At 36.7% G+C, this 72,089-nt stretch overlaps 3 protein-coding genes across 3 annotated transcripts in view; 2 read left to right on the plus strand and 1 right to left on the minus strand.

Moving 5' to 3' along the window:
* Positions 1–2,059: 2,059 nt before the first annotated feature.
* LOC131636553 (uncharacterized) lies at positions 2,060–44,610 on the plus strand. The gene is made up of 17 exons (XM_058907166.1): positions 2,060–2,209; positions 2,303–2,366; positions 2,600–2,708; positions 2,874–2,936; positions 10,138–10,241; positions 23,317–23,383; positions 23,504–23,575; positions 23,945–24,106; positions 24,950–25,023; positions 25,115–25,212; positions 28,791–28,898; positions 35,932–36,038; positions 42,443–42,580; positions 43,292–43,339; positions 43,908–44,022; positions 44,160–44,260; positions 44,384–44,610. Exons 1-17 carry the CDS (start codon positions 2,155–2,157, stop codon positions 44,468–44,470), a joined length of 1,572 nt encoding a protein of 523 aa, XP_058763149.1. The 5' UTR covers positions 2,060–2,154; the 3' UTR covers positions 44,471–44,610.
* A 19,772-nt stretch (positions 44,611–64,382) lies between these two features.
* LOC131636547 (heat shock 22 kDa protein, mitochondrial-like) lies at positions 64,383–65,400 on the plus strand. Its single transcript, XM_058907160.1, has 2 exons — positions 64,383–64,750; positions 64,830–65,400. Exons 1-2 carry the CDS (start codon positions 64,543–64,545, stop codon positions 65,231–65,233), a joined length of 612 nt encoding a protein of 203 aa, XP_058763143.1. The 5' UTR covers positions 64,383–64,542; the 3' UTR covers positions 65,234–65,400.
* A 542-nt stretch (positions 65,401–65,942) lies between these two features.
* Positions 65,943–72,089, minus strand: part of LOC131636549 (pectinesterase 31-like) — an 11,479-nt gene continuing 5,332 nt past the window's right edge. The window contains exons 3-6 of the mRNA XM_058907162.1: positions 67,177–67,254; positions 66,834–67,021; positions 66,461–66,634; positions 65,943–66,337 (exon numbers count right to left, since the gene is read on the minus strand). Of these exons, the coding sequence (XP_058763145.1) occupies positions 66,175–66,337; positions 66,461–66,634; positions 66,834–67,021; positions 67,177–67,254 (603 nt within the window). The 3' untranslated portion in view covers positions 65,943–66,174. The remainder of the gene's footprint in view (positions 66,338–66,460; positions 66,635–66,833; positions 67,022–67,176; positions 67,255–72,089) is intronic.

Consider the following 72,089-nt stretch of genomic DNA (forward strand, 5'->3'; position numbering starts at 1 on the left):
TTCTATTTTTTCATTTTATGCGTGTGCCCTGTTTGTTATGACGAGCTGACTCTTGTGTTTGTTTGTTTTTTTTAAGAATCTATGGATCGGGCGCGTCACGACAGGATGCTCAAGCACGCGAGCAAGACCAAGGTGGTGATCAAGAAGAGTGCTGGCCCCTCGGTTGGCAGCTGTGCAAAATACCCCCGCGATTGGTTCGGGCACTTCCTCCTCCTCCCATGTGGCCGTTGGATCTCCACTTCGGGCTTCTGACCAAGGGGAATCCCTGAGGCCCGCTACCGTTTATCCTTCCCCCCTTCGGCAGCAACCAGATCTGGACGCTCTGGTCCGACACAAACGGCCTAGGGTTGAAGCTATGGATTTGACTCAGGAGGAGACTGGTGGTCCCTTTACTTTGCCTTCGTGTTTCCTTCAGCCTCGGTTTTTCGAGGGTGGGCCTTCTCTGACCATTCCCCGAGCGGAGTCTCTCCACATTGAAGGCTTGGAACCGTCTGTTCGTCAGAGGTTCTTGGTGCAGGATGCGGCCGCTGTCGTCAGGGTCCTCGAGTTGGCCGCCTTGTATGCCCGCTCGGCACCCCTGTCCCCGGAGGCTGTGAGGAGGCTCGAGGAGGATTGTAGGAGCAAGGCTTCTGCTCTGGAGGAGCTGCAAGGAGAGCTGAAGGACCGGGATCAGGAGATGGCAGATCTGAGGGCCCGATTGTGTGCTAAGGAGGATGCTCTGGCCGATGTGCAGGGGTAGTACAGTCTGCTCTACCGGACATTGTATGGAGTGATGATGTCTTGCTCTACAAGTGATTGAATATATTTGGTAATAAGTAAAGTTTTCTCACAATAGGTTATTATGTATTCAATGGAAATGATGAAGAAAATTTTCTAAGTATATGAAAGTGTATGCTGAAAATTTTCTTTAAAGTTTGAACACAATGGAAATTTGAGAGCAAGAGCACAACAAAATGATTATGATAAATTTATATTAAAGCAAAATTGAAATTATTAAAATTATTATTCTCCAATATTAATCATAATTTCTCAATAGATAAATGTATTCACAAATTAAAATAATATTGATACAGTTGATTTTATAAACCGGAATAAATTACAAATATTTGCATAAACGGTAATAGTCAACTATTGATACAATTGATGTAATAAACGGGAATAAGTTACAAATATTTTTATAAACAAAAATAGTCTATTGTTGATACAAATTTTTTTATAAACGAAAAAAGACTATTGTTGATACAATTATTTTTATAAACGAAAATAAATATCAAATAACTTTATAAACGGGAAAAGTCTAATATTAATACAATTATATTTATAAACGTGAATAAGTTAAAAATATTTTTATAAATGCGAAAAAGTATATTGGTGATACAATTATTTTTATAAACCGAAACAAGTTACAAATATTTTAATAAACAAGTAAAATTTTAATAAACGCGAACGGGGATGGGGAACAAAGTCTCCCCGTAGGCACTTCGGGGACGGGGGTGGCGTAAATATCCCCGCCCCGTGGAGTCCCCGCCCCGCCTAAAATAGCATAATGTCCTTAATTTATGTATAATTTTAAATTATTATGTAAGTTTATTTTTCATTTCATATAATTAATCTTATACACAAATTTAAAATATATATGTATTGTTAGTAAAAGAGTGAGATCTAAATTATTATTTCAATATTTTTTTAGTTTGAAATTTTTGTGGTCATGACACTCAATATTATATATTAAATATTGTTAAAGCAATATATTTATCATAAAAGAATAATTTTTAAATTTTTTGTGGTTAGTTTTTAAAGCTTGTACTATTAATTTGATTTAAAATAAAAAATAAAAAATCATGTTTAGGGATCTTCGCATCAACCTTGGGGATCCGTGGAGACCCGTGGGGATCCGCGGGGACGGAGATGGGGGAGAAAATTGCCCCGTAGCGAAGATCCGAAGCGGGGATGGGGAATAAATTCGAGGGCGGGGATTGTGATGGGAATGTATCCCCCGTCTCCGACCCGCCCATTGACATCCCTAGTTGAAACTATAAACCATTGTACATACCTTACGACATATTGCCACGTCACGAAAGGTGGGAGGTTTGTTTATAACTGTGCTTTTTCTTTTTCTCGGGTTCCTGATTCAGACTTCAGTCATACGCGGCAATGGACGAACAATCCCAACTCCTTGAAGCAGCCACCGATTTCGCCCACTACCCTGGTATCTATCTACATATAACTTCCGCATTCAACTATTCTCACTCTATATATGCCTCTCACTGTAGCATAACAACTCCACTCACTTTGATTTCAGGTTCTCACAGTGATGATTCTGCAAGACAATTTCTCAATCGATTCCCTCTCCCCCTCATAATCAAGTCACCCTCTTTTTCTTTCTATTATCATATCTTTTAATTCAATGCTTTCTAAGCTATGTGTTGAAAAAATAGGATTATTTTATAATTTGTTTGTTGCACAAACCCTATAAAGCCTGTGATGCATAATTTAGGGTTTTATTTTTTTATTTTTTAAATACTTATTATGTTCTCGGTTATGAATGAAGTTAACCTACCGTTTTGTTCAATGTTGATTTTCTCCTTTAATTTTGCAGTGCATTGCAGACTCAATTTGATGTGCCTGGCCTTGAAACTACTCTAGTTGTGTGTCTTGAAAGGTTATTCAAAACAAAGTTCGGTGCATCTTTGATTCCACAGTATATGGTTTGTCATTTACCCCTTTTACTTCAACTAATTCTCTCTCACTCCCTTTCTCTCTCAAGTTTCAACTATGACATTGGCGAGTCAAGTTATTATATCATTTCTAGTAAATTATAATTTTATTGTGATAGTTATGCTTATTGCTTTGATATTATATTTTTGGTTCAGGCGTTTGTTCAAGTTGGTCTGCAGGCAGATTCTCAAGCAGTCAGATCCTTAGCATGCAAAACAGTACGTCATCAATGCATTATGTCTATACCAAATTTATTTAAAATCCTGTATAGTATTACAATGGACATCCTTTGCCCCCACCTGCCAATAAAGAGACAAACATTTTATTTTTAATAGTGGAATCTATTTTGCTTTCTTTAACTAGTAGAACTTTTCCTTAAATTTATACTCCATCGTGGTTTGACATTTGCCAACAGGCTCTTCTGATTATTTTATATATGGGTGTGTGTACATGGGGGATATATATGTAATGGATTATTTTTAAGAACCCGGCCTCAATGAAAACTTGCCCTATAAAGGATGGTTCTGCAGTGAGCTGTGTGGAAAAAGCTACAACAAACACTAGTTAATCTATTGTGTGTGAAATTTGAATCCCTAGTAATTATTTTTGTTTTTACTTCTCTCAATGACCTTGTGGTTTTCTGCCCAGTATTCTCCCACAGCCTCATCTAATTCCTCATTGGGATTTTCTTATAACTGGTTGTATCTTGGGATTTTCCTACTGTTGTAACACTGGTCCATTTCCAGCCAGAGTTACCACGGTGTTATAGCTTATAGGTAATGTATGACATTTGGGTTCCTTGTTTGGACTACCAAAATTTAGCTTAGAGATAAAAAATCTGAGATGAGTTCTCCAAGTTAGAATAGCAATCGTAGACTGTTTCCAATACGTCCTTAGCTGGTGGCAAAACAAAACAAACACGACTTCCCAAATTTGAGTTCCATTGAATTGATGAGCCATACTATTGTGAGAGAATTTTCTGTTTTTCATTTTTGAAGAATGTCTCCAGCCAATTAGTTGAGTCTGCCTTTGCCATGGAGAACTATGGCTTTGATACCATGTGATTTTTAGGAGAGGGAGGAGTATTAGTAGAAGAAATATATATATATATATATATATATATATATATATATATATATATATATATATATATATATATATATATATATATATATATATATATATATATATATATATGTATGTATGCAGTGCAAGTAAGGAGTGACCCTAACCAGCCTAATTACAATTATAATACTCCTTCCATCTCATAAAGAGTCTCATTTATTATTTTTCTTTGTCTTAAATTATTTCTCATTTTATATTATCAATCAAGTATTAATTACTTTCCTCACTAATATATCCTTATTTATAGAGTATCTCAATCCACTTAACCACTTGCTAACTACTATTAATAAGAATATTTTAGTAATTGAAACTCATTTAATTATTAAAATAACTCAATTAATAATTTTTAAAGAAACACACATAATTTAAATAAGACATTTTTTTTTTTGAGATGGAGGGAGTATAAAGATAAGATTGGGAACAAATAAAGTACAAACAGATCAGAAAAACCTGGTCTTGATCTTAACTAACTATCCTAATTGAAATAAAGGAAAACAAATCAGATTGGAATAATGTGATCTCAACTACATAACCCTATTTCAAAATTTGAAAGATTAATAAGAACTAATTTTACATTCACTGGATAGAGGAAGGGAGGAATTTTCCTTATTTTTAGGTGTCATTTGAATTCTCTATATTTAATTTGGACAAAATACTTCCATCATCTTTCTAAATTTTTTATCCAAACAATAAAATTTATATATAGGAATATAAATTCCCAAAAAAGATTATTTTACCTCAAAACATTCCCCGTCCAAACACCAAACACACTCTTGAGGGCTCTCAAATTCAATGTATTTGTTCCATGCTTGGAGAATTCGACTTATATGCTCTATCTCAAAGGGAACAGTTGAAAATAGAAAGGAACCTGTTGGAACAGCAACTTTTATTTCTATTAGAGTAGATATTACTGTATGGTAGTAAACTGCCACCTGGCAGTTTCTACCTCTTGTTTACCTGTTATAGCCGGTGCCCTGTTCTTATATAAACAGGTGTCACCTCTTTGTAAACTTAGTGAAGCATTTATGAATAACAGAAATTAGTTACAGATGAAAACAATATCTCTCTACTCTCTCTATCTTTCTAACATGGTATCAGATTAAGTCTTCGATCCGTCTTCTTCCTCGCTCCGATGGCGTCACCAAACTCGCCGGAACGAACTCCGTCCGGTGCGACGGCAACGTCGCAGCTTCAAACGCATGACGATTCAAATCGTCTACACTTCTCGCTCAAGATCGCATAGAAACTTGATGAAAAGAATTTTCATCTCTGGCGACAACAAATCGAACCGTATATCAACGCTCACGGACTCACCGAGTTCGTTGTTTGCTCACGAATTCCGCTTCAGTTTCTCGATGATGCTGCACGTGCGTCTGGATCTATCAATCCAGAGTATTCGCGTTGGTTGCAGAAGGATCAAATGTTGCTCTCATGGTTGCAATCCACGCTATCCAGTGAAATCCTCTCTCGTGTCCTTGGTTGCTCCCATGCTCATGAACTTTGGGATCGTCTCTTCAACTACTTTCAGAAGCAGACGCGAGCACGCGCTCGTCAACTTCGCGTTGAGTTACGAACGATTTCCTTGAAGAATTCCACGGTTCAAGAATTTCTGCTCAAGATTCGCAATACAGTTGATGCTCTTGCATCTATTGGAGATCCGGTGCCTGTGTCACATCACATTGATGTGATTCTTGAAGGTCTTCCGTCAGATTTTGCGCCTGTTATTTCTGTCATTGAAAGTAAGTTTGGAGTAATGGATCTTGATGAAGTAGAGATTCTTCTTCTTGCTCATGAACTTCGCCTAAACAAGTTCAAAAAGGTTTCAACACCTGATCTTGTTTCTCTCAACCTTACGCCTACTACTCCAGTTCAATCAACTCATGATGAGAGTGTTGTTGCCACTACGGAATCTCAGCCTCCTGCACAAGTTCAGTCTTCTGATTTTGATGCTCAACACTTTCGTGGTGGTCGTTCCTTCAGAGGTGGTCGTTCAGGCAGGGGTAGAGGTGGCAGATTCTCCTCTACAATTCAGTGCCAAGTTTGCTCCAAACCTGGCCACACAGCTCTCAATTGCTGGCACAGATTCAACCAGCAGTTTCAGCCTACTTATGGTACTGCCTACAATAATCAAGCCTGGACTACTTCTGCTACTCCTATGGCTGTGCAGGCTACACATGTTTGGACCAGGCCTCAATTTGCTTATAGAACTGCTCCTGCTGTTGCTGTACCTGGTGCTTTTGTAGCTCAAGCTGTTCCCAGCGCTTATATTGCTCAATCTGCACCTGCAGCCTCTGCTAACAATGCCTGGTATCCTGATTCTGGTGCTTCATATCATGTGACCATTGATCCTAAGAACCTACAGCAACTGATTCCTATTGAAGGTCATGATCAAATTATGATTGGAAACGGGCAAGGTTTGACTATCACTTCCTCTGGCACTAGTTATTTCCAGTCACCTTCACAGTCTCACACACCTCTTACTCTCCATAAGCTCATGCTCATTCCCTCTATTGCCAAAAACTTGATTAGTGTCAGTCAATTTTGCCTAGATAATGCTGTTTATTTTCTGTTTACCTCTGACAAATGTCTTGTTAAATCTCAGGCCGCTCATGAAGTGCTCCTTGAGGGTTCAGTTGGTTCTGATGGCTTGTATGTGTTCCCTCCTATTGACTTGTCTAAGTCCAGCTCTGTGGTCTCCACCAGTTCCAGCTCTCAGTCTCCATCTCCTAGTATTAATTCTGCTATAGTTTCATCTCATATTGATAGATTTAGTACTTCCAATAAGTGGCACTTAAGGTTAGGTCATCCTAACATTCATACACTTAAACTTGTACTCACAGTTGTAATGTTTCATTCAATAATAAAGAGTTGGATTTTTTCTGTGCTGCTTGTTGTATGGGTAAGTCTCATAGACTTCCTTCATCACCTTCACACACTATTTACACCAAACCTTTAGAATTAGTTTATGGAGACTTATGGGGACCCTCACCTAATGTATCTACATTAGGTTTCAAATACTACTTGTCATTTGTAGATGCCTTTTCCAAATTCACTTGGATTTATTTTCTTAAATCTAAGGCTGAGGCCCTGTCTATTTTCAAACAATTCAAAGTTCTGGTTGAATTACAACTTGGCTGTTCCATTAAAGCTTTTCAGTCTGACTGGGGGGGTGAATTCAGACCCTTTAATAAGCTTCTTTCAGAACTAGGCATTGTCCACAGAGTTGCCTGCCCCCATACTCATCACCAAAATGGTGTGATTGAAAGAAAGCATAGACACATAGTGGATACAGAGGGCTTACCTTACTAAGTCAGGCATCTATGCCTCTACCCTATTGGGACTTTGCCTTCTCTACTGCTGTCTATTTGATCAATAGACTTCCTTCAACTTCTATCAATTCCCAGGTGCCCTATTCCTTACTGTTTGGGATAAAACCTGACTATTCCTTTATCAAAGTCTTTGGTAGTGCTTGTTTTCCTCTCCTAAGACCCTACTCTACTCATAAGTTTAATTTTAGATCTCATGAGTGTCTCTTTCTAGGCTACTCTACATCCCACAAAGGCTATAGATGTCTTTCTCCTTGTGGTAAAGTCTACATCTCAAAGAATGTTTTGTTCAATGAGTCAAGGTTTCCTTACCTTGATTTATTTTCCACCACCAAACCTATTCTGCCTCGTAATAATTCCTCTCATGTCTCTCTTTCACCTTTACCTATTTTCACTGCTCCATCATCTACTCTTTCCCCTTCTAATGGTTCTTCATCTTCCCCCACAGTGTCATTTAATGGTCCTCCCAGTCCTCCTACTTCTGCTTCTTCTGTGTCCTCTCATTCTTCTGCTGGTACTCATTCCTCCCCTGTGGGATCTTCTCCTTCTGGCAGCCCTGCTCATTCTGAGCCTCATCAGCACACCTCTTCTACTGCCACTGATGAGTCATCCTCTCATTCTGTTAGTCAAACCAATGAGCCTTCAACACCAGATTCTGCCATAATTCCTCACAAAGCAGTTCCTGTATCAGCTGTGCCTATTAATCATCATCCTATGACCACAAGAGCCAAAACTGGCTTCAGACAACCTAGACTGGAACCTAGGGTTTTATTAGCTGTTGCTGAACCTAAGTCAGTTAAACAGGCTCTTGCTAATTCTCAATGGCTAGCTGCTATGCAAGCAGAATATAATGCCCTAATCTCCAACAACACATGGACCCTTGTGCCTCTGCCACCTCACAGACAAGCTATTGGCAGCAAGTGGGTATTTCGTGTCAAGGAAAATCCTGATGGCTCTGTTAACAAGTATAAAGCAAGACTTGTTGCAAAAGGTTTTCATCAAAGGGAAGGTTTTGACTTTAATGAGACATTTTCTCCAGTGGTTAAACCTATTACAATCAGGATTATTCTGTCTATTGCTCCTACCTATAACTGGTCCATTCAACAGCTGGATGTCAATAATGCTTTCCTTAATGGATTGCTTGATGAAGAGGTTTATATGGTCCAGCCTCAAGGTTTTGAGCAATCTGATCCTTCCTTGTTGTGCAGATTGAATAAAGCCATCTATGGCCTTAAACAGGCCCCTAGGCAATGGTTTGAGAGACTTCAAACAGCTCTTGTGCAGCTTAAGTTTCATCCTAGCAAGTGTGATCCTTCACTCTTCACTTACTTTGAGGGAGGCCACACTGTTTATCTACTTGTCTATGTAGATGACATCATTATCACTGGCAACTCTTCCTCTTTACTGCAGTCTATTATCACCAAGCTTAATGTCTCTTTTTCTCTCAAGCATTTGGGTGATCTGGACTACTTCCTTGGAATCCAAGTCACCAAAACTGCTCCTCAATCCTTACTTCTCACACAGTCCAAATATATCAAAGATTTGCTGCACAGGACAAATATGCTGGAATGTACCCCTGTTGCTACTCCCATGCAATCTACATGCAAACTTACAAAGGTGGGCTCACCACCACTGGCTGATCCTTTTATGTACAGGTCAGTGGTTGGTGCTTTGCAATATGCCACCCTCACTAGGCCAGATATAGCCTATGCTGTGAACAAGGTGTGTCAGTTTATGGCACAGCCTCTTGAAGCTCACTGGGTGGCTGTCAAAAGAATCTTGAGGTACCTCAAAGGTACCATCTCCCATGGTCTACATCTGTCTGCTCTCATACCTTCTACTGCACCTACTGTTCAGTTGTTCTGTGATGCTGACTGGGCTTCTGACCCAGATGACAGAAGAAGCACCTCTGGTGCTGCAATATTTTTTGGTCCTAACTTGGTCTCCTGGTGGTCCAAAAAGCAACATGTTGTAGCCAGGTCCAGCACTGAATTTGAGTTCAGAAGTATGGCTCATGCTGCAGCTGATTTGTTGTGGATTCAGACTCTCCTTCAGGAATTATTCATTGCTTGCAAGACTCCCCAGATTTTCTGTGATAATCAGTCTGCAGTTCTTCTGGCCCATAATCCCATTATGCATACTAAGACTAAGCATTTGGAGATTGACCTCTTCTTTGTCAGGGAGAAGGTGCTTAGCAAACAATTACAAGTTGTGCATATCCCAGGCACGGATCAGTGGGCTGATGTGCTCACTAAGCCCTTAGCTTCCACTGCTTTTTTGGTTCTAAGGCACAAACTCAGAGTAGTTGCCTCCCCCTGAGTTTGTTGGGGGGGGGGGGGGGGGGTATTAGAGTAGATATTACTGTATGGTAGTAAACTGCCACCTGGCAGTTTCTACCTCTTGTTTACCTGTTATAGCCGGTGCCCTGTTCTTATATAAACAGGTGTCACCTCTTTGTAAACTTAGTGAAGCATTTATGAATAACAGAAATTAGTTACAGATGAAAACAATATCTCTCTACTCTCTCTATCTTTCTAACAATTTCTTAGATTCATATACTTTTAGATTCATGTATAGTGTTTAGATTCATTGATGTACTTGGGAAGTTCCTATTTATTCTTCTTGAAAGCATATGATGTAATCAATGAAACGGTGCACGCAGGCGTGCACACACACACACTTGTATTTATTCTTCCATAAAACATATCATGCAATCAACTCAGAAGTGTACACCCACATATCCAATCTGATGAGTGCTAGTTACACAACCATTTTATACTTTATTGAGTCCAAATCTTCAAATCTCTCTTTTCAACTTTGTTATTGGAGAGTGTTAGCTCTGCTTTGAAACTTAACAGTAAAAAAGGGGTTAGTCCAGGAAAAAAACTCTTCAAATGGAATTGAGATGGTTCGATGACTATCTATGACTTTCTACTTCTGTAAATAAATTTGTAACTAATTTTTGCAGGTCACTTGCCTTGTGGAGAATCTTGACAATTCTTACACAGTTGCTGCTCATCTTATTAAAGAATTCAACATATATCCACTTTTGCTTGATTGCCTTATCAATGGGTAAATATAGAAAACATCATTATGTGTTTCATTTTCATATCATAGTTGCTTTACCCTAGTGTTTTGTTTCAGCAACACCTGATCTTTTATTGTGCCATCTATTGTATCACCTGCAAATAGAGAAGGGTTAGGCCAGCTTAAGTTATTTAGTGCCAATTAGATAAGCTGAATTAATTAAGAATTCATCTGTAGATGATCTTGACATTGTGTATTGGGCACACATGCATAAGATGTTTAAATATAAGATACAATAAGTACAAGATGATTTAAGTGAATTATACTGCAGGAATTCAATATATTAATGGTGGAACTCTGGCTAGTGTTAAGGTGATTTGAGGTCTTGGGTTCTGGAGTAACAAATAAAGTTCTTGATCTCCACAATAATGAGGAACAACCTGAAATGCCACAACAAATTGAATCCGATAAAATGACAGAAAACATGTTTAATGTCAGTGATCATATATGGAAAGGAAATGTCTATGGAACAAAAGATCATAAAAGGGGATATGAGAGACCCATTCTTCAGCCCTACCAAGAATGAATCTGAACCTAGAGATGATCTTAATCATCTTTTTAATACGAGAAAGTCTAAGGGTGTATTAGCGTGAGATATGAGAGAGAAAAGAGAGAAACTGATTATGTTATTGTTGAATTGGAATGGAGCATGATGCTCTATTTATACAAGAGGAGTTGAATATTCAAGAGTTGAATCATTTAAGCTCTACATTTAAGGATAACTATTCTTATTCTATTAAATTAAGGCTGGCCTTAATTATTCTATAGTGGTGATGATTTTTCATATCCTAAGATATAACTCTAATACTCCCCCACAAGCTCAAGGTGGCTGCAAAGGTTGACTTGAGGCAGACCGGTTGAGCTTGCTGCTGAGCTCCAGAAATCTTGAACTTGAGAGAGGCTTGGTGAGGATGTCAGCCTTCTGGTCAACACCAGGAATGTGGCAGACAGTGAGAGACTTATTAAGGACCTTTTCTCTTACAAAAAAGAGGTCAATTTCCATATGCTTTGTTCTTGCATGAAGAACAGGGTTATGAGCCATAGCAACTGTGCTCTGGTTGTCACAATAGATGGCTAGAGTTGTCAAGGGAATTCTTAGTTCAGCTAGCAAAGTTTGAACCCATAAAACTTCAGCTGTGGTGTGAGCCAAGCTGCGATACTCTGCCTCAGCACTAGAACGAGCAACAACAGTTTACTTTTTGGACCACCAAGAGATCAAATTAGGGCCTAAGTACACAGCTGACCCAGAGGTGGATCTTCTATCATCTGGGTCAGCAGCTCAGTCAGCATCACAGTAGGCCTGTAGAGAGAACGGAACAGTGGAGGCAGGAGTGAACAATAAACCAGAGGTGATAGTGCCTTTTAGGTAGCGCAGAATACGCTTGACAGCCAGCCAATGGGACTCCAAGGGGTGTGCCATGAACTGACATACTTTGTTAACAGCATAGCAGATTTCTGGGCGTGTAATTGTTGCATACTGCAGGGCCCCGACAATGGACCGGTAGTGAGAGGCATCAGACAAGGCAGCATACCCTATTTTGATGAGTTTGGGGGTGGATGCCATAGGAGTAGCAACAGGATTGGAATTCTCCATATCAGTTTTGATTAGCAAGTCCCTTAGGTACTTAGATTGAGTGAGGAGATTTCCATTGGACAGTTTCTTCACCTCAAGGCCTAGAAAATAATCCAAATCACCAAGTTGTTTGAGAGCAAACACATGATTTAGTTGTTGAGTAACTTGCTTGATGAGAGGAGGAGAGTTTCCTGTGATGATTATATCATCAACATAAACCAACATATAAATGACAACACTATGATGCTTGTAGATGAACAGTGAAGTATCACACTTGCTGTTCAAAAAATCAAAGGATAAAAGAGTGGTTTTGAGTCTTTCAAACCATTGCCTTGAGGCTTGTTTGAGGCCATACAAGGCCTTGTGCAAGTGACAAACCAGAGATGAATTAGGGGCAGTAAATCCAGGGGGTTGCATCATATAGACCTCCTCTTCAAGAATGCCATTCAAAAAGGCATTGTTTATATCCAACTGCTGTAGAGGCCAATTGTAAGTGAGAGCAAGAGTCAAAATAATTCTAATTGTGATCGGTTTAATAACAGGGGAGAAAGTTTCATTAAAGTCAAATCCATGGACTTGATGGAACCCCTTAGCAACAAGCCTAGCTTTGTACTTATTTACTGTCCCATCAGCATTTTCCTTGACACGAAAAACCCACTTGCAGCCTATTGCTTTCCTGTTAGCAGGCAGTGGCACCAAAGACCAAGTGTTGTTCCTTATCAAGGCACCATACTCCTCTTGCATAGCAGCAAACCACTTAGGATCTTGGAGAGCAGTTTTAACACTCTTAGGCTCAGAATTGACAAGAAAAATGGAAGGATTTAGACGAGGTAAGGGTACACCAGATTTATTCTAGTAGTCATAGGATGAGTATTGGTGGGAAGAGGTTGAAGGTTAGGATCCCTAGGAGCAGAAATAGAGAAGGATGATGGTGAAGTGGTAGTAGTAGGCTGATTGTTGGCATTTGAAGAGGATGAAGGAGTAGGATTAGTGCTGGCTGTTTGTGTTACAGGAGTGGCTGACACAGAGGCAGTATGTGTATGGCTGGAATTGGATTGAGAAGAAGAAGAAGAGGAGGAGTGTGAGGTAGTGGAAGCAGTAGGAACAGGAAAAACATTAGGGAGAGCTTGTGTGTTAAGGGTTACTTTAGATGAGGAGGAGGAAGGAATGGTTGATGAGGGGAGAGAAACATTAGAGAAAAAAAGATCATTGTAAAGAAATTTGGACTCATTAAAAAGAACATCTTTAGAGATGAATATTCTACCACTTGGGGAGAGAGACATTTGTAACCTTTGTGAGCTGTAGAGTACCCTAAAAAAAGGCACTCTTGGGATCTATAGTCAAATTTTTGAGAGTTGTATGGGCGAAGGAGAGGAAAACAAGCCCACCCAAAGACTTTGAGGAATTTATAGTCAGGATTTTGATTGAAAAGGACAACATATGGTATATGTTGATTGAGAGACATGGTTGGTAACCTATTTATTAGGTAGACAGCAGTTAAAAAAGCATGATCCCAACATTTGAGAGGTAAAGAGGCATGACTCAAGAGGGTTAAACCAAGATCAACAATGTGTCTATGCTTCCTCTCCACTACACCATTTTGGTGATGAGTGTGAGGGCAAATTAGACGATGAATAATGCCAAGATCAGAAAGAAACTTTGTAAATGGGCGAAATTCACCACCCCAATCAGTTTGGACAGATTTAATAGGAAATCCAAATAGTAATTCAGCCATGACTTTGAATTGTTTAAAGATAGTTAAGGCTTCAGATTTATTTTTGAGCAAATAGATCCAAGTAAATCTAGTGTATGCATCAACAAAGGTGATGTAATAGGTAAAGTTTTGGGAGGATTTGACTGGGGCAGGACCCCATAGGTCACTGAAAATTAATTCAAGAGGAGAGTGATATTGAGTTTGTGACTGAGGGGAGTGCAGCCTATGTGCCATTCCCATATAACAGGTAGAACAAAAGACAGATTCAACTTTACTAGAATAAGGAATATTACATTGAGCTAAAACAAGTCTCATAGTATTAGAATTTGGATGACCAAGGCGTAAATGCCAAGTATGTTGAGAATTATATGAGTTATTAGCTTATACATTTTGATTAGAAACTGAAACCCTATCACTAGTGCTGGAATCAGATCTTGAAACAACATCATTAGAGTCTAAGGTGAGACATGAGACTTGACTTATTGAAGGAGACTCAAGAAGCTGAAGATGGGAAAATTGGTACAGGCCATCACTTCCTACACGACCTTGGAGCAAAATTTCATTGGTAGCCTGAGATTTGACATAACACATATCAGCATGAAAGTCAAAGAAAACTTTATTATCAAGACAGAATTTGCTGACACTTATCAGGTTCTTTGTAATAGAAGGAACAAGCAGTAAATTATGAAGAGCTAATGGAGTGTTGGGTTTAGAATGAGAAGGAAAATAAGAAGAGCCTGAAGAGTGAATATGCAAACCTTGACCATTACCAATGAAGATCTGATCAGGACCTTCAAAAGGTGTGGTCTGCTGTATGTTTTGAGAGGCATTGGTAACATGATAAGAAGCTCCTGAGTCTGGGAACCAGGCACTGCTTGGAACTGAAGCTGTATTGGCAATCATAGCATTGGGAGTGATTTGTGACCGAGGAACAGGGAAAGGAGCAAGTCTTGGTTGATAGCTTGGGCGTGACCAAGTGTTAACCATGGGTTGAGCAAACTGAGGTCCACCAATTGGTTGATACGGATTGTAGAAATTTTGTAGGTTCATTGTTTGAAAATCAGCAGGTATGTTAGGTTGAAACTGTTGATTGAACCTGTGATAGTAGTTAGCAGCAACGTGACCATATTTGAAGCAAACTTGAAATTGAATGTTGCTGAACCTACCTCTCCCACGGCCGCGTCCACCACCACAGCCAACTGCACGACCTCCTCTTGAATAGGTTGGATTAAAGGTTGAATTCACAGCTTGTTCAGTGTTCTTTTTATTGGAGTTATCAATTTCAGGTTGAGAATTGGCTTGAGTGAGATTCACTGAGGCAGCCACCTCCATTTGAGAGTGTTTCTTATACTTGTTGAATCTCATCTCATGAGCAAGAAGAAGAGCTTCAACTTCTTCAAGTTCTACTGAATCAAACTTGCTTTCAATGACTGAAATAACAGAGGCAAAGTCTTGAGGAAGACCTTCAAGAATCACATCAATGTGTTGCTGATCTGGAACTGGATCTCCTACTGAAGCAAGCGCATCAACAAGAATTTTGATGCGAACCAGATAATCACCAACAGATTTGTCTTCAAGTGTTGTAGATCTGAGTTCTGCTCGTAGTTGTCTTGCTTTCGCACGTGTAAGCTTTTGAAAATGCGCAAGAATACGTTCCCAGAGCTCGTAGGAATGAACGCATCCAAGAACACATGAAAGAATCGAAGGTGAAAGCGTGGATTGAAGCCACGTCATAAGCCACTGATCTTGCATAATCCAGGTGCGATACACAGGGTTCTCACGAGCAGCTGCACGATCTTCATCAGTTAGGTATTGATTCGGTATGTCACGAAGGTAAAGGTAGTTTTGAAAATTATTCGCGTTAACGAAAAGATCTGCTTGTTGGCGCTAAAGTAGGAAATTCTTCTCATCAAGTTTTTCTGTGATTTTGAGTTGGAACGACATAGATGCTGCGGTGGCCGAAGCTGTAGTTACCTGAGTCGCTGCCATGGATAGAACCGAAGCTCTATGATACCATATTAGAGTGAGATATGAGAGAGAAAAGAGAGAAACTGATTATGTTATTGTTGAATTGGAATGGAGCATGATGCTCTATTTATACAAGAGGAGTTGAACATTCAAGAGTTGAATCATTTAAGCTCTACATTTAAGGATAACTATTCTTATTCTATTAAATTAAGGCTGGCCTTAATTATTCTATAGTGGTGATGATTTTTCATATCCTAAGATATAACTCTAATAGGGTGGCAAACGGGTCTGTTTGCCCTGGAAATGCCCGAAAAAAACGGGGTGGGACGAACACAATTGAGGGTGCATGCATAAAACTTTGACCCGCCCCACAAAATAATGAAGGCGGGGCGGGCTTGAAGGGCGGTGCACCTCTGAAGCCTCAAAAGTTGCAAAAATTCATGTTAATCCCCGTGCTCGCAAAAGTTCGCAAAAACCGGGACGGGGCAAGCATAGTAAAGGCTGCGGGCCCACCCCGCGAAAAAATGCAGGCAAAATGGGTATGCCTGAAGGGCTGGGCCTGTTTTGCCACCCATAGGCAAGTCTTCTTCTATGCCTAAGCGTCATGGTAGTCTTATTCTATTCCTAAGAGTTTCGATCTTGATTTATATGTACCCATAGCAATTAGAAAACTTGTTAGATCATGTACCAAGCAATCTTGTCTAAATATGTGTCATACTCAAATTTGTCTTCTTCATTTGTTGCATTTATCTCTCTGTTGTGTGCCGTAGAAATTCCACAAAATGTACAAGAGGCTCTAAAAGATAAAACTGAAAGTCATGACTTTACCTGCAGGAAAGAATACCGTAGGCTGTAAATGTGTCTTTACTGTAAAATATTACTCAAACAACACAATTGAAAGGTACAAACAGTTTTACTCAGACATATTACATAGACTACTTAGAAACTTTCGCTCCTCTTGCCAAATTAAAACTGTCATAGTTCTCTTGTCCTTGGCAACGAATTTAGATTGGCTTCTTAACCAACTTGATGTAAAAACTGCTTTTCTCAGTGGTGACCTAGAGGAAAAAGTATACATGGATAGTTCTGATACCAATCTTTGGATATTAGGGATAACCGGTAATACCCACTTCTAGAAGCAGAGGTCACAATAGAAAGAATGTAACCTGTTGATAATAGAAATAGCAGAGGAACAAGAATTGGGAAGAGAGAAATATAATTGATTGATAATGGTGTGTTTTCCTTTTCATTCATTCAACGGATATATAGAGACCATTGGTTACAATTACCACTCACATGTCACCACTACTAACAACTTGTGACAACTCACTTAATTGACAAAATAAGGAAAATGACAAAATAGATAAAATTGCTAATGAAATACTATAACAATACCCTCCCCTCAAGAACACACATGTCCTCATGGGTGAAAGTTAGGAAACTTTTTTAGCAAGTCATAATAAAACTCCCAAGTAGCTTTCTCCCTAGGAAGATCCTTCCATTGAACTAACACCTTAGTAGCAGCAATGCGCCCACGTTTCACCATTTTTCTGTCAAGAATTGCAACAGGGATTTTGGAAACGGCATGCGTTTCGACTGGAAGATGTTGCACAATTTGGCCTTGCGGGTTGGGGCACAGCTTCAGTTGAGAAACATGGAAAACATTATGAATGGAAGCAGATGGAGGGAGCTGTAGTTTGTATGCAGTAGCACCAATGCGATCTTCCACGACAAAAGGACCGTAGAATTTCGGAAGTAATTTGTGAACACCATGAGCTTTCAAAGAAACTTGTCTATAAGGATGAAGCTTCAAATAAACATAGTCGCCAATAACAAACACACGGTCGCTGCGATGTTTGTTAGCCTGTTGCACCATTCTGTTTTGAGCTCGCTGGAGATGAAAATGAAGAAGTTTGATGGCTTCTTCCCTAGCCATCAATGATCTGTCAACATTCAAATTGGAAGAAGTGCCATGTAAGTAAGGTAAGTGAATTGGAGGGGGTTGTCCATACACTACTTCAAAGGGAGTGGTGCGAATGGCAGAATGGAAATTGGTGTTGTACCACGATTCGGCTAACGACAACCATTTGAACCAATGAGTCGGTTGGTCGGAACACATACACCGCAAGTAAGTCTCTAAACATTTGTTCACGATCTCCGTCTGCCCGTCTGATTGAGGGTGATACGCGGATGATTTGTGCAATGCGACTCCTTGGAGTTTGAAAAATTCTTGCCAAAAATTGCTAAGAAAAATCGGATCCCTGTCAGATGTAATAGTTTCAGGTAATCCATGGAGTTTGAACACTGAATCCAGGAAAACTTGCGCAACATCCAAAGCGGTATAAGGATGGGCCAAAGCCATAAAGTGAGCATACTTACTAAGGCGATCAACTACCACAAAGATGACTTGTCTGCCAGCTGACTGGGGTAATCCTTCCACAAAATCCATGCTGATTTGAGTCCATATTTGATTAGGAATAGGTAAAGGTTGTAATAACCCCGGGTACGCAGCGAGATCTGGTTTATTGCGTTGACAAATGCCACAATTCTTAACAAAAGTAATGATGTCTTTAGTCATGCCATGCCAATAAAAAATGGCTTTAACTCGACTTGCGGTGACATCTCGGCCAGAATGTCCACCTACAGCAGAGTTATGCAACCATTGTAAAATTTTTTCCTTGATTGTAGGATTAGCGCCAACAACTAACTTTCCTTTTCTTCTTAATTCATTTCTGACCCAAGTGAATTTAGCATGAGACTGTGGGTTCTGTTGAAGATCAGTTATGATTTTATTGAGGTGAGGATCCTGTTTCCAATCAATTTGGATAGATTCCCAAAGGTCATTGCTTGCATTAGTGAGAAGTAAGGCCAGCATTTCAGCACCTGCCTTTCTTGACAAAGCATCGGCAGCCATGTTGGAAGATCCCTCCTTATACAGAATTTCAAAATCAAAGCCCAACAATTTGGAAACCCACAACTGTTGAAAGGGAGTGTTAAGTTTCTGATCCCACATATATTTGATACTTTTTTGATCTGTTTTGATTGTGAACGGAGCATGTGCTAAGTAAGAACTCCATTTTTGGACTGCGTATACAATGGCTAATAGTTCCCTTTCATACACAGACATGGCCTGTTGCTTGGGGCCCAAAGCTTTACTAATGTATGCAATAGGATGCTGGTCCTGCATTAGTACAGCCCCAATTCCTGTGCCAGATGCATCAGTCTCAATAGTAAACCTCTTTTCAAAATTGGGTAGACTTAAAACAGGAGCACTAACCAATGCCTGTTTTAAAGTGTTAAAGGCTAGTGTAGCCTCATCCTTCCATACAAAACTATCCTTCTTCAATAAGTCAGTCAAAGGTTTTGCAATTTTGCCAAAATCCTTCACAAACCTACGATAGTAGCCAGCTAATCCTAAAAATCCTCGTAATTGTTTAAGATTAGTAGGAATATTCCAAGAAGTGACTGCCTGAATTTTGTGAGGATCAGTAGAAACACCCTCCTTAGTTATAAAATGGCCTAAGTACTCTACCCTAGGCAAAGCAAAACCACATTTAGGTTGATTCAGAAATAACTGATTTTCCCTAATGGTTTGAAAAATCAATTGTAAATGAGAAAAATGGTCCTCAAGGCACTGGCTGTATACTAGCAAATCATCAAAGAAAATAATAACAAATTTGCGAAGGAAAGGTTTGAAGACCTGATTCATGAGAGCTTGGAAAGAAGCGGGTGCGTTGGTTAAGCCAAAAGGCATTACCAAATACTCAAAGTGTCCGCTATGAGTTTTGAAGGCTGTTTTATACTCTTCACCGTGAGCCATACGCAGTTGGTGGTAACCTGATCTCATGTCGAGTTTAGAAAAAATGGTAGAACCATGTAACTCATCCATTAAGTCTTCAATTAATGGAATAGGAAAACGATCCTTGATTGCCAAATCGTTTAGTCTTCTAAAGTCAACACAGAGACGCCACGAGCCATCCTTCTTGCGGACCAGAATTGTTGGTGAAGAGAAAGGGCTATTGCTGTGTTGGACAATACCTTGATCCAGCATATCTTGAACAATTTTGTCAATCACATCTTTCTGTACCACTGAAAAACGATAGGGACGTAAGTTGAAAGGTTGGGATCCATCCTTAAAAGGAATCTTGTGATCAAAACCATTGCGAATAGGAGGTAAAGTAGTAGGTTCAGCAAAAATATCTGCATACTGATGAATTAGCTGAGCAATCGAAGCCGGTAAAGGACTTGGTTGATCAGAGGGTGCCATGGTATAACAAGTTGGTATGTCTAAGGAATAAGAGTCAGTGGTAGTGGATAAAAAACATAGTTCAGCACCTTTGTGGACTGCCTGTGCAAATGTTTTGTTATTGATGACCTTGAGATGTGGAGTTCTAGCACCTCTTAACACCAACTTCCTGCCACTTGTGGTGAATTCCATTTGAAGTTTATCAAAATCCCAAAGTATGGGGCCCAAGGATCTCAACCATTGAATACCCAAAATGAGGTCACAGCAAACAAGAGGTAACACAATTACATCAGTGGTGAATTGAACTTGTTGAAGCTTCCATTTAAAATCCCGACAGATAAAAGCAGCCTCTAATTTGTGGCCACCACCGCCGGTTACAGATAAAGGAGAGATGGCTTCAAGCTTACACCCTAGGGACTTAGCAATTTCCAAGTCTAAAAAGTTGTGGGTGCTGCCGCTATCGAGGAGTATGTGTATCAGCTTCTTGTCATGTAAACCCGTAACACGCATCGTTTGAAAATTTGCAATTCCAGTAAGGGCCTGTAGAGATAGTTGAGGATTGTCAAAAACTAGAGAAGAATCATTTTCAACTACCGTTGTCTCATCAATAGAACCCTCCGTAGGGGACTCATCATCATCAATCTCAAGTACTAATAACTGAGAGCGTTTATGTTTGAGTTGGTGACCAGGGGTAAATTGTTCATCACAGAACATACAAAGGCCCTTAGCTCTACGTTCAGCCATCTCATGAGCAGAGTAAGTGCGAGTTTGGCGTTGGTTATTTGGTCTTTGGTTGGCATTTTGAGTCAGGGTAGGTAGTGTAGCAGGAGATGAAACAGTGGTTGTATTGGGTTTGCTCAAGATACCCTGGTTTTTTGTGAATAGTGAGAAACGAGAAGTAGGTTTATAAGGTGAAGAAAGGGAAGCTTCGTGGAGTTTCGCCAAGTTTGCAGCATGAGCAATTGTGGTGGGATTAAACATTCTAACGTGCATCTGTGTATGATAATCCAAACCAGCTAAGAAAATACTGAGAGAATGTTCAGGAATCAGAGTAACCTGAGTGAGAGCGAGTTCGAAATTGTCAATATACTCTTGAACTTTCCCAGTGTGTTTTACCTGGAGCAACGACGAAAGGGGGTCTTCATAGATATCGCCGAATCGAGCTGTAACATCGGTGATGTATTGTTGCCAAGAAGGATAGATGTCGAACTTCTGACGCATATAGTTTAGATGCCATTGCAAAGCTAACCCATCAAGGTGAATGGACGCCAATCGCACCATTGACGTTGCCGGAGTTTCGTCCAACAAAAAAAATTGGTCACACTTGTACAACCAGTCGCGTATGTTCTTCCCATCAAAGCGAGGAAACTCCACCTTCGAGATGCGAGTTGCATAAATGTTTGGGGCAGTGTTACGATTGTTGTGAGATCCTTGCCGAGTGTTAGATGTCGGTGAACCTTGATCTGCTTGAGCACGCAATAATGAGCGTAATTCTTCCATGTCCGCATTTCGCTGAAGTTGTAGCTGTGTAAGACGCTCTTCAAGGCGTTGCTCAAGTTCGTTCAAAGAGCTTGACGGAGACGCCATGGAGTACCGGACTGATACCAATTGATACCAATCTTTGGATATTAGGGATAACCGGTAATACCCACTTCTAGAAGCAGAGGTCACAATAGAAAGAATGTAACCTGTTGATAATAGAAATAGCAGAGGAACAAGAATTGGGAAGAGAGAAATATAATTGATTGATAATGGTGTGTTTTCCTTTTCATTCATTCAACGGATATATAGAGACCATTGGTTACAATTACCACTCACATGTCACCACTACTAACAACTTGTGACAACTCACTTAATTGACAAAATAAGGAAAATGACAAAATAGATAAAATTGCTAATGAAATACTATAACAAGTTCTCCAAGCTTTGAAGACATGATTGGTTCAAATGTGTGCAAAAGTATCGATATGGTCTCTAGCAATCTCCAAGGGCTTGGTTCAAAATATTCACCTCGCCACTTAAAAGACAAGAATATATGCAGGGTGAATCAGACCATACCTTATTCATGAGATCTTCCAACGATGGTAAGAATGCAATTCTGGTTACTATTCTCACATGAGATGACATAGTTGAGAAGGAAAAGGAACACGCGACAAAAGAATTTGAGATAAAGATTTAGGTACCTTTAAGTACTTTTTTGGCATGAAGGTTGCTTGATAAAAAAAAGGAAATTGTAGTTTCCTAGTAAAAATACATCCCATAACTCTTGAAGAAATTGAGATTAGTCGGTGGGTGTAGACAAACATATACCTCTTTGAAATAAAATACAAAATTCTGCGAGAAAGGTAATGTTTCTGTTGATATTGGAAGATACTAGAGGTTAGTTGACAAACTTATTTATTTAGCTCACACCAGAACCTGGCACCGCCTTCTCTATTAGTGTTGTAAGTCAGTTCATGCATTCTTCCTATGAAGAAGAACACTTGGAGCCTGGTAGTTAACCAAATCTTATGGTATCTAAAATCCAATTCTGAAAAGGCTTGTATAAGAAAATCAATGAGATAAATGTCTTTATATTTACAATGCTGATTGGGCAGGATCAATTGCTGATAGGAAAATCACTTATATGGATATTGTACTTATGTCTTGAGAAATCTAGTTACTTGGAGAAGTAAGAAACAAGGTGTTGTTGTTCGGAGTAGTGCAGAAGCCAAGTTCAGAGTAATGATTCAAGGAATTTGTGAACTTTTATTGATTTGGAAACTTTTGAAAGAGTTGGAGTTGAAAGTTGACTTATCCTTAAAATTGTTCAGTGACAGCAAAATGCATTAAGTATAGCTCACGATCTTGTGCCAAATGCAATAAGTCTAAAAATAAAGCAATTAGTCTGTAAGGCTTAGTTTAGTTGGCAATGTCAATATTATTTGGTTGGATATCTTCACCTGAGACTTCACAGTTGTGTGTGTGAGCTTTAGGTGGTGTTTGCCACTTCCTCTACAGACAACAGAAAATAAAGAAAGAAGTATATCTCTACTCTCTAGATAAACTATCATAGGGAATTGCACGACTAGTTCGTGGAAGTTCAAACTGGTGAATGTATAGACGACGGTTGGCAATTTTATGGATGGTGGCCGGGCTGTGACACATGAGTGAGACTTAATCTGACAATAGCATGAAGGCAAAAGAGGCAAAGCATGACCAAATTGTCATATGCTCTGATACCAATTTGAAAATTTAAGATAAGAATTTTTGAATGCTTGAATGATTTGCTGTGAGCTGATCTCCTATTTATACATAGCAATAATTACAATTTACTTTTTCATTTACAGGGAGATTAATATCATTACTAATTCCTAAGTGCATCAATTATAATCCCTAAATACATGGCTAACTAGGTATAATACATTGAAATAATTGCTATAGCTTCCAATACTAGTTCCAACAGTATGTGTGTAGTTGTACAAATTAAAACTAATACAGGTATGTATTGTAAGATATGTTTTTCGCAGTTCACTTGTACTATAAATCCTTCGATTCTCATATCTTCTCACATATGCAGAAACGAAGAGGTGGCAGCTGGGGCAATCAATGCAATAAAAAAGTTGGCTAGTTTTCCTGAAGGCATGGTAAGGGTATTTTATTGTCATGTCACCTAGGCTTGCATGCCTTTATTTGATTGGAAGATAGGTGATCAATTAATACCATATTATTCATGATTGCTGTTTGACATTCAATACTATTTGTAGGGCATAATCTTTCCATCTACCAAAGGAGGTGATACAGACCTTGGGGTTATAGCATCACAATGTTCATCACTGGTATGGCTACTAAAATGCTAATGTGCTATTTTGCATTTATTAAAGTATATTTTAACATATGGACTACGTTGAGGATTTTATCTTGATTGCATGGGAAAAGCTTTAGAAAATTAGCTGAGTTCTTATCTCCTAATAAAGCTGTGATTTATCTTTTTTATAATTTGAGAATAACATTCAATCTAATAAAGCTGTTATCCTCTTATTGTGATAACTAAATTCATTTTTTTTTACAAAAATACAACAGATTGAATGTTTCATTTTTCTCTCATAATTGGTTTTAATTTGCTGATGTCATGCTTTTTTGTTTTGGTGTGTTTTACCCCTTGATTGAAATTGACTACTATTTAACCTTTTACCATCCTGATTTAGGGCCGAGTTCGTGTCTTGGCTTTAGTGGTGAAGCTTTTCTCTGTATCTATGTCAGCAGCATCTGCCATAAACAGTTTAAATCTACTTAGTTTGTTGGAGGCAGAAATCAGAAGTGCAGATGATACCCTTGCAACTTTAAGTGTTTTCGAGCTTCTCTACGAGGTTACTACTCTCTCTCTCTCTCTCTCTCTCTCTCTCTCTCTCTATATATATATATATATATATATATATATATATATATATATATATATATATATATATATATTTCTGGGTCTAATGTCGTGGCTATATATGATATGATTAAATATGATTTGTAGTAAGTAAGTTTGTGATTGCAATTACTGTAATGTAATTAGGATTAATGATTTTGGACAATTTTGTTTTTGGATTTGTTTCCTGATTTCTTTAACCAAAGTAGCCAGGTTAAGATCTACATATTTCTGTCAGTTTCTGCAATAAAATTAACATGAATGATTCAATTTTTCTCTTTTATCTATTTTCATGCTGATATCAAATCTCCTGATCCCAGAGGGTCCTTCTTCATTGCATGGTCTTCTTTTGGCATCTTTACTAAAGTAGCATTTGTCAGCACAGTCGATCACTAAAGCCTCATCCATCTTCTCCATGGCCGATCTGACTGGTGACCCCAACCAGAGAGTTCGCTTTTCCAGATCGGCCTATCCCCAATGTTTGTTTGCCATTGAAGCACCAACCACTTACATTATTTAACTTCCCCGTTCCACTTCCCTATTATGAACCCTTTCATTTATCTGTGCCTGTAATACACTTATAGATCGAACAAGATTTACGAATTCTACATCAAAAAATAGAATATTATGGCGTAATTTGATCCAGGTATGTAGCCAACCCCACTTAGTGGAATAAGACTTGGTTGTTGTGTTGTTGTACATTAGCAATTATCAATTTTTTTACACTTTCCCAATTACATTTTATGCGTATCTACATATTCTCACCTACATATTCTCACTTGTGAAATGGATGCAGCTAGCAGAGGTGGAGCATGGTTCAGAATTTTTGTCGAAGGCTAGCCTCTTTCAGCTGCTTTCATCAATAATCAGGTACCTATTATGTGGCCAAGAATATTTTTTCCCTTAGTAGGCGTTGTCAAAATTGTTTTAATGATTTAATCACGTGTTTTCACGAGGTTAGCGACGATTCCAAGGATTCAATTTTAAGATCAAGAGCAATGATGATAAGTGGAAGGCTACTATCCAAGGAAATTACATACACTTTCATAGATGAACCATGTAAGATTTGCACTTTTATCCATTGTGTTCTTTTATCTGCCAATATTTATTTGGTGATTCATAAATTTGATTTACTATTTTTTTCTAACGAGTAACTCATATACTCCGTGGGTGCGGTTGTTGCATATTGAGATACAGTATATGGAGAACAACACATGTCAAACTCTTTAGTTACAACACAACACAAGCAATAGAATACGAAATTTGTACTGCACTATTTATTTCACACTAAATATTGATGGATATATAACTACCTGTAGGGTGGGTGGGGGAGGAGGGAAACACAATATAATACGAAATTTGTACTGCACTATGTATTTCACCCTAAATATTGAAGGGTATATAACTATCTTTAGGGTGCATGGGGCGGAGGGAGAGACCATAGAGCTATACATAAAGTTGTTGAGTAAAAACGAAAAACAAATATTTGCCTTTTTGAATAGTTGTTCTTTACTCTTAAAAGTTGCCTCCTCATTTGAGTGTTTGGTTATGTACGTCACCTTTATATACGTCCTGCGATCAATTTAGTAATTAGTAGTAATAAAATGGATTGCAATTATTTGTTTTGTGGAGTTTCTCACTTTTTAGCATATCAAACATATAGAAAAAATATTTCAATATATTTTAAAAAGTTGTGATTATAATACTAGAATTAATTCACTTAAATAAAAATAAATTTAAATTTAACGAGCTTACATAATGAAACTCATACAAATAAAGTAAAAAGTTGTGATTATAATACTAGAATTAATGTTACTATTTATCGAGACTCTCTTCAAATTGGTGAATGACTATCAATCATTTCAAGTTTGCAAATAAGTCGATTGAACAGTTCTGATGGTAAACCTTTTGTTAATACATCTATCTACCCGTTGATGCCCAAAAGGTATGTAGGCGATAATTATCAATCCATTATCTAATTTTTGATGAAATGCCAATCAATCTCAATGTGTTTTGTCCTGTTATGTTGAATCTGATTATGTGCAATACTGATGACCAGTTTATTTTCATAAAAAAATTCATAGGGCTTTTTTAGTGTATCTTCAAATCTTCGAACACTTGTTTCATCCATAATAGTTCACAAAATTCCTACTTCTATAGCCTTGAATTATATTCCAGCACTTGATCCAGCAACTACACTTTGCTTCTTACACCTCTAAGCAAGGAGGTTTTCAAACAAAAAAGTACAATAATTTGAAGTAGATCTTCTATCAATCATTGAATCTGCATAATCAACATTTGTGTAACCTTTATAGTCAGACTTTCATCTCATGGAGACAAAGATAAAATACCTTTTCCTTCAATAGCATGGAGACAAATAGATAGAGTAAAAATAAGTCCAAATTTAGGCCCCCTCGCGATCAATTTTCTTGAGTGTTGATTCTGCACAAGACAACTAAATTTTGTGAATTTAACTCGACAATTATTGTCAACTAATTGTCTGACAGAAATAAGGTTACTAGTGAGACTAGGGGAAACATAGACATTGGTTAAAGATGAGGAAATATCACCAATTTTTGTAACAGGCAAATTATTCCTATTAGCAGTGTGAATTTGAAAACCACCGTAATATCAAGTAAACTATGGCAATGTCGTGTCCTAGTTGGAATCTGCTACCTGCGTTATTTTGGCAATATACTTTCTTTAGATAGGCCCACATTTTCGTTGCAGTGTTACATGGCCTAAAATTGAGAATAGTGGTAGAATCAACATAGCCTATGATCCATGCCATGACTTGAGCATCTTTGACTACCCACTTGACACGTTCGTCCTTCTGCTTCTCTTTGTCAGGAGTAGGCTTGGTGTCGTCAACATGACCCCAAAGGTCCTTACCAGTGACAAATATCTGGAACTAAAATGCCCAAACTGAATAGTTCTTGTCATTAAAGCGAAATAACAAGATATCATATTTGTCTTACTTTTCGGTAGAAACGAGGCCAAGAAAAAAAAGACAAGTACAAGAAACAAAATCTGGACAGACTTTAGAAAGACTGGGACTTTTGGACTGAATTAGGGAAGGATCTAAACCTAGGTTGATACCATGTTAAACATACAATTGTATCAGAAAAATGTGTTTCTCTGAAGTATTATTCATCTCTATGTATAGTGTATACAATCTATTTTCATAATTAAGGAGATGCTAAAATAATTACATAATTACAACTCTACAATAATGAGGAAATCATTTTTAATAATAAACATTATCCTGTCATTGTTCTGCTAATAATAACCATTATTTTGTAATTAATTCCATGGACAATACTTCTAGGTATTGTACGTTGTGTGGGGCTAGGAACATTGTCCTTGAAGAAGGGGCAAAGTGCAACCACTCGATCAATTGCTTAGGTAGAATTTAGAGCTATGACATAAGAAATTTGGGAACTATTGTGCATGAAATTTGTGCTAGAAGATTTGAAGATATAGAGTACACAAAGATTTGAAGATATAGTTTGTAGGCATATTATGAAGTTGTTTTGTGACAATAAATCGGCCATGAATATTGTTCGTACTGGACAAAACACATTGAGATAGACTCACATTTTATTAAATAGAAGTTAAGATAGTGGCCACATGCAGCTGTCCGTTCCTATCATCTCTAGTAGCCTTTCTAGCAACCAACTACACCCTTGCAGTTGCTCCTAAAAACCAACCTACCTCCATGACTGTCCCTACCACGTGCATCGTCCTCTCAGGCGTCGTCTCGACCCTTTGGTTTTGGATCTGATCTTGGTGTTTGGTTTCAGTGCACGAATATCTAGGTTTCAGTTTGTTAAAAGTCCCACATCGAATGAGATATGACATGAAAATATGTTTATAAGTGGGGGCGTTTCTCACCTTACAAACTGGTTTTTGTAAGGTTGAGTTAGGTCCAACCACAATTCTAAAACATTTCAAAGAGACACTTCTCTCTGCATTGGACACATTTTTTCTCTTCACTTAAAGCATTTGTTTGTTTTCATGCTTTCTTTTCTCATTCACGAGTTCTATTTTGGTGACTTCTCTTCCTGCTGACGATCATTCAGCTGGGGACTCTTATCCTATGTATGGATCATATTAGTGGTGCCTTTTCTTCCCACCAACGACCAGCCTTCTTTTCTCTTTTCTTCTTGTCAATGATCATCGTGATGGCAACTATGTCTGTTATGACTCACATTAGCCCAATAGTTGTCAAGCTTAGTTTCAAATTTTATGAGAAAATGTCGTTGTAACGAACTTAAAGTATAGTAAGCTTTACTGGGAGTGTTAAAATCAATTAGAGATCCAACATTATGATTTGTCAGTTATCATATCACTTATGTTTAATTAGCATTAGTTGTAATTAATTTCTATTTCTATTATAAACACAAACAAGGTGTGCTCAATCTAGATACAGAAACATTATTCAAACAGTTAGTTTGCAAAATTTAGAAAGAACTAGAAACTGATGATATTATGCAGCCTGTTCAAGTTCTTGTTGTAACAGTTCTTTTTGTAAAATGTCAACGGGCTTCCCGTACTTTTGTTGTATAATTCAATAACTATTATGAAAGACCTTGAAATTGTTTACTATATATGAATTATCGTGATGATGATTTCAGGTTCTAAAACTGTGATATCATCCATTGATGAGAGGCTTCAGTCCTTGGACCCTTCAAATAGAGATGAATTTGAAACTGCACTTGAATCATTGGGTCAAATAGGATTATGTAAGTATGTTGTATTATGATTACCAGCCGTGTCACACATATCCTTTGCGTCTCTATTGGAAAATTGATTATTTTTTATTTATCATTTGGCACTGGTAAAATTTGAAAGAGAAAATTTCGAGGGAATCTGAGTAATCCCGAATTCTGTATTAGAATGATTACAAAAGATTATAGGTAAAAACAGAAACAATGACAGCTTCTACAAATTGATAACTACTACCTCCGTTCCTTTATATAAGAGACAATTCACCTTTTTAGGTTCATTGAATAATCAATGTATCTGGTATGTATATTGACTAGATACATTAATTATTCAATGAATCTAGAGAAGTGAACTATCTCTTATATAAAGGAACGGAGGTAGTATTAGTTAAGGTCTAGCTAAACATAATCGCCATTAGCAGAACAGAAACAGAAGGCTCTAGAAGTGGCAGTTTGAGTCAGACTAGAGTAGTATCTTTAATCTAGATGATGCTACAGACAATCTTCTATTGACCTCCTCTCAAATTCAGGATAGTTGAAAAGTAATCAACACCTTGAGTTTGTTGCTAATTATTTTAAAAGGAGGGGTAGATGTTGGCTTTTATTAGAAAGAGAAAAGATAGATGAACTTTTGTATTTCAGTTACAACTCTTTGTTGTAGATCTGTAAAGTTAGTTACAAAAGATGCAGAGCTTGCTTTATATAGAGTCAAGCTGTGACCTGCTGTAGCAGGTAGCCCTGATTACAATTGCCAGGTGTCAGTCTAAACTGACTGGCTTGCTTTTACAATGCTATGCTACTGAATACTCTAATACCCCCCCCCCCCCCCCCCCCCCCCCCACAAACTCATGGGGAGCTAGCAACCCTGAGTTTGTGTCTAAATTCCAGAAATTTAGGAGAGGAGAGAGGTTTTGTAAGGACATCTGCAATTTGATCTACTCCTGGAATGTGAGCAACAGAGATCTTCTTGGCCAACACCTTCTCCCTGACAAAGAAAAGGTCAATTTCCATGTGTTTGGTACGAGTGTGCATGATAGGATTGTGAGCCAGTAGAACAGCTGACTGATTATCACACAAGACAACAGGTTGTAGAGTGGAGATACCAAGCTCAGTGAACAAGGTTTGCAGCCATAGTAAATCAGCAGTAGCTTGGGCAAGGCTCCTGTACTCAGCTTCAGTGCTGGATCTAGCAACCACTGGCTGTTTCTTGGACCACCATGAGATCAAATTATTGCCAAAGTAAATAGCAGCACCTGAGGTGCTCCTTCTATCATCTGGATCTGAAGCCCAATCTGCATCACAAAAGACTCTAATGGAGGGCAGCTGAGTGGAAGGTAGAGAAGACAGTTGTAAACCAAAGTTGAGAGTACCCTTGAGATATCTGAGGATTCTTTTCACTGCAACCCAATGAGCCTCAAGTGGGTGAGCCATAAACTGGCAAACTTTGTTGACAGAATAGGCTATGTCAGGTCTGGTAATGGTGGCATATTGGAGGGCCCCTACAACAGACCTGTACATGAAGGGATCCTGAAGAGCAGAAGAACCAGCCTTAGTGAGCTTGCAAGAGGTTTGCATAGGAGAGTTGACAGGACTGCAATCAGTCATTTTGGTTTTGTGGAGCAAGTCCCTGATGTATTTGGCCTGTGTGAGGAGCATGGAGCCATTAGAAGCATGTTTGACCTCTATGCCCAGAAAATAATCCAAGGCACCAAGATGTTTGAGAGAGAAGGAGGAATTGAGCTTGGTGATGACATCTTGAAGCAAATGTGAGTTGCTGCCAGTGATGATAATATCATCAACATATACCAAGAGATAAATGGTATCCTTGTGAGACTTAAAGACAAAGAGAGAAGGGTCACACTTGCTAGGTTTGAAGTGAAGCTGAAGCAAGGCTTGTTGCAATCTCTCAAACCATTGTCTAGGGGCCTGTTTGAGACCATAGAGGGCCTTGTGCAGCTTGCAAACTAGAGAAGAGTCAGACTGAACAAACCCAGAGGGCTGTTCCATGTAAACCTCTTCAGTAAGAAGACCATTCAGAAACGCATTGTTGACATCCAATTGCTGAATGGACCAATGCCTTGATAAAGCCACAGTGAGAATGAGTCTAATGGTGATGGGTTTGACCACAGGGGAGAATGTTTCATTGTAATCAAACCCCTGTTTCTGGTGAAACCCCTTGGCCACAAGTCGTGCCTTATACCTGTTAACTGTCCCATCAGGATTCTCCTTGATCCTGAACACCCATTTACACCCAATAGGTTGTCTGTTGGGAGGTAGAGGTACCAGGGACCAGGTCTTGTTTTTGCATAAGGCATCATATTCAGCCTGCATTGCACACCTCCACTTGTCATCAGCAAGGGCCTGTTTAACTGTTTTGGGCTCAGACTGTGTGAGCAACAGAGAAGGTTGAAGCCTTGGTTGAACAAAGCCTGATTTGGCTCTAGTAATCATCTGATGATGATTATTTGGCTTCTGCACAACAGGGACAGCATTGAGAGGGATAGAAGAAGAAGAATCAGCACCTGTAGACATAGAAGGAGAGGATGCTGAAGTAGCAGTAGGGGATGTAGAGGGTAGAGAATTGGACAGGTCATTAGAGGGTGACAGGTTATTTGTAGGAGGAGGTGAGGGAGTGGATGTATCTGTGGAAGAAGAATTAGAGGATTTTGAGGAAGAGAAGGGTACAGCTGTAATGGGATTAGGCATAGGTAAGGGAGAGGCTGCACTAGGAGGCAGCAGATGGTGCAGAGATGAAATAGAGGAAGATTTAGGTGTAGATGATGTAGAGGTGGTGGGAGGGTTAGGGAAGAGTTCCAGAAAAGGAAACCTGGACTCATTAAACATGACATCCTTGGATATGTATAACTTTCCAGTGGGAGACAAGCATTTATACCCTTTGTGTGAAGCTGAATACCCCAAGAAAAGGCACTCATGAGACCTGAACTCCAGCTTGTGGGCATTGTATGGTCTGAGAAGAGGAAAGCAGGCACAACCAAACACCTTCAGAAACTTGTAATCAGGAGAGGACTTGAATAATAGTGTGTAAGGTACCTGAAACTTAACAGATGCAGATGGAAGTCTGTTAATGAGATAAACAGCAGTACAGAAGGCAAAGTCCCAGTAAGAAATAGGCAGAGAAGCATGACTCAGCAGAGTTAGACCCAAGTCAACAATATGTCTATGCTTCCTCTCCACCACTCCATTTTGATGGTGTGTATGAGGGCAAATAATTCTGTGTTGTATACCAAGTTCAGCAAGAAATTTGGAGAAAGGTCTGAATTCTCCACCCCAATCAGACTGAATAGCCTTGATGGGGAAGCCAAGCTGCAATTCAACAAGTGCCTTAAACTGTTTAAAGACACTAAGGGCTTCAACTTTGGTCTTAAGCAGATAGAGCCAAGTAAACTTGGAAAAGGCATCTACAAATGAGATATAGTATTTGAACCCTTGAGTGGAAGATTGGGGTGAAGGACCCCAAAGATCACAATATAACAGTTCAAGAGGAGACTTATAGACAGTATGAGAAAGAGGAGAATGTAGTTTGTGAGCTTTGCCAACACAACAAGCAGTACAAAAGAAATCATGCATTTTATTATGAATAGGAATATTACAATTCTGCAATACAAGTTTAAGAGTATTGACATTGGGATGGCCTAATCTTAGGTGCCATATATTGGACAAAGAAGAAGATACAGCAGTAGCATTAATGCTAGGTACAACATTATTAGAACTGACTAAAGACTTAGCAGACTTGGAAACAGCAAGATGAGGAAATTCATATAAGCCATCTGAGCCAACTTTGCCAACTAGAAGAACATCATTGGACACCTGAGATTTGACAAGGCAAGAGTCAGCAGTAAAGAGAAAATAAACATGATTATCTTTGCAGAATTGGCTAACACTGATTAAGTTTTTAGTAATTGAAGGCACATGTAAAAGATGATTGAGAGAAAGAGATGTGTGAGGTTGACAAGTAGAGAAAAAGGTACTAGAACCAGTGGAGGAAATTGGCAGACCTTGACCATTTCCTACAAAGATTTGGTCATGTCCCTCACAAGGAGCTTGTTGCTGAATATTGGCAGCATCATTTGTGACATGGAATGAGGCACCTGAGTCAGGATACCAGGTGGCAGCAGCTTGGACAGGAGCAGCTTGGACAGGTGCAGCATTGACAACAAAAGTGCTAGGAGTGTATGCATAAGCAGTTGGCCTGGCTTGAGCAGTAGCAGTAGGTCTTATCCACACATTAGCAGGACTTTGAGCATAGGCAACCTGAGGAGTGGACCATGGAGCTGAAGTATAAGGAGTGTTGGCATATGCACCTTGAGGCTGAAACTGTTGGTTGAACCTGTGCCAACAATTCAAGGCAGAATGTCCAACTTTAGTGCAAAGCTGACACTGAACACCAGAGATTCTGCCACCTCTACCTCTGCCACCTCTACCACCTCTATTAGACCTTCCTCCTCTGAAGGAAGCATAGTCAGGTTCAGGCGAAGGTGTAGCAGGAGCAGCAGAAGGAATGTCAGGCTTGGACACATCAGGTGAAGGTGATGAAGTTTGAGTAGGAGCATGAGTGAGGTTCAGAGAGGCAATGTCTGGAGTAGTGTGCTTCTTGAACTTGTTCAATCGTAACTCATGAGCAATAAGCAGGATCTCAACTTCATCCAAATCCATATCTCCAAACTTACTTTCTACAACAGAAACAACAGAGGCATACTCACTTGGTAATCCTTCAAGAATGACGTCAATGTGATGCGTAACTGGAACAGGATCTCCAATCGAGGCTAGGGCATCAACGATCGTGCGAATCTTCAACAGATAATCAGAAATAGACTGTGAATCGAGCATCGCAGCACGTAGTTCCACACGGAGTTGGCGTGCACGCGCGCGAGTTTGCTTCTGAAAGTAATTGAACAAGCGATCCCAAAGTTGATGAGAATGAGTGCAACCGAGAACTCTGGACATGATGTCGCTCGATAACGTTGATTGAAGCCACGATAACAGCAACTGATCCTTCTGAAGCCACGACGCATACGCCGGATTGACGGAACCGGAGCGACGATCATCGTCGGAGAGAAACTTTGACGGAATACGAGGACAGACGACGAGATCGGTGAGATTGTGCGCGTTGATGTACGGCTCCACTTGTTGGCGCCATAGATGAAAGTTCTTTTCATCAAGTTTGTAAGCGATCTTCAGTGCGAACTGAAGACGACGAGATTCATCCACCACCGCCGCCGGCGGCGGAGTAGAAGACGGTGTAACTTGAGCGGAAGACGGTGATCCTGACGGTGAGGCCATGGATCGAGAAGCTAAACTGATACCATATTAGAAAGAGAAAAGATAGATGAACTTTTGTATTTCAGTTACAACTCTTTGTTGTAGATCTGTAAAGTTAGTTACAAAAGATGCACAGCTTGCTTTATATAGAGTCAAGCTGTGACCTGCTGTAGCAGGTAGCCCTGATTACAATTGCCAGGTGTCAGTCTAAACTGACTGGCTTGCTTTTACAATGCTATGCTACTGAATACTCTAATAGCTTTGTTAGGATCAGGAAATCAGTAATTTGGTCATGAACTGGCAGGTGTGTGACAATGAGGTACTTTCTTCATTTACTGATCAAATCCATATTTGCTTTCTTTCTTCTTTTAATTATTCCCACCTTGGTCAATCCTTTTTTTTTTTTTTTTGCATTTATCAGTTTTCCTTTTTTAATTGATTTTTAATCTGAACTTCTTTCCTGGCTGTTGGCTGTAATTATTACGTTTCCTGTGTTATGGTATCAGCTGTTACCCCTTATTACTTTTCCTCTCTTATGGTGTCATTTGATCCGTGTAGCTGACTCCACTTAAATACTCTTTACCAACTATTGTGCGGCTGTCAGTTTCTAGATTCTCTTAATGTGTATTTGGATCTCCCATGCTGAGCAGAAATTTCACCGAAGCTTTAAGTCTCAGGATATTCAAATAGCTATGAGTTCTCTTCTAGGTGTTTGTAAATCTTTTTGTCAAGTGGGTGATCCTTGTCTTTTGGCCATGGTTGAACATAATTGTGGAGTTTCTTCTACATACACCCGTCAAGTATATGTTAGTTTCACACATCAAATATCTCGACAACCTGTGCTGAAAATGGGAAGTAAGAAGTGTTCATTCAACATGTTGTCGATGATGTCCCTTCAACACCAGTTCAACTTCTTGTTTCTAGATCAATAATTCTTGTCATCCAATTTTTCTGAAACTAGATTTAAATCTATGAGAGAGCCTGGAGGATTGGTAATTCTGAATTTTCTGTTAACAAATTCAAACAATCCAATCCATAGGTATTTTGTTTACTGTAGATTATTCTTTCTATTTATCACCTTTGATTTAGTTTCCTTAGATAGTCTTATTCGTTTCCCAATTTCTTTATTTTGAGAGATCTTAAATGCTATGTTAACTATTGTTTGCCATATCATGAACCAGCTAATTAAAAGCTTAAGCTCATAAGTGAATGCGAGTGAGATAGATATCCAACATTCTCTATTTGTAATTGAGGCTCTGAGGCTCTCAAACTTTTCAATGGACAGTCCTTCAGTTCACACCACGATCTAATCTCTGGCAATTAATTTCATTGTGCTTTGTTTTTGTAATGCGTGGGCAAATTGTGCTGCATACTAAGATTGTACAAAATGTGATTTGTCCTTTTGATATATTTTGTAAAGCAAAAGGTATTAATGGTTTGGTACAAAGTGAAGTAGCACTACTTATAAATGAAGTTATAATCACAACTTTGTTCCTAGTGGTTTCTTAAAGTAATAAGAAATCTGATTTTTTTTCTTTCTAGATTCTGACTTTTTTCAAATGATCCAATATACACTAAATATTTTTTAAAAGCGATTTTGAAAACTTACAAGTGATTTGATCAAACCACTAAATCTTTGGTGCAAACTATTAAAGAAGAAGTTACATTACTGCTCTCATAAACTCAGATGATTTCCGTTGTTAATTGTTTAATGAGATCCCAATCTTTTATAGGTACTACATATTTTAATTTATTGTTTTTATGATCCTAGCTACCAGAGGAGCTAAATTACTACTCTCAGGCACATCACCTGCTGCTAGACATGTTATTTATGCTGCTTTTGATCGACAAGGACCAGAAAAGCATGGCAGACAACTGGTTAGTGAACTAGATCTCCCTTTTGAAATTGAGTCTTCATAAAATACTGTAATTTGATGCTCCAGTTGTGCCATCTTTAGCTGTGTTCAAAATCTTGTATGGTTTGAAACAATCACACCGGGCATTGTTTGGAAGATTTAGCAAAGAGTTGCAACAATTTGGGATGACCCATTGAGAATTAGACGACTCTATTTTTACCAAAATCTCCTCATCAAACAAATATATTTATCTAGTAGTTTATGTTGACGACATTGTGATTATAGCTGATGACTAAGAGGGTATCAAGACTTTAAATTCTGTGTGTAAAGCAGCCCTATTATGAGCCACTACTGATACTACATTGAAATCTGTAAATTCTGGAATTTCTGCATGTCTTTAGTTTGATAATACTATTTGTATTTATAATTATATTGAATGTTTAATGAATAAGCATTAACTTAAAAAGTTGTATACTCTAGGAATACTATCAATCAATCTAGAATATCTATGGGTTTAATTAATTCTAAAATGTGATTTTTATTGAAGAGTAATTCAATATTCAGAAGATGGACTGATCTTCTGATGGTTACTCAGAAGATAGTATTGACCAGAAGATGTTATCTGGGTCCCATTAGCTTAGCTGTTTAGTAGTAAGGGTACTTTAGTATTTTGTAGTACTGTACTGTTTGTACCTTAGACTTGTTCACTAAGTTTACTGTTTTAGGGCTTATGTGGCTAGATTTTCTTTTCCTATAAATAGCCTTGTAATAGCTATCATTAATAGTAGAATACAATTTTATTCTCTCATCTCTTTTGCGTCGTTATTCTATTATTCTCTTTGTCACCATCTTTATTCATTGTGCACCAACAATTGGTATCCAGAGCTCCGGTTCCAAACACAGGGAAACACGAGTGAACGTGAGTTTGTGTGACTGTGTGATTGATTTTGTTTCTGGGAAACAAAGTTGTGTTGAATTACATTTTTCTTGGTTGTTTGTGGGTTGGGAAACACTGTGTGAGTGTGAGTGAAATCTGTTTTTGTCTGCACAAGTTTAAAGATGAGTGGAAGCAACTTGAATACCAAACTTCCAGTTCTTGATGGTAAAAACTGGAATAGATGGATGATTCAAATGCGTGTATTATTTGGTGCTCAAGATGTTTTAGATCTTGTCACTAGAGGATATGTTCCGGTTGCAGCGGATGCAACAGAAGAACAAAGAGAAGCGCAGAGGGAAATGAACAAGAGAGATCAAAAGGCGTTGTTCTTCATCCATCAGTGTGTGGATGTGAATGTGTTTGAGAAGATTTCTGATGCTATGACGTCTAAGGAGGCGTGGGATATACTGGTCAGGTGTTACGGTGGTGACGTATCAGTAAAGAAGGTGAAACTTCAATCCCTGAGAAAGCAATATGAAAATCTCAACATGAAGAACAATGAGAAAGTCTCTGAGTATATCTCTAGAGTGATTGTGATCACTAATGAGATGAAGGCTTGTGGAGAAACTCTTTCTGAACAAGTAATCATAGAGAAGATATTGAGGTCACTTACTCCTCAATTTGATTATATTGTTGTATCTATTGAACATTCTAAAGATCTGGAAACCATGAGAATAGAAGAGTTGCAAAGCAGTTTAGAAGCACAAGAGTTGCGTTTGACTGAGAGAACTTCTGAGAGAGAAGTTGAGCAAGCTCTGAAGGCTTCTTTTGTCAAGAAGGACCAGAAGCATAGACGTGGTGATAGATTCCAGAAGGAAGCCTCAACTTCTGATGAGAAGTGATATCAGAAGGGAAAGGATAAGAAGAAAGTTCAATGTTACTGTTGCAAACAGTTTGGCCATTTTGCTAGAGACTGTTTGGCAAACAAAGGAAGGAGATCAGAAGAAGCAAATATAGCCAGAGGAGGATCAGATGATGAACCTGTACTATTGATGGCTTCAGAGTCTAACAAAAGATGTTCGTCAGAATGGTGGTATATGGACACTGGGTGTTCAAATCATTTGACTGGAAACAAACAATGGCTGATAAACTTTGACTCTAAAAGGAGGACAAAGATCAGATGTGCTGATGATAAGTACCTGTATGCAGAAGGTATGGAAAATGTCAAAGTCAAAGTGAAGAATGGAAAGACTGTTCTGATCAAGGATGTTTGGTATGTTCCTGGAATCAGAAGCAATCTGATGAGTGTGGGTCAGCTCATTGAGAAAGGTTTCTCAGTTGTTATGAAGAATAACCTCTTGAAGTTGTATGATTCCAATCAGAAGTTGATTATGCAATATGAACAGGGAAGCAACAAAACATTCAAGGTGATTGTAGAAACAGCTGAAATAGAGTGTCTGAGTGTTGAAGGCTCAGAAGGTGATAGTAAGCTGTGGCACAAGAGGTTGGGGCATTCCAAAGAAGCTTGTACATGGCATTCCAAAGATTGTGAAGCCTGAGAAGTCATGTGAGGTATGCATGAAAGGCAAACAACCCAGATTGCCATTTGTATCAGAAGTTGCTCCAAGAGCAAAGCATGCTCTGGGAGTAGTGCACTCTGATGTGTGTGGACCATTTCCAGAACCTTCACTTGGAGGAAATAGGTATTTTGTGTCTTTTGTGGATGAGTTCACAAGAATGACGTGGGTAACACTTATCAAGTTTAAAACTGAGGTGTTCACAGAATTCCAGAAGTTCAAGGTGAAGGCTGAGAAGCAGAGTGGTCAGAAGATAAAGATTCTCAGAACGGATGGTGGAGGTGAGTATAACTCTACAGAATTCCAGAAGTTCTGTAATGATAATGGAATTGAGCATGAGGTTACTGCTCCCTATACTCCTCAACACAATGGTCTTGCTGAACGTAGAAACCGTACTTTGCTTGATATGACGAGAAGTATGCTAAAAGAGAAGAAGCTTCCTCATAATCTATGGGGAGAAGCTGTTGCTACTGCAGCATATGTGCTTAATAGGTGTCCAACGAAGAGGCTGAAGGAAATTGTTCCTTTAGAGAAGTGGACTAAGGAGAAGCAGAGTGTTAGTCATCTGAAGGTTTTTGGTTCTGTGTGTTACAAACACGTTCCAGAAGTTAGAAGGAAGAAGCTGGATGATAGAAGCAAAGTGATGTTATTGGTGGGGTATCACAGTACAGGTGCATACAAGCTCTATTGTCCAGAAACTAACAAAGTTGAAGTCAGCAGAGACGTCATTGTGAAGGAATCAGAAGTTTGGGATTGGAGAGAGTCTCAACCAACTTCTGATGTAGAGATAACTTTTGAAGAAAAGTTGGAGTCAGAAGATGAAGAATCTTCTGAAGACGAGTCAGAAGATGAAGCATCTTCTGAAGATGAGTCAGATGGAGAATCTGATTCTGATCCAGGTTCTGATGATGATCCAGAGTCTGGTGGTAGTCATGATTCTGGAAGGAAAAACTCTGAAGACATAGGGTCTGGAGGACAAGCTTTTGGAGATGATCATGGAGGTGATGACTCTGGAGTAGCTGACTCTGAAGTAGCTCAGCGACCACAAAGAGTCAGAACTATACCAAGAAGGTTTGCAGATTTTGACATGTTGCAAGACACAGAAGTTGACTCAGAAGGAGAGGTCATTCAGTGTGCTATCTTAGTAGATTCTGAACCAGTGAGTATAGAAGAAGCGCTCAAGAAGAAGGTCTGACTGAATGCCATGAAAGAAGAACTTGAGGCTATAGAAAGAAACAAGACTTGGAAGCTGACAGAACTTCCAAAGAAGAAGAAAGCCATCAGTGTCAGATGGGTTTTCAAGGTAAAGCTGAAGCCAGATGGATCAGTTGGTAAACACAAAGCGAGGCTAGTGGCTAGAGGTTTTCTTCAGAAACCTGGACTAGATTACTTTGAGGTGTTTGCTCCTGTAGCTAGACATGAAACAATCAGGCTGGTGATTGCGTTAGCTGCGAACAAAGGATTGTCCTTGATGCATCTGGATGTAAAGTCTGCATTTCTGAACGGTCCATTACAAGAGGAGGTATATGTGTCACAACCCCCTGGCTTTGTGAAAAAGAATAAGGAAGGGATGGTGTACAAATTACACAAAGCTCTGTATGGATTGAAGCAAGCGCCCAGAGCTTGGAATTTGAAGATTGATTCATTTTTCAAGAAGCAAGGGTTTCAGAAGTGTGAGATGGAATATGGAGTCTATGTGCAACATTCTGGAAGCAATATGATTCTGTTGTGTCTTTATGTTGATGACATATTGCTTACGGGGAGTTGTCCAGAAGATCTGATGAAGTTCAAGAAGGTGCTGATGAATGAGTTTGAGATTACAGACCTTGGAAAAATGTCATATTTTCTAGGGATGGAGATTCTGTACTCAGAAGATGGTATCATTCTGCATCAGCTGAAGTATGAGTTAGAACTTCTGAAGAAATTCAAGCTGGAGAATTGCAAAGCTGCTGTTACACCGTCAGAAACGAATCAGAAGTTGGACTCTGATTCTGAAGGTGAAGATGTTGATGCTACGGTATTCAAACAACTGGTTGGTTCTCTAAGGTATTTGTGTTAGGGGTGATCAAAACCAAACCAACCCAATAGAAAACCGCAAACCAAACCAAACCAAACCGAAACCGCAAAAAACCGCATTTGGTTCGGATTAGTTTGGATCAGTTTTTACAAAACCGCACGGTTCGGTTCGGTTTGTATTTTGTAAACTGAACCAAACCGAATCAAACCGCACTATGTTACAACCTAAATTTTACTAACTCACATCCAACCCAAACTTAAACTTATTATACATTAGCATTATGATTACGAACAATTTTCTCATCCTTACACATATAATTTCAGTCCCGATCTTCTAAAATCTCTAATAACATTATCGCACCTTCTTTGCCACATACATCTTCCCTCTTCTTCTATAATCTCTACTCTCTTATATTCTTTCTTTTTCACATTCTCATTTTTATGTAAATGTTCCGTATTTCAGTTTCGTTTTTATCGCATATCTTCTTCTCTAATCTCTCAACACTTTTTTTCTTTTTCACTTTCACTAATCTTTCGTCTCTTCTATTTTTTTGTTTCGTTATAATAATTTTTATATTGTTTTATGCTATTATTTTATGTTTAATATTCCACTTTTGTCTAATTTAATTTATACATATTAATGGAAAATTGTTGTCAAAATATGACGAGTTTTGTTGTTATTTGATAGTGTATGAATGTATAAATACAAAATTGTGTTATCATCTATATGTGTATGTATGACTTGATAAAATATTTATAAAAAACCGAACCAAACCGCATTAGTTTGGTTTGGTTTGGTTCGGATTTTTTTTAAAAGCCAACCGAACCAAACCAAACCGCACTATTTTTTTCTCTTGCGGTTCGGATGATTTTTTTCGTCAAAACCGCCCAAACCGCACCGCGAGCACCCCTAATTTGTGTAATACCAGGCCTGATATATGCTATGCAGTTGGATTGGTTAGTAGGTTCATGAGTAAACCTAAGTGGTCCCATTACCAAGCTGCTGTCAGAGTCTTGAGATATGTCAAGGGAACTCTGAAGTTTGGCATATTGTTTCCTTCAGGGAGAAAGGAAGAATCAGAGTTATTGAGTTACTCTGATTCTGATTGATGTGGAGACAGAGTTGATAGAAGGAGTACTTCTGGATATTTGTTCATGTTTCTGGGAGGTCCTATTTCTTGGAGTTCCAAGAAGCAACCTGTTGTTGCTCTATCAACCTGTGAAGCTGAGTACATCGCAGGCGCTGTAGCTGCATGTCAAGCTGTGTGACTTCTGAATCTATTAGAAGATCTGAAGATTAGAGTGAAGAAGCCTCTGAAGCTGATGATTGATAACAAGTCTGCAATCAATCTTGCCAAGAATCCGGTGTTACACGGAAGAAGCAAGCATATTGAGACTAAGTATCATTTCTTGAGAAGCCAAGTCCAGAATGGAACATTAGAAGTTGTGCACTGTAGCACCCAGAAGCAGATGGCAGATGTTCTGACGAAGGCAATCAAGACGGATCAATTTCTGCTCTTGAGGGATGGAATTGGCGTTGTCAGCTTTGATTGAAGAATATGAATTAAGGGATGGTATTGAAGAGTAATTCAATATTCAGAAGATGGACTGATCTTCTGATGGTTACTCAGAAGATAGTATTGACCAGAAGATGTTATCTGGGTCCCATTAGCTTAGCTGTTTAGTAGTAAGGGTACTTTAGTATTTTGTAGTACTGTACTGTTTGTACCTTAGACTTGTTCACTAAGTTTACTGTTTTAGGGCTTATGTAGCAAGATTTTCTTTTCCTATAAATAGCCTTGTAATAGCTATCATTAATAGTAGAATATAATTTTATTCTCTCATCTCTTTTGCGCCGTTATTCTATTATTCTCTTTGTCACCATCTTTATTCATTGTGCACCAACAATTTTAACATCTCTTCTAGCTTACATGGTTTCTTCAACTGCAATCACAGGCTGCATTGCATGCTCTTGGAAACATCTCAGGTGAAACCAGATCCGAGAATTCCATCATACTTGATGCTGAAGCAGAAGAAAATCTGCTTCGCTTACTCTATGAAACAGCATCCAGGAGCTCAAAGCTGACACCATCGGTCATCTTTTTTACACTCCTTTAATTTCAAATGCTATTTACTGGCGTTTTTTTAAGTTGCAGCTGTGTGTATAATGGTTAGTTTCTATTTAAACTGAAGATGTTCGGTACATATTCAACTTTTTCTAGTTGCGGCTTTGTCCCAACTTGATCATCGACTCAGCCAGTAATTTGATATTTCTGATATAAAACTAAAGACCAGGCTGAGCAGTGTGTTTCTATCAAAACATGTTAGAGGAAACTTTTTCATACTCAAAATCATTTCCGAAAGTTTTTGTACTTCTGATGGTTTCTTAGAAATGCGTGGGGAGGGCTAAGTTGTTTTAAAATATTTTCATTGAGCAAGGACAACTTTCATTTCTCTCTTTCCTTTCATCTAATTTAAATATGATAGTTTAGAACATCTGTTGTTGCACATAGCAATATGGAAAGTGAGTTAAGATAAGTGATAGCCACACTGACAAACAATCTATTTATAGAATCTTACCCCAGCCAATGACCCGGATTAAATAGCAGTCCTGCCACTACAAGATTTTATTGATCTGTTACTTGTAGATTGTAGTTGTGAATGCAATTTGCCATGTGCATTTTGAAAATTTGATGCTATTAGAACCTAAGATCCTCAAGGGAAGTTTGTTAAATTGTCTTGCATGAAAGCTTTATGCCCCACTTCTAAAACATATGAACCTCACAATGTTCATGCAATTTGCAGGGTCTTTTTCTGTCAGTTTTGCAGCAAGATTCAGAAATTCGTATAGCGGTGAGACTTTTAAATGAATTTTTGCATATCACGTTTTAGCGAATTATGCTTGAACTGTTGCAATTTAAGCTACCACCTGAACATCATACAGCTTTAAAAGTCAATTGGTTTAGGTAATTTTGCAGGATGCAAATGCCACCAGGTCACACTAAAAACCTCAACTTTATTCTTTAGCATTTGGATATTTCAATCCAAATAGTCAAATTTAGGAAGGGAAGCTTTGAGGAAACATTATATAGTAGGTTTAAAGTGGAGCCTTAGAATCTTCCTCTTGCAAAAACAAATACAAATGCCTACAAAAGAATTGCACTGATTCTTTCTTAGACATCATCATAGAGGAAGATTTATAGAGCTTTACAGCACTACATTGCGCTTTTAATTATATTTACTTTAGAAGTTAATCTATGTATTAGCTTTAGTACCTAAATATCAGACCGCTGTAAAGACAAAATTCAGTAATCAATAAGCAAGACCTATGGGATGGCACACACTCGTCAAACTATTTTTAATACTGTCCTTAAATTCATTGAAAGAAGTCTGATGTGATTTTCTGTGCAACATTTATCAGGGTTATAGAACGATAAGTGGATTGGTTTCTCGACCACGGTGTTTGATGGAAATATGCTCAAGACAAGAGATTATAAATATTGTGACCGACCCAAGTACCGAAACAACAAAGATAGGTCTGTATTTTGCTTTGCATTACTCTGAAAATGCATCATACGATTTATATTAAATGTTCACCTTCCGAATATAAGGTGTGTGATCCTACTTAATATTCTCTCTGATACCCATGTTAACGCAAATCGGTGCATTTCAGGAATGGAAGCTAGATATAACTGCTGCAATCAGATATACAAATCATTGACGCAGTCTAGTGGAGTTTCTGCTGATCCTACTTTTGCAGGAATAGCAGCAAAGGTTAGATGCCAAACTTTCTCATTATGCTTTGCTTGTGTTCTAGTATCTTTTATATGATAAACAAATCAAGAAAACAGTGTCATTGCCAAACTTTCTCATTGTGTTCGTGTATCTTGTGCGCAGCTGCAGGAAGCTGTAGGAATGGGTCCGTATCTCCATAAAAAGCGTGTTGAAGCCCAACCTATTGTGATGACGGCTGATAGATTTTAGTTTGCACTAGCTAATCTTGTTATGGATTTATTTATTTTTAATGTACTTTGCAGTGGTGTGGAACAGAAACTCTAATAGTTATGAACTCAGGACGATTGGTTAGTAACGAAATATAAGTGTCTTTATACTTTTTTTTTGAATGCCAAGTGTCTTTATAACTAAAATTTGACTTTCTTGTTTTTTGTTGTCTTAAATATAATTTTAACTCGTGCTTTATAGCGTTTTTTTTTTATTTTAGTAAATGTCAGTTTTTTTTTTTAAAAAAAATAAATTTGGATTCAGTCCCTGTAACTTCAAAAAAATTGTTGTTTTTATATATTGGGGTCACATTTGACGTCAGGAACTAAAAATATCAAATTTTCAATTCACACGAACTAAATAATCTAAACAAGAAAATTTTAGTGGAATTATGGATATCAATTTGCATTCGTTAACAGGATCCTAGTGATATTATTTGTGTAGTTGGTGAATTTTTCTCCTGCGGATATGGGGATGGACGTAGAAGTTTTCTGATGACACTTTAAGTTGGGGATTAGGGAAGGGAAGTATTCCTGCCCGTAGATTTTTCAACTCTTGATCATATTATTTAAGTTTTATAATTTCTATATTAATATATATTTATATAATTTTACATGTTTTAATTAAAAAATATTAATATATTAAAAATGAAGAGTTATTATGGATTATTTTTGAGAATTTCTAACTAGATTCCATGGATTTCTCACGCACCTGCGAATTGACAAAATTGCTCTCTTGCTTTCATTGATGCATCTCTGGAAGCACATTTTTGTTTAATGTTGTTTTGTTCTGTAGATTCACATACAAATGGTTCCGTAGATGCATCTACGGAAGAATTTGGTGTTATAATTCACAACACACTCTTCTCCTCCCCATTCTTCACTTTTCTCATCAACTCTTATACTCTCTCAACTTCAAAAATCAAACTTCCTCAAAGCTTGTTTTCTTTCTCTCGAGTTCGGCCAATAACATCCACATCAACACATTCTATCAAGTTCAAAACTCAATTTAATAGGTAAGTTTTTGACTTTTCGAGTTATTTAAGAGTATTTATAATAGAGTTAGAATTTGATTTCTAGGTGTAGCAATAATTGGATCAACCTAGAAATATAGCTTAGAGACAATGAAGGTGTTGTTTGATTTGTTAAAATGACGTTCAAGCCACCAAAATGGGGTTTTAACCCTCTGCAACATTGACCCGACGCCATTATTGGGTTTTGGAGGTTTTAGAAACTTCCGTAGATGTATTTACGGAAGAGATGAACGTTACGTCATTACGTAGTTGTATCTACGGAATATAGAAAAATCATTTTTTTTAGTTTTTCTAATTTAATTATATCCAATTCACTTTATTTGTATTACGCAGACATTATGGCCAACCTGGAGTATTACACAACATGCATCAACATCAACAATAAGTCATAAGTTCCATATTCAAACAAAATAAGACCCTAAAAAAAGCCTAGCCAACATCAACAGTAAAACCTAACTTCTTTGACGTTATCTAAGATAACTGAACTTTCCCGGAGCATAGTCGATCAACATTACCAAGTGTTGTATGATGAAATTAGATCCAATGCAGATCAGCTACAAAGTTTTACTAATAACTTATGCTAAACATAATTTCAAACAGCTAAAAGTTTATGAATGTTCTGCACTTAATCTATTTCCATCATACAACACATGGAAGTGAAAGATGTGTCTCCAAGATGAGAACACGGCGTAAGGAAGTGAAATTGTGTCCTGCAAATAAAGCAGAACACAAATGAGGTAAGCGTCATCGGTAATCACCTTTCCAAATGCCTTGCATACTAGCACACAAGTTAGAGATAACAAAACATCACAATTGGAATTTATCATACTATAAGCTAAACCGAAAATGAAATGCGGAATAAGAAGTGAAAGCATGGAGAAAACAAGTCAAAACTAGCATAGGCGTGAAAATACAAGAGAAAACAAACTTGCAAATGAAGCAACCACATAAAAGAGCAACAAAGCATGCATGCGTCGACCTAAACAAACAAGACAGCTCTGCATCGACCTAAAAGGTCGACCTAATCAAACCAGGGACAAATGAGAAAAGCCTTGCGTCGACCTAAACAGGAAATACGTCGACCTAAACTAACCAGAAGCAGATAAGAAATGTTCTGCGTCGACCTACATTAGCTTGCGTCGACCTAAACCAAACAGAAGCAGATAAGAAAGGTTCTACGTCGACCTAAATCCAACCTACGTCGACCTAAACAGGACAGAAGCACATAAGGAAATCTCTGCGTCGACCTAAGCAACATGTGCGTCGACCTAAACAGAACAGAAGAGCAAAAACCAAATTCTCTTGCGAGTAAACATCACGCCATCTTCCATGAATGTTCAACATACGAATAAAGGTCAAACATGCAATGCTATGAGTCAAGAGAAAACACAGTATTCAACAAATTGATTGGTCCTTAAAAGCGCAATTAAGCATTCCATCAAATAATTAGCATGCAAGCATTGAATCGTAAGCACTGTGATCATATCATCAAGAACAATTCATTATTAAGCCTCAAATTAATTCGATTAAGCATAGACGTCATGAGTCACTAATCCACAATCAATGATCACATACTAGTGTGCAAAATTAGGAACAAATGCTTCACATGAACAAAATATCAAACACCTAGCATGCGTTTTCTTGTGTCTCCAGCAAAGTGCACGTGTTATGAAGAACAAACAACTCACAACCTCAAATCTGATCAATTAAGCACAATCAACAAAAATTATCCACCGATAGTTGATTATCACATGCCAATACTAAAAATCAAAAGCGAATGCTTCACATAAACCAATTATCAAACAGTTAGCATGCATTTTCTTTGATCACAAGCAATATTCATGTATTAGCAACAACTGTAACACCCCATAAATTCTGATTTATTAATTTAATTGAATGTTAAATTAATTAATTAATACCAGTATTTTTAATTTAGGATTATTGGAGAATTATGGATTAAGGGTCATTGGGCCGGATGGTGAGATTAGTAATGTGGGGGGTGCTAAGTGAGTAAGCCCATTGCTAATTATTTTATGTTTTCATAAAACAAAGGAAATAAGGAAAAAGAGTCAGAACGTGAAAAAGGAGAAGTTGAAGAGAAGAGCTGAGGAACGTAAAGAGGAACAGAAGAGGAAGAGGCCAAAATCAAGAATTTGGCTAAGGTAAGGGGGACTCTTCCAATTATCATCTCTTATCGTAATTATAAATGATTGGTTATATGTCAGAGTTAGGTTTTGGGTACTAAAGAATTGATTAGAAATTTGGGTTTTGGTGTATAAATTGATATAAGATGATAGTCTAATAAGTATGATTGAATCCTATGAATGAAAGTGTGAAAAATGACTGTTTTAGACTCAAAATCGTGGACTGATAGGAGTAAAAACGAGTGAGAATTGGATTTGTACGAAACTGCAGGTTTTGGGAAAATTTCTGGTGTTTCGCGTATGGAATAGTGTCATACGCGTATGGGATGAGGCTATACGCGTATGAGGGACAATCCCAGGGACGATACGCGTATGATACGCAGCTGTCCTGTCCCAAAAACCAAGTTCTGGTGCATTGCGTATGAGGAGCGTATGGGAGTGGCCATACGCGTATGAGAAGTTTTGTGAGAGATTTTGGTTCTGCTGATACGCGTATGAAGAAGACGATACGCGTATGGGATGCTTTCAAGGCAATTTTGGTTCTGGTGAAACGCGTATGATACGCGTATGATGAAGGGCGATACGCATATGGGTTAGGTCATACGCGTATGGCTGCTGTGTGTTAAATTTTCTGTTTTGTGATTTTCTTCGAAAGTTCAATGATGCGTAACTTTTGATCCGTAGGCCTGTTTTGAGTGCCGATTTGAGGATGATGAATCTTATTATATGATTTTGTGTTTAATGATGATTTAAAGTATATTGAATGATGCTAATATACATGTGGACATACTTAATGATGATGATGAGGATGATATAAGTATGTTGTGTATGTTGCATTCATTCATAGTCATTTGTTGAGGGCTGAATCCTAATGATGAGGGGATTCAGTTAAGGGCATAATTCCCATTATGTGGAATTTGTGCTAGCAGGGTCGTATCTTGATGATGTTAGATTGGTCGGTGGGTTATTCCCATTGATGATGTTTGGTACCACATGCATAGAGTCAGTTGCATTCATATGCATGAATTTGATAATATGATTGAATGTGCTTAAGGGTTATGATTGGTATTATGTGTTTTGTATGATGATGGATTATCTGAATATAAATGAATCGAGTGAATAATATAACTATTGATGTGTTGTTATTTATAATGCAATAATATTTGTTAATTGCGAATGAAACTCACCCTTACACTATATTTTTCAGATTGAGGATAGCGGCTTCGACTTGGTGAGGATTAACTCACGAGTCTTTGTTTAGTTAGTGCCAGGTGTCATGCTCTGATAGATGTAACACTGGGGAATGTTATGTTTTGAAATTAATTTGATAACTCTGTTTTGTTTTAAATTAATTTTGAGGTTTGTGGTATTGATGATGAAATGCTATTTTGATAATTTATTCCGCTGTGTAAACATGAGGTTGATGAGTTATGAAGGATTATTCCCTAGTAAATGCATGACAATGACGGATAATGTTTATTTTATTATCAATTGTGACATCCTTGTTTACATGTACTCTGATTTAATCATTAATTGCCGCAGGGGTTTAGAAGGGTGTTACAACAACAATCTACTGATATGTCTCAAACTTAAGCAATTAAACAAAATCAATGTGAATCATTCAATCAACACACAGTTATCATCATCAATTATCATCGGTCCATCATCCACAATAAAAAATCATCATGATCAATTTCAAATAAAGCAACAAAATCAATGATCTAGTATACTTTATAGTGAATTTACCGGACCAAACGAAGAGAATGAGATCGGATGAACACGAATGCGAACACGACACGAACACGAACGAAATCCGAGAGATGTGAGGGAGAGAGTGGGGCACAAGATCCTTGGAGAGGGAGAGAGGCGTGTGAAAATTCAATCGGAAGAAAGGATCTTGATTCTTGCTTTGATCTTAATTTGTTCTTAAGATTTGATGAAAATTGTTGGAGATTTTTGTGGTTTGCTGGCATTCCCTTCCTTTTCAGGATAAATATGTTAGTGGCGACTCTGTTAATTTGCTGACGACTCTGCTGAGTCGTCAGCTGTCGCTACCACAAAAATCAACAGAGTCGCCACTAACATATTTATGTCAAATCTCTTATGCAGAGATCTGAGAATTTTTCTTACCAATTTTTCTTCTGATATCTTATCTCCTAAGGCACTGGATAAAGTGGCTACTTCAAGAATGTTCATACAAAAATCTTGATTGCTCTCATCATATTTCATCTTTAGATTCTCAAATATGGTGGTGAGAAGTTGAAGTCTAGATATCTTCACTTTAGATGTGCCTTCATGAGAGGTTCTGAGAATTTCCCAAGCATCTTTGGCCGCAGTACATGTGTTTATTAACTTAAATATGCTTTTGTCTACTCCATTGAATAGGTCATTCAAGGCTTTGGAATTTCCAAGAGCAATTTCATCTTCATCCTTAGACCAGTCCTCTTCTAGCTTCAAAGTCTTATTCCATTCTTTATCCTTCACAACAGAATGGTCTAACCCTTTAGGATAGCTTTCCAAGTTCTATAGATTTTGGGAATGCCACTATACGTGCCTTCCAATAGTCATAGTTGGTGCCAACTAAGATGGGTGGTCTCATAGTAAATCCTCCTTCCTTGTTCATGGTACCAGAAAGTAACTTGTAACGGCCCAAATTTAATTAATTGATTAATTAATTAATTAAGATTTAATTATTGGAAATTGTTGAAGTTGAGATTTATTGGTAAGATTCTAAGAGGCGAAATTGGAGTAATATGTTGATTGGAGCGGTTAAGTCTAAAGCTGGATTAAATTTGTCGGTCTAATCAGAGAAATAATATTATTATATTGGACTGATTATTTAATTAAGTTGGATTGGTTGGTGTTAGTAATTTGGAAGTGTGCCAAGAGTAAGCCCAATAAGAAATGATATAATTGATATTATTTGATTAAGTGGAATTAAAAATGTTATAAGAAAAAATACGAAATAAGAGAGAGTTAGGTTTTGGTGCTGTAGCTGAAAGAAGGAAAAGAGATAGGGAGCTATGCCGAGAAGAGGAAAAAGGAATAATTTTCAAAAATCGAGAAGCGTGGATTCGACCGGAATTTCAATCGGAGGAACAAATTTTAGAGCGGTTTCCAATCCAAGGTAAGGGTGGTGTTCTTGCTCTATAACTGGGTATATGATGGATGATATGTGGGGGTTAGATTGATATAAAATTGTCTCTGTGTTTGTGTAATTGAGTTGCAAAACAATTGTTTTATATGGTACCGTCGTCGTTAAATTTTATTGTTCATATGAAATACTGAAATTATACTGGTGTTCGTAGAAAAATTTCGTTCCGTAATTAAAGTCTGGTATGAGAAACGAAGGAAAAATGAGATATTATAGAGACTGCGTAACAGGGATGAAGGGTGCCGGGCAGGACAGATGTGTACCGAGAGGCACACCCCCTTAAAATTGTCTATGTCGGGCGGAACAAACGTGTGCCGAGGGGCACACCGCTTAAATACCTGTGCCAAGGGGCACGTGAAACACAAGTGTGTCATGGGGCACATAACCAGGAAGTGGAATGATATCACTTTATATTACTAATAATAACAATAATGATATAATAACAATCATAGTAAATATAATGATATAATTATAGTGATATAATAATAATGGCATAATAATAATGATAATAATATTAATTTCATATTATTCTGTTATTTTGGGGTGTTAGATATATAAGTCTATGAACCGTGTATATATAGCAGGAGTAAATAAATAGTGAACTGTAATAAATAGCAGAAGAAAATATATATTGCCTTTTAGCGTATTTAGAAGTGAATATTAGAGAATAACCTTGAAGTGTTTAGTAGTAGAATAATTGATTAAATAAGAGACTAATAAATATGATGATTTTGTAGTCAGTGTTAATTGTCGTTGTATTGTTTGTGATGCTTTTGTTTTTGATTTGTTGTTGTTGGGTTGTTGTCGTTAAGCTGTTGTTGTGATGTGGATACAAAGTTATAGGCCTATGGTCAGTGACGATGTGAAGTTACTATTTTGGTGAATATTGCAAAGTGCAGGAATTATTATGACGATTAATTACCTCTATTTATTGGTAATAACGGTGATATAGGCGTATGCCTTGTGACGAGTTTTGTTGCGATTGTGTATGTGATTTTGCATTCATCGAGTCACATACATTTGCATTTTGTGACGATCTGGATTGGCAAACAGTGACGAAGGCTTATGCCTTGTTTGATGCCTCTATTAATTGACAATTGGCGATGGGGGCTGAAGCCCTGAGTACCACATGCATGTGCATTGTTAGTGTCACATTTTATTTTGCATAAGTATTGACCGATGTGAAGTGACGTGACTTGGATTGTGATTGAATTGGTTGAAGTAGATGATTGTTGTATATGTGAAGTGATTTGTGACGTTGATACTTGTGAAGTGATAATTTTATATGATTTGATCCTAGTAAATTATTTATCATAAACTCAATTATATTGTTCGATATCTCACCCTTTTCTTGTTGGCCGTTGTCTTTGTATTGGTAACGTGCAGGTGATCCATAGTGAGTAAAGATTTAGTTACTGATAGTTCGAGTCGGTGTCATGCTCTGATACGTAGCACCTGTGGGTTGAACGCTTGATTGTTTTATTTCGTTTTAATGAATTATCGTTTACTTGAGGATTAATGGGAATTATTGTTAACTCTCTTTTGTTTTAAGTTGTTGTTGATTTAGATGAAGTTGAATATGTTGGAAACAAATTACGATTTTCTTTCCGCTGCATTACTAAAGTGAAGTTTGAGAACCACGATTTAAGTCTTTATGTTGGTTTATCCTAAAGTGTGCTATGTATCAAATTGTTTAACTTGAGCATGTTTTGTTGTTTCGAAGAAAATGTGACATCCTATAATGGTGTTTTGATTATTATACTCTGATTTATTTAATTAGTTACAGAGGGGAGAAATGGGGTGTTACATAACTTCCCTAGAGCTCACCCAAATCAGAACAGGATGCCTGCTCTGATGCCAATTGAAATTCTAGTACAGAGATATTAGACGTCGAATCAGATGTCATGACATTGATATCATATCAATCATAACAACAAGAACAATTATGTAAGTAAGGTAAACTGTTGAAAGTAAATAACACAGATAATTGTTAACCAGTTTGGTACAACACCACATACTCTGGGGGAATCCAAACCAGGGAGGAAATCCACTAAAATAGTATTAGTTTGAAGCCCAAGTAAATAACATCTAGTTTAGAATCTTCTCACGTAATCAATACCAGTGCTATTTCTATCTAAGACACTCCTTGATATGAAGACCCCTCTCACTTCCCTTCAATCACACAACAACGATAACAACTCCAATCAAATAATAGAAGACACACTTCCAAGACACACAATCCACTATTATTTAAAAGCTTACGAGTGATTAAAAAAATTATAACTTAAACTCAGTCAAACTCTAATATCAAGGTGATAATAGAGTGACTCATACAAAATAATGACCAAACTATAACCCTAAAAAACTCTTCACTAAACAAGACTTAGTTGATCCATTAGGTTTAGACCGTTCTTTTAAATAGTCTTCCATAAGCATGGACTTCGAGATCTTCAATCAAATTGATGCAAATCCACAAATTGATTTCTGCATAATTTATGCAAAATATTTCCCCTTAAATAAAGAACAAACATCACATGTTTCTTAAAATGTCTCAAGATCTTATTTTATGAAACAAGTGTACAACAGGAATAGAAACATTTGTTCCAAAATTAACCCTTCTTGTACTGCAAAAATTTATGAGATAAAATAGAAGAGAATCTCACATTTAAATAATAAATCTTCCAAGAAGTAAAAATGCATCCTGCTACGATGTCTGATTAACATGTCATGACATCTTGCTGAACATCTTACTGTGATACATGTTCTAACAAAATTTGTGCCAATCATAAAATCACAGAACTAACACGCACTACGCCGTACAAGGGCTTTCACAACGCTTTTTTTGGCCTTTCACAGCGCTTAAATGCGCTGTCATAGGTGGCGCTGTCGTAAGTCTTCACAGCGCATTTTTTTAGCCAAAAGTGCTCTCGTAGCCTCCCCTATAGTAGCGTTTTTTCCAGAAAAGCGCTCTCGTAGCACCCCCTATAGCAGCGCTTTTTCTTTTTCCAGAAAAGCGCTTTCGTAGCACCCCCTATAGCAGCGCTTTTTCCAGAAAAGCACTATCACTACAAAAAATGCGGCTGATTTGCGGGTTTTTTTTAGCCAATTTGTGGGGGTTTTTGACCTCCGCTATATATTATAAATATGTAAAAAAAAGAATAGTCAAACTTTCATTATTTTTCTTTACTTGAGAATGCAAATAATAAATATATCAATAAAATATATAAATGTTCTAAAACCAATAACCCAAACTTGGACAAATAATAAATATCAATCTTCGGTTCTTTGTAAAAGAAAAACTACATAATACTCAATCTTCTTACTCCCAAAATTACAACCAAATAAGTATCCATTCTTTATTTTAGATAATACCACATTGGTTCAGCTCTCCACCTATAGATTCAACTCTCCGCCTATTTCTAAATCCTATAAATAGCAAGCAACTACAACAACAAAGACTACAACACTAAGCACTACAATAGAGGCATTAAGTAGAGAGGAAGTAGAAGCTCTGGCCAGCCCCGCAGATTCAAAAAAATGCTGCTGCTGCAATTCATAGTCCTTTCCAGCTCTAGCCGAGACTCTTAGAGATAGAGGGCAAGCATCCATGATCTTGGCAATGAGGTTCTTGTGTTCAAACCTGAATTATGAACAATTCATCCCGAAAATTCAGCAACAACCTTACAACAGCAAACATAACAACAATCTGCAGCAGAATTTCACAACAACTTCAATACAACGGGAGAAGATGGAATTACAAACATTCTAGAGAATGGCATGATAAAATTCGTAATATCATATGACACTAATATAATCATAAAATGTTGTGTTTTCGAAATCATCAGTATTAAGAAACACTAATATAATCATAAAATGTTGTGTTTTCGGACTTACAAAATAGAAGCAGTGACCGCTGCATATCTGGTGGTTGACCTCAGTTGTTTAGTTCCAATTGATTCTCCATTGCAACTATTTCGCCTAAGTTACATCTATTAGCAAACAATTAGCAAGCATTTGAATAAAAACAAGAGGTTCTCAAGAGACTTTTCACAACTCATCATTAGGATTTTCAAAAAGGAATCAGTTTAAGTAACTGTGCTTCATTGAATTCAAGCCTAAGGGAATGGGCCTCATATCATTTATATTTACAAAATTCATACAACAATCACAGGCCAAATTATTTCTTTCACTACAAATCACAAAGTTCATTTGGTTCACACTGAAAAGGTAAAATTTCAATTCACAAAAAAGAGTTACTACACAGAATTCAGAAGAATATCACAGTAACTCAGTGGTAAAAAGGGACAAAAGTATTTCATTTCAGCCAAAATAAACAACATTTTCACTGCTGTACAAATTATCCATCAAGAGCAAACAAAATCAATAAACAAAAAGCCCAATACGAGTTATAAGAAGAGTCAAGTTAAGCCTGTTTCAGAAAGGCAATCTCAGTCCAATACAAGAAAGCCCTAGCTTACACCAGTATTTAACTAATCATTAGCACAATTATCAAGGAGAGAACCATTGTTCGCGAAAAAACGTAGCAACGGCAAGCAAACCCTAATCAAAAAAATCATCATTTTCCCTTTTACGAAAATCCTTCAGAATAAAAAAAGGGATAACCTCATAGACATTCAAAGACAAGGACGAAAGACAGAGAGAGCAAAAGGAGACGAAGAGCAAAGAACCAGATCAGAAAGATCTCACCCGAGGGTAAAACAAACTGAGGCTGTTTCTCCAGTATCTCTTTCTTTCTCTCTTACTTTCTTTATTTTCTTGTCTTGACATCACCATATTGCATCGGTTTTGAATCTAGGGTTTTTAGCCCCTTTCTCAAATCAGCTTCAATCTCTGTAAAACATGAACAAACGTAGTAAATAATCAGTTAATCACAAAATAGTGGATCACCTTTTGAGCTTAGGTTTTCGAATCTTTCTTTGTAGATCTGCGCTTTTCAGTGGTTGTTTTACAGAAACTACCTTCGGATTCGTGTTAAGAAGGACCAGACGAACGCATTGGTGTAAAAAAAAATCCTAATTCTGGAACCTACAGGCGGCGCCGCCCTGAGCACCGTCGTTTGTTCATAAGAGGTTTGGTGAGAGATTAAGAGAGGAGAGAGAGTTGATTTGAGAAATAAAATGAGAGAGAGAGAGAGAGTACTAGTAATGAGATTCAAATGAGAAATAAAATTTAATTATAAAATTAGCTATACCAGCGCTTTCAAAAAGCGCTCTCGTACCCCCTTTACCAGCGCTTTTGACAAAGCGCTCTCGTAACCCCCCCTTTACCAGCGCTTTTAAAAAGCGCTCTCGTATCCCCTTTTACCAGCGCTTTTAACAAAGCGCTCTCGTACCCCCCCTTTCCCAGCGCTTTCAAAAAGCGCTCTCGTACCCCCCTTTACCAGCGCTTTTTTCCCTTGTTTTTTAGTTTTGTTTTTAACGCAACCTATAGTAGCGCTTTTCCCAAAAGCGCTTTCGTAGATGCGCTGCTAAAAGACAAATTTGTTGTAGTGATGTATGAGGAAGATATTGAATTTCAAAAAAAGAGATTGGTTATTTGGATCTTTGGTGGAAAAATGGTTTTTTTAGGGGTGTTCGCGGACCGGTTTGGTTCGGGTTTGAGAGAACTCGATATCCAAACCGATTAAAATTAAATGGATTGGTTTGGATTGGATTTGCAAATTTTTACAATAATCTCAAACCAATTGAACCGAGAAACAACGGGTTGGTTTGGGTTGGATTGATCGGGTAGATAAAAAAATGCAAAAAATATTTGAAAAAAAAACTTATTTACAGAAATTGACTTTTCATAAAAATATAAAAAATATAGGATTAATAGTGTTCAATTGTAAATATTAGTGTAGCGGGGAAAATCTGATATCGAAGCCATGGGATTGACTCGAATCAATATTCCGTTTGAAATCGCCACCGCGCTTTATTTTTCAAAGGAAAAGGGAAAAGAACGTAAAACCCAAAGTTTTGTTTTTAAAGCAAGAAAGAGATCTCAGGTACGGGTGTTGATTATATGAGGGGAAGGTTTAAAGCACCCCTCATATCCGTGGTACTCCACGGGAACCTTTTTGAAAATCTGTGTGTGTGTGTGTGCTAAAAAAGAGTTTGTTTTATTTTTAAAATAAGCTCGGCAAAGCGTTAAGCCTTGGGCCTACATACCTCCTCGGTGCAATGGAGAAGTCAGAGCTAATGTAGTTCCGCTTTTGGGAAAAACGTTTTTAAAACGAATAAACACTTTATCGTCGTTGGAGAGAAATACTCAGCCATTGATCTTGAGTATGAGAACAAACAAGTTCTTTGCATCGCAAATGAAAGAAGGGCTCCAACTCGGATAAAATCAACGAGTATGCCACTAGCTCTCTCACGCGGAAAAGATCTTGTTATTATCAATCAATTTCAAAATCGTGGGGTATAACCACTCGTTTCGACAATTAACGGTGTTTAAACTTTTGAAGAAAAGCCACTAAGGGCGAAAGATATTTTTAAGAAAAAGGTTTTGAAAAGGTTGCAAACATAAGAATATTTTGGAAAAAGGGAGAAGATTTTGAAAATTTAAGAATGGGAGGAGATGAAGAGGCTATCCTATTGCGTAAAATAAAAGCTAAGGAAAGAAACGGTCTAACCGAATAAGAAGCCAACACTTGACATTAAGAGCCAAGGTAGTTTTCCCATCCTTTGGATTTATCAGTACCAACACATTAACACTTGGGGATCCAGATGAACTTATTGTCTTAGCACCATTTTTCATTAAGCACATTAAGATTCTGATGAAAATCGGGCAGAGTAACGGCTGTTTTCGGGTAAAATCCTTATATCAGTGCCTTGGAATTAACCATCAAGGGCTTTCAAGGAAATACCTGCACACATAAACATACAACAGAACAATGCCAGACAGACAGAACAATCACAGGATAGCAATAGAACGAGTCTAGAGGTACTAGGTCCATAAGTCCGAATCTCCAAAGCGCTAGGGATAGTAACTGATAGTCCAAAGAGAGCCTTATGTATTTTTTAGATTTTGGTTATTTATTAGTGTTTTAGCAAGAAAAGATAAAGTATGGTCCAAGTGGACAAAGGAAAAATGGCGGAAAGTAAATATGATGAAATGATAAAGTAAAGCGATAAGGCGAGAAATATAAAGAGCGGTAATATAAAGAGCGGTAATATAAAAGGTGCGGAAATTAAAGTTAGTTGTTAAATGTTAAAGATAACCATCTTGAAACTTGTCAAGTATGTTATCAAAGTTAGTAGGAAGATCCATGGTGAGTGAATGATGTACTCGGATTTAAAGTCAATGGGACTTATCAGAAGCTTGATAAAATCATAGCGACTACACGATAAAACCTCCACAAGTCTTAAATCAACCGCATACAATTCTCTTCCATGTTTGATCTTTTTGATTCGGGACACGAAATATTGCGCTATGTTAAGCAGATCGCCAAGTGATTTATGTAGAAATCACCCTACAACGAGGCCGGTCAAAACTTTATGTGCTAATGCATGCGAGAAGAACGATATGTAGATCGCCTTCCGAAAGCAATACCGCACGAAAAGAAAATAGGTAACGATCTAGTCTTCACTAAGAATCCATAAGAATTCTCAAAGTATTAAGACTTTCATCGATCAAAAGAAAAAAAGGAGAAGAAGAAGATAAAATGCATAAAGATAATCAACTCACACTATCATTAATATCATTCATCTAATATTATGGATTTGGTTCTTTCAAACCTATCAACATCCTAGATCCAATGATATTAATAAAATGGAGGAAGAAGAATAAAATTCACAAAAGATAATCAACTCACACTATCATTAATATCATTCATCTAATATTATGGATTAGGTTCTTTCAAACCTATCAACATCCTAGATCCAATGATATTAATAAAATGGAGGAAGAAGAATAAAATTCACAAAAGATAATCAACTCACACTATCATTAATATCATTCATCTAATATTATGGATTAGGTCATTTCAAACCTATCAACATCCTAGATCCAATGATATTAATGAAGTGGAGGAAGTAGGAAACCAAAACAAGCATAAAAAAGGCAAAAAAACACATTCTGCCAGCAGGAAATCGATTTACCTCTGTAGGAAATCGATTTCCTGAGTCCAGAGTTCAAATTTTTGAAAAAAAATAAGGTGGAAATCGATTTCCTACAGAGGGAAATCGATTTCCTGCACGCAGCATTCAAAAAATCAGCATTAGGAGGCATAAAACTTGACTTAAGCAAACATACAAACACCTTATGATCACATATCCATTGGAGCACGAATTTTCCATCAAATCACCATCAAATAGCACCAATATAGCATCAAAGATGCATTGAACACAAGCAACAAAGATCTACATCTTAGAATTGAGAAATTTACCAATTCTTGAATTAAAGTGTTGAAGTTGCTTCAAGAACAAGCACAAAGTGTAGATCCTTCAAGTATGGAGATGAACAATCAAAGAAAAGAGTGAAATGTAGGAGGCTTAGTTCAAAATTAGCAAGATTCAATGTGAACCTTACTAATCTTATGAAAATGAACTTTGGGTGAGGGTTTTGGAAAGGGTGAGAAATGAATTTGCAAGCAATTTTTTGGCTCTCCAAGCTTGAGAAATGAATTTGCAAGAACTTTTTTGGCTATCAAAAGCTTGAGAAATGAGAGAGTAGTGGGCTCTATTTATAGGATGAGAGCAAGAGTAGTGGTAATTTGGTCTTTTTGCATTTGGTAATTAGCTTGTGTTTAATTGGTGATTAAAGTGGCAATTAAATGGTAAAAAGTGGTAAAATGGGGTTTAATGAAGAGAATTATTTTGATGAGGTGGAAAATTGGTGAAATGACAAAGATGGTCAAAGAAAATAGGTGCCAAAATCAAATCAAGCTTCCCTCTCTATTTTTTTTGAATTTCGCCTTAAGGAAATCGATTTCCCCAGGAGTGAAATCGATTTCACTCTGTTCCAGAAGAGAATTTGGCGCAAAATACACTAGGGAAATCGATTTACCCAGGAGGGAAATCGATTTCATGCTGTCCAGAATGTGATTTTGTTGAAGATTGCTGCAGGGAAATCGATTTACCCAGTAGGGAAATCGATTTCATCAGTCAAAAATGTGAAAAATGCCTTGCTTATTGCATGTCTTGGCTTGGTACCTACAAAACAAAAGCCTACAAAGAAATAAAGCAATGTTTTTGGTATTTGGGTTAGTATAGTATGCATACAAGATAAACAATCATTGGTGCTTGATGGTCCCTCTTATTGATGAGGTGAGTGCAACACCATAAACAAAACTTCCAAGTGAAGCTCTTGATTAGTGATTGGGATATGAATGATATAGGATCTTAGGGTCAAAAATTGGGGTATGACAATTAGACTAACAATTTTTTCCTAGATTAAAAAATATGTAACAAGAAAAATATTTAACCTAAAGATTTTTGAATATATAACTAGTCACTTGAGTTAGGATGATCATGGATGTGTTTCATAGCTCTATGCTTAGTTACCACATTACACTAATATTTTTTTAACAACAAATTAAAATAGTATACTTGTCCACATACAACATTTTACTTTTTCCTTTTCTAAGTTGAATGATTGGTAGTAATTTTCATATTAATTAATTATGGTTGGTTTGAGTTGAGTTTGTGGGTAGTAAATTGAAAATCCGATACCGAACCAATTGTCATTGGATTTGATTGGTTTGGTTTGGTTCTTGTCCGAATTGAAAAAATGTCCAACCCAAACACTATGTTTTGGTTCGGATTCTGGTTTGGTTCGGATTTACCCGAACCAATGAACACCCCTAGTTTTTTTTAATTAAAATTAGTGGGAATTAGATGTCGACTCCCTTAGACGATGCCCAATATTCGCCTGGGAATTAGAAATAGAAGATGAGGTAATTGAGTTGTGTATTAGTGTAGTGGATTAATGCTGCAATGCGACAGAGCGAGCAAATCTACAAAATTAGCATTCCAACGCCTAAGTTAATGAGAGAATAAGAAGTAATGTGTGAGTTAGGATGGATATATCAAGAGCTCTTAAATGACGTGTTTTCCCCTTATTTATCAAGAGAGATTGAAATCGTTTGCGCGTGGGACATCGTGATGTGCGAAGAACTGTCTGATTGAATTAGAAAGCGATTGTTGCATTGGAGGGCGAAATTGTTTATTTTTAGTCAAATTGAATGTCTATTTTTCTACAAGCCTTTCCACTTAAATTCTGATCTTGGATCTTTTGTCTTGAGCGTTACAGTTGGTCTAAAATAGTTTATATCTTGAACTTCTAGTTTGACAAAGAAAAAAATGGATATTGCTAGGTGGTGCTCATGGGTGCGAGTCGACCCACGAACCCGCTAATCCAAATGAACCAACCCACAAATTATGCGAACCCGTTCATTTACGGGTATACCCAACTCAACCCACAACAACCTATATAGTTTTGGTTTGAGTATCGGGTTTGAGTTTTGCAACCCGTGAATCCATTGACCTAACCCATTGATGTGACATTAGTAATTTCTTATTTTTTAATTATTATTTTAAATAAAAATATAAAATTATTATCTCAGTACTAACCATAATTTTTCCAAAAAAACTTTATTCTCCACCAACAATACTACTAAATAAATGAGTTTACGTAATTCTAAGACTAAATGTTGTTTCTTATTTTCTTTTGTATTATTTCCAACTTACATATTTCATAAAAATAATGTGTCTGGTGGAATTTTATACTATTATCTAGTGTTATGTCTTGTTGATGAATATTATTAGATATTATATGTGTTTTATCCATTTTGTGTGCTAGAAATGAGTATAAATGTATTGAATTGTGTTACAATATTTTTAAATTGAAAAAAATAATTATTTTTTAATTTGAACACAACCCACGAACGCAACCCAACCCAATTCTTAAATGAACGAGTCGGTTCATATTGATTTTGATAATAAAATTGCGGATTGAATAGTAAACTCAATCCATTAAAGTTTGAACGGATTAAATAACGGATTAGGCCAAATTTAATCCAACCCAACCGATATACACCTTACATATTGCAGTTACTCTAAGCCCGGATGGATATTGCAATTACCCTAAGCCAGAGCCGGTCCTGACTTTTTAGAGGCTCGAGGCAAATAGTAAAATGGACCTCAATAAAAAATTGAATAATTAATCAAAAAGATTTTATAATTTTTAACATATTATTATAATATAAATATGATAATATATATTTTCCATAAAAAATATAAATAATTTAAATTAAGTTTATCTACGACTTTTTCTTTTTTTAAATATTAAAAGAGTGAAAGTTGTTAGTATTAATTATATAAAGATAAAATTTTTTGTTGTTGTTAGAGTTACATAAAAATTAATTAAGAATAACATTAATATTTAATTTTTTAATATCTTATTCTAAAATTATTTAATAATATAACTATAAATCAATCCACTAATAATTATATGATATTTCTTAACCTAAAAATTTAATAATAAATATTTTAGTCATATAATAAATCTTAAATATTTAATTATAAAAAGTAAATATTAGCTAAAATTTATATTAAATAAATAAAATCAATAAAGTTAATAAAACTAGTATTATATATAATAAAAAAACATAAAACAACAAATATTTTCTTTAGTTCACTGCGTAACAAAATTATTTTTCCAGGTGTGTCCTTGATAAGCTGAAAAATTCCACTAGCCGCTGCGCTACATATAGAATATGTTCTGACTTTTTGAATTAACGTATATATAATAAGTGTTATTAAAATTCATTAAGTCCACACCCCAAAATTTGAGGCCCCTCTTTTTTTTTTTGCCTTGGACTGTGGCTCTGCTTGCCCTGACTCAGGGCCGGCCCTGCTCTGAGCCCAGATCTATCACAGTAAAAAATATGCGATTTATTTGAGTTAAAATATTATATACCTAAATTTATGTTTTCTTTAAACCTTTATAAAAAAATTATTATAAAATGGGCAAAAGTAAAATTAAAATATTAATTATTTTGTTTACAAAAGAAAATAAAATACTACAAACTAGTAACAAACCCGTGCATACGCACGGGTTCTGTTCGGTTACATAAATTTGGATACATCATTGATTTTAAAAAAAAATGTAAAAAAAAAAGATTAATAATTGATTATTTCATATATAAAAATATTTAGATCAATAATATATTTTTTCCCGTATACCATTTTTGGATTAAAAATATTTAATTATAAATACCATTTCTCGTATATAAAAATATTTAAATCAATAATAGATTTTTTTCCCGTACAGAATTCATTTTTGTTTAGGTATCATTCACAAAAATATTTGGATCAATAGTAAATTTCGTATATAAGATTATTTATATCAATAATAAATTTTTTCCCGTATACCATTTAAAAAAAAAATATTTAGATCAATAATATATTTTTCGTATATTAAAATATTTAGATCAATAATATATTTTTTCCCGTATACCATTTTTTATGAAAAATATTTGATCATAAATACAATTTCTCGTATATAAAAATATTTAGGTCAATAATAGATTTTTTCTCGTATACACACTTCATTTTTGTTTAGGTATCATTCACAAAAATAAGGGTATTTTGGACTTTTCCACAACCATTAATTTTCTTATATTATAGATTGATATATTTTTTTTGGAAGAAAGAAGTGAGAAAGTGATGAAAGAGAAAAAAATAGAGAATAGAGAGAGATTTGATAAGTTTGATAAAATATAAAAGTTGTATTATTTTAATAATAAAATTAAGAACTTTATGGTACAAAGACCAAAAAACCACAATTTTAATGTGGTGGCAAATAATCAAATAAGGGTATTTTGGACTTTTCCACAACCATTAATTTTCTTATATTATAGATAATAGATTTTTTTCCCGTACAAAATTCATTTTTGTTTAGGTATCATTCACAAAAATATTTGGATCAATAGTAAATTTCGTATATAAGATTATTTATATCAATAATAAATTTTTTCCCGTATACCATTTTAAAAAAAAATATATTTAGATCAATAATATATTTTTCGTATATTAAAATATTTAGATCAATAATATATTTTTTCCCGTATACCATTTTTTATGAAAAATATTTGATCATAAATACAATTTCTCGTATATAAAAATATTTAGGTCAATAATAGATTTTTTCCCGTATACACACTTCATTTTTGTTTAGGTATCATTCACAAAAATAAGGGTATTTTGGACTTTTCCACAACCATTAATTTTCTTATATTATAGATTGATATATTTTTTTTGGAAGAAAGAAGTGAGAAAGTGATGAAAGAGAAAAAAATAGAGAATAGAGAGAGAGATTTGATAAGTTTGATAAAATATAAAAGTTGTATTATTTTAATAATAAAATTAAGAACTTTATGGTACAAAGACCAAAAAACCACAATTTTAATGTGGTGGCAAATAATCAAATAAGGGTATTTTGGACTTTTCCACAACCATTAATTTTCTTATATTATAGACTAGTTAGATTACAGATGGCATGGGAAATATGTTACGACGTGAGCAGCAAGTAATTAGACGGTAGATCCTTCGAGAAACATTTACTAGACCGGAATACTCAGCTCTGGAGCCTTCTCCACATTTTTCCAGAACCTTCTACTCCCTCCCTTTCTCTTCTTCAAATATAACCACCGCTAACAGAATTTGCACCATTCATTCTCTACTCTCTTAAACAATCTTCTCTCCCAATTGTAACCCCAATGGCTTCCTCTCTTGCACTCAAGCGATTTTTCTCCTCCCCCCTTCTTTCAAGGTCTCTTCTCCTTCGCCCCGTCGCATCTTCCGCTTGCCGATCTTTCAACACCAACGCCATGCGCCACTACGATCAACACTCCGATGATGACCGTAAAGTTGATGTTGATCGCCGCTCCTTCCCCCGCACTCGCCGCGATGATCTTCTTCTCTCAGGTAGTTGTTATCGCTCTCCCTCTTCTGTTATGTGTTGATTTGATTCACTAGAATGTAACCTAATATTGATTGATTTTAGATGTGTTCGATCCGTTTTCTCCACCACGGAGCTTAAGTCAAGTCCTAAACATGGTGGATTTACTGACGGACAATCCGGTCCTTTCTTCTGCTTCGCGTCGCGGTTGGAATGCGAGAGAGACAGAGGATGCTCTGCTTCTCCGTTTGGATATGCCTGGACTCGGTAAAGAAGATGTCAAGATCTCCGTGGAACAGAACACTCTTACCATTAAAGGTGAAGAAGGTTCTAAAGAAAGTGAAGAGGAAGAAAGTGGTCGTCGATTCTCTAGCAGAATCGATTTACCAGAAAAACTTTACAAGATTGATGAGATTAAAGCTGAGATGAAAAACGGCGTGCTCAAGGTTATTGTGCCCAAAATGAAGGAACAAGAAAGGAACAATGTCATTAACGTCAAGGTTGATTAGAATAATATCACATTTTACTCGTTTTTCTTTTTGTACAAGCTCTTGAATCTAGATTTTGATGGATCTAGAATTGAACACTTCAATATTTTCTTGTTCGCTATTGTTAATTACGTCATGTTTTCACTTTGAAACTGCGTGATGAAATGAAATCTAATATGCTTCTTCTACACTATCTTTTCTCTTTAAAAGAGGTTATGTATAATGGCTCAATAACGAGGAACACAATTATTTTTGGATAAATTTCTTTACTATCTTAGAATCTTTGAATAATCTAGTTCTTTATTACATAATAATGATGATAAAAATTAGACAATCATTCACTAGTTTGTTAGGTGGTTATTAAACTTTAAGATTGTTAAGAGTTAGTTAGAGGGAAGAATATCTTCTAATTGACTTCACATCTTTAGATCTTTAGCTATCACGTAGATCGTTAGATCTTTAGCTATCACGTAGAGCTTCATTTTACTATAAATATACGGTTTTTTTTTTATAATCAACTATGTATTCGAGAAAAAGTACCGAGGGGTACTTGAAGCATACAAGAAAAAGATAAAAACAATCCACTCACCCCAGCAACTCTAAAGAAACTATAAATATAAGTTGATAATATGGCATCACATGTCTCTTAATCTCTTTAATCTCTTTGATTAATTCAAACGGAAAAAAGTATTGTAGGCAATTACATCAAATTCTTTTTAAGAACATTTCTAAGAAGAGTAAAAAAGACTAATATTTATAACTGATGTTATAATTCACTCTTCCTATTCAATGTATTATATTTATGAACAAGAAATTATTACAATAATGAGGTAAGTTATAACACCTTATTATGCTCACTCATGCTTGATTTAAAAATTCAAATATTTTTAAAATTTGTATTTTATTTTAGTTTTACACTTTGAATCACATTCATGACGTCTCAAGTGTCCTAAACATAATTCCTATGCAGAATATGGAATCCTTAAAGCCATTTTTTGAGCTAGCCAAGGTTTTTGTGGTTCTGGATCAATGAAGCTATGCATCAGAAACTGTTCAACTTCTTTATCCTTTAACATCTTAGCCCACTTCACACGTTTCGATGGAACAAAACCCAATCCAAAACACCTGTAATTTCGACATAAAAAGAACAAATGCATTTTGTAGTTTGAAATGAGGTTTTATTTATTGACATAGTCTTATATTTAGTGGCAAATAATATATCATAACGATGGACAAAGAGTTATGGACCTGTATTCATAGAAGCATGCACTTGTTTCATTTTCAACATTCCCCCAATTATTCCAGCCAACATGTTTTATACATTGATCCATATAAGTAAATGCAAACACCACTCTTCCATAAGGTCCCCATGGCCTTCCAAGATATGTATATGAACTTCCTCCATTTCCCGTGATAACACATCTGCAATGACACAAGGACCCATGAGACTTTGGATCATGGTTCGATAGGCTCAATCATGATCGAACTACAAGAACTTTTGTTTTAACATGATTTAATTCTTAAAATTATTATCGATTTCAGTGTGAGTCTAGTATCTATATATGTGTTTGTGTTAGCGTTTCATAGATCATAAAAAAATTATATGAACATGGATACATACCTCAGGAATACAAAACCAGTTTTTTCATGTGGAGATTTCCTACTTTGTGCAGTTATGAATCCCGCAGACTTGCAATGAATATGACAATGCTCCAAGAGTGCAGTGCTATTGCCAAAAATAAAGTCCACACTTCCTTCAATATAACAATCTCTCAGATATAGTTTACCATAATGCAAATACAGTGTGTCCTGCATCACATTAACAAGAAAGAAAATTTTTATTCCCTTATCAAATTGGTACTCTTTAGTCTTTAGGGAGTATTTGAGATTCTCTAATTTTAACTTTAGCAAAATACAATATAAAATTAATTCATTTTGCATACTCTAAAAGTGGAAGTACGTACCTGCCATCCAAGGAACCTGCAATCATAGAATGCACATCGATCGGCTGTTATTCTAACTGCCACCGCTTGTCCTGAACCCTGCCATGAAAAAAACATAATGAGAATGATCAATACATAAGAATGTGGCAATTACATTTAGGCCTTTATATTAAAAAATGTCTGCATAAAGCTTATGATGATACAAATTCGTATGTATATTCAGAAAGTAACTTTAACAAACAATCAAATATATTTGAAAATATGACTAATAATAAGTAAGTTCCAATTGGCAATTGATATTTAAAAAATTATCTAGTTTAGGTTGCGAAAATGGAGACCTATCTAGCCCTTAAGTCTTTGAGAAGTTGTGGAAAATCAATACAAAATTTCTACTACACCAACCAACCAAACAAAGAACCATATCAAGAATCACAATGACAAAATATCATGGATGTCAAAAGAACAGGCTTGTTTATTTGCTGCATTATCATCGACTATCTTCATTCACATCATGTCTCTCAAATCAACAAAAACAATATGGGAGTATTTTAAAAGAGAGTATTATGGAAATGAGACATTCAAAGGTATGCAAGTTATGTATCTTATTAAGGATTTTGAACTACAAAATAGGAAGGATTTAGAAACCATTCAAGGTTCCAATTTGTCTGAATCAAAGATAGTTGACTTTTTTAGTAATAGTGTCTGAAAAAGTTTGAAGCAACCATTATAACATTGGATAATAATAAGTGTTTATGCACAAGAGAAACTAAGGGCCATGAGACAAGAAATAGATGTTTAGGGAGCAATTTAAGACAAGCATTAAAAAGGAAGGAAAATATGAAAGAAAAAAAAACAGTAATTTTGTTGCAACCGAAGATTCAACTGTGAAGAATAGCCTCATCTTGACTTTGGCTAGAGTTTTGATGAAGAAAAATATATCAACAAAAGAAGAAAAATAAAAAGTCAACAATGATCATTAAAGAAGAAAAAGATGAATAAATGAACGATAAAGATAAAGACAAAACTGATCATGACAAAATGGAAAAGATCAACATTAAACAAAGTTAAGATTATATTTATCTTTTATATATCATCAATTATTTTATATATCACTTAAAAACTCACAAAATATCATTCAAAATTAGCTTAAAATGTTTTCAAAGATTGTACATAAAAACCATTGAAGTTCTGCCTTAATAAGCTTATTTTAGTGCTGAAATAGAATGGTATTCTAATACTAGTGTGAATTAAAAAAAAAAGTAGAATGTGGTATTTGAATACCAGCTGAGTCGATGTGTTTTTTTATGAGTCAGAATCATTGTTTTGAATGACAATCCTTCATGGAACCGTTTCTAACTTACGCAATTATTCATAGAGGTTTTTAGAAATGTATATTAAGCATCATACACTAGAAAATAAATTATCAACTTTCAAAAACATTGATTAACCAAGGTAAAGGAGGTGAATTCCGACTTGATGAGAATGGTGTGATGAGATTTGGGAATATCGTGTGTATTCCAGATGTTCTAGAACTTAAGAAGAGTATTCTTGAAGAGAAACATAGAAGTAGTTTGAGTATACATCCAGGTGCTACGGAAATGTATCAAGATTTGAAGAGATTATTTTGGTGGCCCGGTATGAAGAAAGATGTTGCTGAGTTTGTTTATGTTTGCTTAACTTGTTTGAAGTCAAAGGTTGAACATCAGAAGCCTTCCGGGTTAATGTAGCCATTGAACATTTTAGAGTGGAAGTGTGATAGTATTTCCATGGATTTTGTGACGGGTTTGCGGAAGACCGCTAAAGGCAATGATTCTATTTGGATGATTATGGATAGGTTGACTAAGTCGGTTCATTTCTTACCGATGAAGATTAACCATCCTATTTCTAAGTTGACTGAGATGTATATTAAATAGATTGTGAGATTGCATGAAATACCGTCGAATATTGTGTTTGATAGAGATCCAAGGTTTACGTCGAGGTTTTGGAAGAGTTTACAAGATGCTTTAGGTACTAGTTTGAGGTTGAGTTTGGCGTATCATCTGCAGACGGATGGTCAGACCGAGTGGACTATTCAATCATTAGAGGATTTGTTGAGGGCTTGGGTGTTAGACCAAGGAGGAGCTTAGGATAGCCATTTGCCATTGATTGAGTTTACTTATAAAAATAGTTTTCATGTGAGTATCGGTATGGCGCCGCATGAAGCGTTGTATGGTAGATGGTGTAGAACTTCGTTGTGTTGGTCTGAATTAGGCGAGAGTGTTGTGCTCGAACCTGAGATTATGCAAGAAACGACTGATAAGATAAGGATGATCCGTGAGAGGATGAAAAATTCTCAGAGTCGTCAGAACTCAGAAGAGTTATCATGATAAGAAGAGGAAAGCACTTGAGTTTCAAGTGGATGACCATGTGTTTATGAGAGTTACTCCGGTAACCAGTATGGCAGAGCTTTGAAGTCTAGAAAGCTTACGCCACATTTTATTGGTCCGTATCAGATTTCAAAAAGGATAGGTGAGGTGGCTTATCGGATATTGTTGCCGCCGTCGCTTGCGAATCTTCATGATATGTTTCATGTATCTCAGTAGAGGAAGTATGTTCTGGATCCTTCACATGTGATTCAGATGGATGATATTCAGGTGAGAGATAACCTGACTGTTGAAGTGTCACTAGTGCGAATAGAAGAACAGGAAGTGAAGCAATTCCGAGGCAAAGAGATTGCCTTAGTGAAGGTGCTGTGGGGTGGACCAGCAGGTGAAAGCCCGACGTGGGAGGACCAGATGAGAAAGTCTTATCCGTTGTCGTTTCTGTCAGGTAATTTTCAAGGGCGAAAATTCTTTAACTGGGGGAGAGTTGTAACACCCCGATATTTTGAGTTAATTATTCAATTGAATATTTGATGTTTTGATGTGATTAAATGAATCACGGTGATTTATAGTTGATAATGTGTGACGTGTGATGTTTATGTGACGTGTGTGGGGTAGTAGAAGTGAGGTGTTAATTAGAATAATAATATAATAATAGTCTAATTAGAATTGTTATTATTTAAATAAAATAAAATAAGAGATAATATGAGGAAGAGTTAGTAAGGGCATAATTGGAAGTTCATAATAAGGGTCCTAAGGCTAACTAGGTAAAAAGAGAAATATGAGAGAATTCCATTAGTCGTAGAATTTTGGAGAAAACGAGGAAAGAAGAGAGAGCTAGAGCAAGGAGAGGAGAAGATTAATCGTAGGAATTCGAAAGGAGAATCTGTTCGACTAATAATCTAAGGTAAGGGGGGTTACCCTAATTATTATGTTTGTCTTAAGGGATTGATAACTGTATGTTGGCTTTGGGTTGGAATTTTATGATGAATTTGATGATATTGATGAAATACCATGATGAATTGTTTGGATCGCATGATGAATATGATGTATGATATTGTTAATTGATGTATTGGTGATTAATAACATGATTTAGACTCAAATTTACCATTATTGAGGATTTGGAGGTCTAGGGTTTGATGAAGAATGATGGATGTATGATGAACATGTATGTTTTTGTGATTAGAATGATTAATCCATATTAGAACTAGGATAATAGACCTTAAATCGCAGGAAATTATTGATTAAAATAAGTTTTTGGGCAAAGGATTGGGTTTGGTATGATGCTGGTCGCACATGAATTTTCTATAAAACCACGAAGCCCTCTTAGCATGGTGAAGCCTGATTAGCATGCTCCTAAATATAAAAAGAACCTGATTACAGTAGAGAGCCCGATTAGCGCGGTATAAGCGTGCTTAGCACGGTCCCCTGTAAATGAAAATTTATATTTTTGAAAAACGATTTCAGAATATGGTAACTTATATTTTATTATAATTTCAGAGAATTTTCTGGAATTTACTGTGCACATCTGGGTAGGTTTAGAAGGCATTTTGTATGGAACTTGATGTTGTGAATTCTTGTGTTTCTATACTTGATTTTGGTGAATGTTGTTGTGTTGATTGATAACATGATTAATTGATGTATGTGTGATGTGTTGGACAATATGTTTGTGATGTTGTATGTTGAATGATGATATGACGTTGATGAATACATGAATCATGATGCCATTTTGACTAGCTGTGATCGTTGATTTTGTGATGTTGAGCATCATGCATTCATAGCATATTTGTAGGAATAAAGTCTAGTGATGTTATTGGACCTTTGGTCCAGTGTTGTCCTTAATATTATTGTGTGGATTGAGTGCAATTTGTGGATGTGCTCCGGTTCCAAACGGGAATCGATCCTATGGTTGAGATCTTTGGAGGACGATGACGGAGTCATCAGTGATGAATTGGTACCACGTGCATGAGTCCATTGTTGTTGCATTGCATTGTTGTGATGATGGATGACTTGATGATATCGATTATTTGTGATGTGGTGTGCCTAATTGATAATTGTGATTGAATCATAAGGTGATGTTGGGAATAGGTGATGAGGTGCAGGTGTGAGTAAGTATGCGTATATGATGGATACGTTGTATCAGTATATGTAAGGTTGGTTATTTGTATACAACTACTATATCTATTCCTTATGTCTTACATAATGATTATGAAATACTCACCCTTTCTGTTTGAATGTTTCCTCCACGTGGGTAGCGCGCAGGTAATCAGGAGTAGTCCGTTGAAGTTTGAGGATAGCTTCATGGCGTCCTTTTATCGTTGTTTAGATTGAAAGGAGTCTTGCTATGATATGTAACATCGGGGATGAGGTCGTTATGTTTTGAACTATTATGTTCTCGTTGATTATTTGAGTTGTAACTCATACACCATGATGTTTAGTTAATGTTTATGAAGTTTATTTTAAAGATGTTTTAGATTTTGGATTCCGCTGCAAAGTATTTGAATAATTATGTTGAACTGTCATTCGATGTATGTTCTAAAATTGATTGCAACCCGTGTTACGAAGCAGGACTAG

Source organism: Vicia villosa, unplaced genomic scaffold (genome assembly GCF_029867415.1).
Source record: "Vicia villosa cultivar HV-30 ecotype Madison, WI unplaced genomic scaffold, Vvil1.0 ctg.001781F_1_1, whole genome shotgun sequence".
Classification (NCBI taxonomy): Eukaryota; Viridiplantae; Streptophyta; class Magnoliopsida; order Fabales; family Fabaceae; genus Vicia; species Vicia villosa.

Bases quoted from the DNA above. Each gene is read 5' to 3' on its own strand.
- LOC131636553 (XM_058907166.1), top strand. From the start codon at position 2,155: ATGGACGAACAATCCCAACTCCTTGAAGCAGCCACCGATTTCGCCCAC. The intron at 2,210-2,302 runs GTATCTATCTAC...CTTTGATTTCAG, and splicing joins CGATTTCGCCCACTACCCTG to GTTCTCACAGTGATGATTCT. The intron at 24,107-24,949 runs GTTACTACTCTC...AAATGGATGCAG, and splicing joins TTTTCGAGCTTCTCTACGAG to CTAGCAGAGGTGGAGCATGG.
- LOC131636547 (XM_058907160.1), top strand. From the start codon at position 64,543: ATGGCTTCCTCTCTTGCACTCAAGCGATTTTTCTCCTCCCCCCTTCTT. The intron at 64,751-64,829 runs GTAGTTGTTATC...GATTGATTTTAG, and splicing joins CGATGATCTTCTTCTCTCAG to ATGTGTTCGATCCGTTTTCT.